The 72,089-nt window shown below is 36.1% G+C and overlaps 1 protein-coding gene, 1 long non-coding RNA gene and 1 pseudogene across 2 annotated transcripts; 2 read left to right on the top strand and 1 right to left on the bottom strand.

Moving 5' to 3' along the window:
* Window positions 1-27,542: 27,542 nt before the first annotated feature.
* Window positions 27,543-58,504, top strand: LOC149782273 (transmembrane protein 26-like). The gene is made up of 4 exons (XM_089933648.1): window positions 27,543-28,524; window positions 48,442-48,619; window positions 52,346-52,549; window positions 54,214-58,504. The coding sequence occupies exons 1-4, from the start codon at window positions 28,334-28,336 to the stop codon at window positions 54,838-54,840; spliced, it is 1,200 nt and encodes a 399-aa protein (XP_089789774.1). The 5' UTR covers window positions 27,543-28,333; the 3' UTR covers window positions 54,841-58,504.
* A 912-nt stretch (window positions 58,505-59,416) lies between these two features.
* Window positions 59,417-60,113, top strand: LOC149782272 (uncharacterized; annotated as a pseudogene).
* Window positions 60,114-60,587: 474 nt separating this feature from the next.
* Window positions 60,588-66,634, bottom strand: LOC149782271 (uncharacterized). Its single transcript, XR_016414577.1, has 2 exons — window positions 66,067-66,634; window positions 60,588-61,930 (listed from the first exon to the last, which is right to left on the bottom strand). It is a non-coding gene; the product is annotated as an uncharacterized LOC149782271 (long non-coding RNA).
* Between the last annotated feature and the right edge of the window lie 5,455 nt (window positions 66,635-72,089).

Raw genomic sequence — 72,089 nt, 5'->3', positions numbered from 1 at the left:
AATACAGCATTTAACTAATGCGATACAACGACATCACTTAATTAATACCATACAACTACATCACTTAATTAACACCATAGAAATACAACACTTAGCTAATGCCATATAAATACAGCACAAAGCTAATCCCATACAAATATGGTGCTTAGCTAATGCCAAACATATACAGAAATTTGCTATAATACATTCATAATTTGCCATACAAATACAACATTTAAGTAATACGTTACAACTATATCACTTAATTAATACCATAGAAATACAACACTTAGCTAATGCCATACAAATACAACATTTAAGTAATACGTTACAACTATATCACTTAATTAATACCATAGAAATACAACACTTAGCTAATGTCATACAAATACAACATTTAAGTAATACGTTACAACTATATCACTTAATTAATACCATAGAAATACAACACTTAGCTAATGCCATACAAATACAACATTTAAGTAATACGTTACAACTATATCACTTAATTAACACGATAGAAATACAACACTTAGCTAATGCCATACAAATACAACATTTAAGTAATGCCATACAACTATATCACTTAATTAACACCATAGAAATATAGCACTTAGCTAAATACAGCATTTAAATAATGCCATACGAATATAACACTTAGCTGATCGAAATTTTAAACAATGTTATCTATGATTTATTTAAGACTATTGTAAAAAAATCGATTTTCTCAGATGATGCCAAGAATGTCTCACTGAAATTTATGATTCTCAATGAAATCTATTGATAGATGATCGACATCCCTTAAAAAACTTGCATTTGAAACCCGAGAACATGTTAAAAACGTATCTAATTATTATGGATGGACCTGCAGATTAATAACATGGGTTTGTTTTAAAACGGATCGCGAGGTGGGGTATATTACATTTTTTGTCGCCAACTCTGTTAACTTGGTATACGAGTTCTTATTAATTTTTTTGATACCTGATTAAGTTCTCTATGGCCTAAGCGGTTAGAGCGTTATACCGCAGTCTGAATCGGTTCGAGGGTTATACCGCAGTCTAAATCGGTTAGAGCGTTATACAACATTCTTAATCGGTTAGAGCGTTATACAACAGTTAATCCGTTAGAGCGTTATACAACAGTTTTAATCGGTTACTCAGTAGAGCGTTATACAACATTCTTAATCGGTTAGAGCGTTATACAACAGTCTTAATCGGTTACTCAATAGAGCGTTATACAGCAATACTTTCCAGGTTCGAATCAAAACTCACACAAATGTTGTTTATATTTAGTACTCGAGGAGATCGTAAAGTTTAGATTGTATTGCAAGTGAAATATGAAAATCAACTCTGACGATGAACTTTTTAACTCATTGCGACGATTAAACACACAACCTGGAATCAAAGACAAATAAATAAATAAATAAATAAATAAATAAAAGAAGCATGCGAGTAATGGGCAATGTGCAAAAAGAATTTTTTTTATACTTTTTTACATAAGTTGGCTCTGGTACCATAGGATGATTCCATTTCACGATTTTAGCTTGTTTAGCTATTGGAGCATATGAGCTCGTAAAGGACGATAAAACAACTCCGTTTTTTGACTATACTATTCATTCACAAGTGGTATAAACCAGTGGCGTCGCTAGGGGGGTGCGGGGGTGCGGACTGCAGCGGGTGACACCATCTCAGAGGGGTGACACCAACATGAAAAATTGCAAATTTTACAGAGCACACATTGCTCGGTCTAGTCGGATTTCATAAGCGGATAACCGATCATAGTTAAATACATGACTAGCAGGCACAGCAGTGGCGTCGCTAGGGGGATGCGGGGGGTGCGGACTGCACGGGGTGACACCATCAGAGGGGGTGACACCAAAATGACATTACTAAGGATTCTGTATGGTCTGTTACAGAAGGAGGACCATGGGGGTAACACCATGAGCTACCGCACTGGGTGACACCAACCCGCGTGACGCCAATGGACTATAAACATATTGTCTATGTCGGTTTGTTTATCCAGCAGATCCAAGACTTTATCGACAGCTGCTTGATCATCGTCATCGACTACACCAAGAACTTAATCATCAGTGGTTTCATCGTCATTGACTACACCAAGAACTTAATCATCAGTGGTTTCATCGTCACTCAGTATAATATAAAATACATATGTTGTCGAATACCAGTTACAACCAGGTAATGTATGACTTCAGTCTCAGGTATGTATCTGATAATGCTATCGTCCAACTTTACCTTGGAATGGCCCAGGGTCTGGTATTCTCTCATCGACATTTTTTGGGGTCTCGGTTTGATCTGAATTTTTAAGTCGGTGATGTGGTTGTTGTATATGTCTAGGTTCCCGGTCATGTTGTCACCTATTTTAGCTACTCTTTTGCGTATTTCATCGCTGATACTTGTTCTGGATACACCATAATATTGTATTGTACCTTTTCGACTGATCTCTGGAAAAATTTCGATCTAAGCAGCCTCGAATGTTTCGTAATAACATAAACATATTATGTGTCTGTTGTTTTTTTTAAAGGTGTCCATCTTAATTTTGAAATGTAAAGAGTTCATCTTTGTCAATATTGATAATATCCATCAACTCTTTCATGGTGTTGTATCCTTTTAGCATTTGGCATAATTTATTAATTCGTAATTTTGTGCTTGTAAGCGACAGAGGATAAGGTTCAGACAGATCTTCTTGACATAGCTTTCAGTTTACTCTATAATGGTTTTTTGATGCAGGTGTTATTTTTCTGAGTGGACCTGGTGACAACGTCACTTATACATTAGGGTACGACAATTTCCTTCTAGCGCACTCGTGTTTAAAATACTTTAATATTTTCCACCGGTGCGTCAACGGTCGACAACACCTTCAAACAGCTTGGAATGACACCCCGATTTACACGAACTATGTACTGAATACCACCTACGGACTGTCTAAACAAGTCTAAATGTTACGGCGAAATGCGATAAATGGATTCAACGATGTGAAATCTCCTGAGAATTTGCAATCCGTTGTCGACGTTTTGGTCGCGTCCCATAAAAGCACAAAAACCTAGTACACGCTTCTGCGAACTGATTGTTATCAAAATCGAGTACAGCTTCCTCGGATGGCTATTGATAACCACTTTGTGGCAGTGATACCTCAGAGACTCCCAGCTGGTCGAACAACATAGGATTTCAAGCTTGACGCTTAGATAGCTCTTTATCCCGAAAAACTATGAATACAAGACGTGGAGCTGTAATTCCTTGTTATGCGCCGAATTGCCGGTTAAATTTATCAGATATGTCGCTTTGGAATCGTATGCCATTGTCAGCCTCTACGACGGTTAAATGCCACCGAAGGATATAACGACACAAATCTTGTTTCCGCTGGAGTGCCAGAATATCCATTAAGCACACAAAGCACGTGCTTATTTTATGAAATGTTTTGTCTCATAAACTCTAGGTCAAGCTGTTTTCAAAACCCAACACAGAGAGAGAGAGAGAGAGAGAGAGAGAGAGAGAGAGAGAGAGAGAAGGAAGGACGAAGTTCAATCCTCTTGAAAGTGGTGTCACTTGACGATAAAGATGTGGCTACATCTGGGGAATTGGCTTGCGAGAGATACGGGATGCTGTAAAGACAGAAGCCTGTTTGAGTTTCTGGCGAACAAACTGGCGTGCCTTTGGGCTGGGTTTTTTTTATATCAGTTTCTTAGGTCAAAGCCAAATATGGACATGTGCCTAGTTCTTGTATTCACCAGAATGTCATAGTGAGGCTTCACAGTTTCTTACAGACCATCGTCTGGGTCTATGTACGTCATTAGACAGACAATTCTACCACGGAGTTTATAGCTTAGTCAAGAATTTTAGGCTTCCGCAATGCGGTAACTTATACAACTTAGCGAGTGTGGTTTTTGCTGACTCTATGATACAAGGGAAATGTATGTATAAAAGGTTTTGCCTTTCTGCTCATACGGGCACAATCTATTAAATAGTATATAATTGTAATACCGAAATGAACGGATTTAATCTCAATATATTTTAATAGAAAATTACTTTCAATATAATTTAATCAAAACTTACTTTTAATACAATTTAGAGAAAATTTCAATCACATTATTTGTACTAAAAAATTCTGTCCTAATACTTAGGACATCAGTCCAACAGGGGCACCAGACAAAGTTTAAATTAATTGTTGATGTTAAAATTGAATGAATTATATATGACCATTTCGATCTGCATATGCGAGTATTTTGATTTGGAATTATGGCAACACTGGTATATTCCCACCTTTTTAGCTTTTAATATTGTTTTCTTTTTTGAGTTTCACATTCTGTAGGAAGGGGGTGTGGCACCATACTATTTTCAGTGCTAAAGGCCCTGGAAGCTCGTAATCCGGCATTGTTCCGCAGTCAGCGATGGAGTCAACGTAGGCATTCATGGCGAGAGTTTCGCAGTTGGTGCGGTGGTGTTTGTACCTACAGCATGCTAAATTTCTTCTTCGTCGCTCTCGTCATCGCGTTGAGTTTACACAACTGTGTGTTTTGCTCCGAAAATAACTTCTCGCCCAAATCCAAATATTATGTGATAATCGCACTGCACGTGAAAATCTACCTTGATTATTGAACTTATCGGTGCACTGGAAATTCGAAACTGAAATTTAGCTTTGAGTAAACGAATATGGGTTCCACCACTAATATATCAGCATCATTTACATTTGTTCCAGCTTATGTTTAAAGTTTTCTACGATTATAAGGCACATCGTCGTCATTATTTGTTATATCCATGTAAACATCATAGATGGACCCAGCTCAACGAGCGTAGTCATAGCTGTATCTTACCAATCCCAAAATTGTCCTAGCAGAGTAGACGTTATCCAGGCATTCTCCAGTTCTCTTCCGTTGATAAGATATCGTGTACTCTTAAAACGCGCTATTATTGCGATAAAGGACTCACTATGTAGAAAATAGCGACTGCTATCCTGAAATTGTAGTTTTATTCGTCTGCAGTCATTTGGAACTCGTACGTCGTAAGAATAAAGTTGATAATTTTGAACAGATGAATCTCTCTTCACTGGTTTATTCATGTCAAATGCAATTTCGAATACGTCTTCGAATCTGGCCATGCTTTTATTGTTTAACGCGCGTGTTATATCGACAATGGCATCGCAGAACAAGTACGCTTCGTTCTGCTAAAATAGCAATTCCGCTGTCAATCATGGTTTGATTTGTTGCAAGTGCTTGTAACCTTTGTTGTGAAACATCATTAATTACTTTTTTTAACCCCCTGAGGCATGCTAGACGTAATAATGAAATTTAGTTTGCGTAACAGTGTTTTTTTTCTTCCATACTAATAGCGCTAATCGTTCTTTTATTGATAAGAATGCTCTACCAGCTTCGGTTGCAACTGCGGTTGTAACCGTTCTAAGGGCTTTGTCTTTAACAACGTCAATGGCTTTCGTCGAGACTTGTTTTGCAAATGCTTTTATATTTTCTAGAACCTTCGGTACGGCCGTTTTAAAAAGACTAGAGATGACATTACCAAGTCCATTTCCGTAATACGCATGGTACATAGTCACGAATTCGAACATGTATCACTTTGGAATTTACGACATTCTGTTTCATTCAAGAACAAATTTATTTTAATATGTGATTCTAATTCACTGACGCACTGATGGCACATCCTACCGCGAGAGTTTCTTTATGCAAATCGTGTGGATATCCATCTTGGACTTAAACGGGAAATTTGTGTATTATTACATGGCAAATAAACTGATTGCTGACACGATTAAAATAAGGTCACCCGGGGAAACATCTGGAGAAATTTTTTAATACGTCGTAACACGAATTATCATCAAACTGAAAGCGATCTGACTGTAAACGCATACGCGTTTTTAATTGTCGTAGCTGCTCATCATTGGCTTGTCAATGATCGTAGATTTCTTCGTAATGATCGAAGTAATCATGTAACCATTCATCAGGAGATATTCTTGATATTTGTGGTGGCTGTCCTTGATCACCACACTCAGTCAAGTGGACATTGTTGTGTAACATCCGAACGGTGGTAATTTATGCACTTTCTCTAGGAACAATTCAAATTTCATCCCAGATCATCCGGGGAATATCGTTTTGTCCATGGGGGCCGGTGTCCATTTATTGAGACATTCCATCGAAAGAACACCACTGGTAGTTTTACCAGATACTCCTCCGTCATTGAGATAACATAGTTTATGACGTGCAAGTGGATCTTGTACCGACGGTACAGGTGACGATGAAACGAGAAATATCACAGATTTATTATATTCTATCGGAGTGTGTTCCATGCTGCGAACTGACAAGGCGAGAGTCTTGTCTGATTTTCCATTGGCCGCATGACCTACCTGGCGTTGATGTTATTTTATCACCACGAACATGCGACATATTGATAGGAAAACCTTATTTAGCTAACTTTGAGAATACTGAAAAACTTTATAACGTGAAAGATATTTTTATAGATGTATAATGACTAAGTGGCTACTCAAATCTACTTATTACTGATATAATTTATGCCGATATATCCAAGCATAGATCTTATACAAACATATTGAGGTAGTTCTCCGTTATAATAAGTTGAATTATGTCTATGAACCCGTTGCTCTTCTTTAAAAGCACGTGTTCGAGTCTTAGAAAGAAATGTATCTTTTGTGTAACCGCTCCGGTGGCCTAAGTCGTTAGGGACTAGGATGCGGGAGGTTGAGGTTTCGAGTCATACCAAAGACTTACAAAAATTGTAATAGCAGCTGCCTCGCTTGGCGCTCAGCACTAAGAGGTCATTGTTAGAACTGGTCGGTCTGGTGATAAGATAATATAGCTAGGTGGGACATGATGCCACATGTCTGCGCCATGATACGCCAGTGTTAGACATCACTATGAACTGCCACACTGCAGACATCATAGACTCAAATTGTTAAAGCTACGTTAAAAATCCAAACAAACACACACACCTTTTGCTTACAATCTCGAATAAAAAAATAAAACTAGGCTGGGTCTTGAATAATCGTCGAGATGCAAGCACACAGCCTTTAGACGCTCCCCCGGAAAATCTACCTATTAGTTTTCCTTTTGTGTTTTTTGCGTGTGATATTTTTTCCCAAATTGTTTTTGAGCGTTTTTAAGTGATAATAGCTGCTGCCACGTAGAAATGAATTAATATTGTTTTGTCGAGCATAAAACGCAACAATGCAATATGAACCCATCCATCTACGATCATTTCTTAATCGTTCTTTTTCTCATGGATGATTAAAAGGACGTCCGAACACCGCGGCAATAACGGAATAAGAACCTGGAGAAAACTCAAGTGTGTAATTTCAGCAAAACCAATCAAGTCTGCATCACAAATGTTTCCGTTGATGGCAATTCATACCAAATCGTTCTTCCGATGTATGAAACTATCAAGGTATGATTGACTTTCACCATGCTCAAGTAAACTTGTAGGATAACACTCGACCATGCCAACCCTGTTTATGGTGTCGACGCTGTAACTGGTATTCCAGGGACCCCGGAGTAGTTACATAGTTGCCATGGAAAGACAGTTTTCAGGCTAGTCTGATGTTGTATTTTTTTTAAACAGTATTTAGTGGCAAAGAACCCGAATGCAGACTTGTCTTGGCTAACTCACATAAAATTATCATAACCATAGGACTTGTCCAAACATCGATTTACAATTACATCGAAACACCGAAGCTGATGTGTTTTTGTACTATAAGACAAGATTTATGTTTTCTAAAGAATTATGGAATGGTTAATATGCAATTATATCGGTCTAGTGGCTGTTTTGCATCACATATACCCACCTGTGCTGATTGATATATAATTGTACGATAAATCTCGGACTAGGCCAATATTTCCTTTGAAATTAGATGGAATTACATTAATGCATTTGTACAACTCTGGGACTATTATACCAATAGCTGATAATGGAATTACATCACCTCTACAGTACAACACTATAGACTTCTTTAATACCCGAAAGTTAACTCCCTGGTACGTCTTCTCTTGCAATACTTCCAAGAACAAACCCATTCCATTGCTTCCTCACCAACCAAGTGCAATTTCTTAAGATATTTATATGCATTGTTGTCTTTATGATCTTTTTCGTTTGCACAGTGAATAGCTGACATTTGAAAGCCATGTCTGGATGCATTTGAATAGTTCAGATATCTCCATTAATAACATCATTAGAAGATTTAAAGACTTTGTTAATTCTCTCAAAGACATATTGAGGACGCTGAAAATTAAGATCCTTGTCTCCACCATAGCTACAGGCATAACATTTTCCCCCCACATACTATTTCAATATATCTTCAGACAAATCGTTAGATGTGGGATGTAAAAGAATACCACAGTAAATCATACGTATGTGTACAACATCTTTATCTCTCTCTCTGAAACAATTTTTGCAATATTTAAACATTACTCGTCAATGAAAACGTTACGTTATTTAATTTTAGTGTATTTGCTAATAAACGACACTAAGGCTAATGATTAAATGTTTCGAGTTTTAATGCATATATATGTATGTATTTGATATAGATGAATGGATTGTCATATATTTATGCATGTATTTGGTATAGATGGATGGACTTTCATATATGTATGTATGTATGTATTTGATATAGATGGATGGACTTTCTGAGTATATATATATATAAATGTGTATTTGATATAGATGGATGGACTTTTTATGTACATTTCTATATATGTATGTATTTGATAAAATGGATGGACTTTCTATGTGCTCTGTCTTGCACGCCCTTGGAGAAATATACAAAGAACAAGCGGAAAATGAAAATAAGGCAGAATAAAAAGCTTGTAGAAACTTATGAAATCCTAGCAAATAATAATGACATTGTTATAAAAACAAGGGCAGTTTCAACGTGTGGAATATGAAAAAAGTAATTCTGGTTAAGATTAATTTCAAATTCCTTTTACAAAAAATGGTGATACCATGGAGCTGTCGGAAGAAGTAGTACTCCCCCGTCTTTTGCATAAACCTTTCCACACATCAAGACTACTACAAAAAAGTGCCTACGTTGGTGAATAAACACTCTTGATAAAGCACTGCAAAGTATACCGCATCTACATTTCAAAATCTTACAGACGTGACTAAAGAAAAGCAGGAACTTGATTGACTCCAATTGAATTTCATTATTGTAGATTACGCGTGCTTTAAGATCTTCGATAAAATCAAAATAAAATCATTAATTTTAGGCGGTCCAATAAATTGAATCCTGATTGGCTAAGATATGTAAAGGGGGGGGGGGGGTTCAAGACGAAATTTAATGGCCAAGTATTATTATTATTATTATTACTGGTAATAGTAGTAGTAGTAGTAGTAGTAATAGTAGCAATTTTATTATTATTATTATTATTATTATTATTTTTACTGGTAGTAGTAGTAGCAGTAGCAGTGCCGGATTATCATAGTAGCAAACGTAGCATTGTAGCATATGCTACGGGCCCTGCACTTTCAAGGGCCCCACGCCAAATGCTTTCAAGCTATCAATTACCTACATGTAAATAATACTGTTACTGAAATGTCAGACATATTTGTCGTAATATCTGGCTGTATAGCAAATGAAAAATACAATTACTTTTCTATGCAAGTTAAAAAAAGTTGTTTTAATATTGATATTTTGTTTTTAAACTTAGGGCCCCCTTATAACATATGCTACAGGCCCTGCACTAGCTTAATCTGAGTAGCAGTAGCAGTAGTTATTATTATTATTATTATTTTCACAGTGACTGATTCTTATTTAACAATTGATAGCCACTCTTTCATCTGATAAAAAAAGAACGGTTTCCTTGTCCTATTCAGAGATTGGTCTTCCTGGATACTACATGTACATAAAGTAGTATGAAAAAATGTATGCATTGTCCCCGTGAAGGATATCAACCAACCTCCATGCAGACAAGTTGTATTTCCTGTCCTAATGGTACAACCACCCCTAGTATAGCGTCCAACTCATCTCCGTAGTGTGTTAGTAAGAAATCAAGTCGGTAATTGACTAATTATTTTAATACAATCTACTTCCTTCCTATAAATAAATTCTTATTATTCAACACTTCAAACCGTTAAATAGTAACACTATTGAGCTGATTTTCGGAGACAAAAAAAAATGTGCGGCGACTCACTGCCTTCGTTTGGCTATCTGACAATTACATCGTCTTAAACATTTTGAAATCAGTCAGGAACTCCGCATCGTAAGGAGAAAGGGAAAACAGAAACTAGTATTGATAAAATGGAAATAAGAAAACATTGGCAATTTTGAAAAGAATGTTGCTGAATGAAATTAGAAAGGATAAAAACCGGACATATTCGAGAAAACGATTCAGTCCAGCGCAATTCAATGGACTTCAAAAGGCGCGATGCTACTGCTATTTCGAATAATTTTAGCTAAAGGTATATGATTAGAAATTGTCTGATTAATAATCATTATTGTGTTCAGATTTGGGAATCATTAAATTCTGGTGTTTAGTACAGTGTCTCCAAAACCATTATAATTCATCTTCTGAAAATTTTAAACCGGTTCATCACACCCAACTTATTTTATAAAACAAACAAGATGACCAATACAAGATGGACAGTTGCTACACCCATGATTACATTTTCAGATGTTTGTCGAATTTTGTTGATACTTACCAAGACTGACTTTCTGTTAGAAAGTAGTCAAAGTGTTCTTTCACTTCCGTGGGAACTAAACAAGCCACGTGCTAACCATGATCAACATATTGAATACCCAGAATGTCATGATGTCTAAACAAGCCACGCGCTAACGATGATCAACATATTGCATATCCAGCATGTCATGATCTGACTTTCAAAAACAGTTAAAAATTACATTCCTTGAGAATGATTTTTTTTAATTGCCTTCTGCAGAAGGAAATGATCTAATGAAATGTCTACTGAGACATAAAGCCCATGCCATGAGCTAGAACACAATACCCTACCAACCAACAGTGTTAGACAACAGCTCCCAAAGAATAGGGGAACTATAGAGTTTGCACACTACATGATCCCATCAGGAAACGTGTTTGCGCATGGCAGTAGCGCCTGCTGCGAAAGTCTTAATGACCGTTGCTAGGTATGGTCTTTACGAGTCAAAGGTAAATACAGACAGACGTAAAATAAATTCGCAGTAGAAACTTGAGAATTTATCAAGTGATATTGCAGTAAATGTTCGGAATACCTGAGGTTTCGTTGTTAATAAACATTCCATAATCCAGTCGAAGTTGCGTATATCTCAATATTCTATGAGTGATTTTATCACACACACACACACACACACACACACACACACACCCCTTCTCCCCAGATTCTTGTTTTGTCTGGATTCTTTCGGAACTCCAGTGGTATATGTCAACCATATCCAGTTTGAACTTATCAGCCAAACAATGAGCAGCCCGAGTACATTGCATTTTCAAATAGCACAACCACCATCCAGATGGTGTCTACTTTACTGTTACATTGTGTTGGTAGGAACTTACATATAGGTCCGTCTTCTTAATTTGGAGGCAAACTCCAACCTCAGATATTATAACACGGGCAAAGTGTCGGTTTTCTTTCCTTTAAAGGTGAAAGTAAATATGGTGTGTGTGTGTGTGTGTGTGTGTGTGTGTGTGATACCTGTAATCCGGCCTTATGCATTTACCGACCAAACGCAGTGCAGATCGACTTTGCTTACTGCACAAATGTTTCAGCTATCATTCAAACAGTGTCCACTATTTCGCCAGAATGTGTTGATAAAGAAATGTGTATGTTGGGCACGATTTTTTCCTTTCCAATAACCTATTTACTATGATATCAACTCTAGAACTGATTGTCCGTCCATCGCTGTTCTTCTGTTTGCTGATGAACTCCTAAATAACTTCAGTGAATCCACTGATCTGTGCGTATTCAACGCTGTCCAAGAACTTTGACTTTCAGACGGTCCATAATTCTTGACAGATTCACTCATCTAGCTCATAATTTGATATGGTCTAACGGACTGAAATAAACGGACAAATATTTATGTTTTGAGCTCAGGTTTAGTTTACAATAGCGTCCGTTGCATAGTTACAGTGTGTTGGTAAGAACTAATTATTATATATTGCTGTAACTCGTTTTATGCCCTCACTGAGAATGATATATTTTACTATTGTCTTCTTCAGAAGGAAATGCTATCGTATAATTTTGTCCGATGAGATACTGTGCCTAAGTCAAACTGACTGTATACTGGACTACACAAGATAATTTAAGAAAAAGGTTTCCAAGGAAGAAGGCAAATACAGATTAGCACACACCATGGCCCAACAAAACTTATTTATGGATGTATGTGTAATTGATTGTCACTTAATTAATCCTACAATGAAATACGAGTTCTGTTTATGAATGTAAATATTTCTTTATATGTGTCTACTCTCTCTGTCTCTGTCTCTGTCTGTCTCTGTATCTCTCTGTCTCTCTCTCCTCTGCAATGTTAGTGTTCAGAAGAATACAACCTTACTCTAAAAGAGCGGTAGAAGGACTTATTATGCGGAAGGTATATTGGATTTAATCACTGCAAAAAATTGTTCGATCATTAAAGAAGAAACTTCGACATTTTCATGGTCATTGGTCCTTTTCCTTTTTATTATGATGTATATAATTCTTTCTGAATTTGATTAACACAATAAAAAAACAGGTAATAATTATCCCAGAAATCGTTGTTATTGTATGCGAAAGATATCTTTAAAAAGTTCTGGACATTGTACAATAATGCTTTTTATTCTGAGATTCAATAGATTCCTTAATTTCGTAAAAATAACTGACTAAAAACGCACATGATAACTGAAATATATTGTACTATGTATTGAGAATCTTAAACAAACGAACGCTTTACGGCATCTACTTCCCAAAGAACGATCTTCAAGAAAGTGGGTCATCGTCCATGGATTCACGACCATCCTTTAAAAGATCAAACCACTTCACAATTGTAGGATATGACAGAGAATTAGATCCGTAAACATTTTCCAAGCCGGGCTTAATATCAACAAGAAGTACCCAAAGAGTGTCCGGATTTTACAGTATGCACTTTGTTCAGAAACAAAGGTGTTCTCCTTCTCTAACAATTTTATGTCACTGTCATTTACATGTTACGTCACAAGCATTAACCTGCCGGTGTCCGGCATGCTGCAATTTCAGCTGCAAATAATTTTTTTAAAAAATATTTCGCCTATACATCTACATTAAAGTTATTGAATGGCTCGAAGAAGCAAACACGTTATGAGAAAATAATCAGAACTTTTAAAATCACGCTCGTATAGCTGAGAGAATATTAAAAGTATTAAGGTAAAGAGAAGCCGATGAAAAGACCGGAGTATAACAATCAATTATCTGATCCAAAATAGACAGTAAAAGCATGCTACCCAACCAACAAAAGATACATTTGTGTGCTTTGTGTTCATATAAAGGATATGTTAAACATATTTTGTCAATTTTGTCAAGTAAAGCAATGAACTGAAGAGGTTCTTGAACACAAAGTGAAAGATTAAAAGTGTCTAATTCGCCCATCAAGTCATCTGATGTTTTCATAAGATCAAGAAAATGAAACAGAACAAAAACTGATTTGTGATAAATTAATGCCAGTTACTGACTCTTATGACTAAGCGATTCATAATTAATACTGCATTGCTACAAAATTCCCAAATCCCCCTCAGTGTGCAGAACTGAATCATAAATTAACTTCTTTCAGCATCAATCAATGTTGCAATGTACAGCGCGTGTTAAGTACATGTAAATGAAAGCAAATAAAAAATGTTTGATGCCTGACAATGTTCTTGCAAATTTGTAAGTGAGCCTCCAGATTAAGACAGACAGACAGACACACTATCTAGTTTGGTTACAAATATAGTTTGAAAGTGTGGCTTATTTACATGAATAGTTCCATGACGATAATGCAAGCGCGCTTAATGTAATAAAGTACAGAGACTGTCCTGTTTTCCTGTTGAATGAAAAAATTATACGTATGAGCCGACATATTAACTTTTTTATACATACGATCACGCGAATCTTCGAGAACTAAAATTTGTTGGTGTTAACGTTGCTGTTCTTGATAAAACAAATTTTAAATACGACATTTTAAAAAAACGTTGCCCCATTTTCAGACAAAATTGTCCCCACCCCACCCCACGCGATTCAAATATGCAGTTTGTGTATCACCGACCTTTGGTAGAAATATACTGAAACTGCTAACACGCGGAACTCCTTCATATGTATAACTTCTCAATACACCGTCATATACGTATCAATCCGCCACCCACCGGCGTCGCAGTTCGCGCAGATAGAAGCATTTACATGTACACATACTGGCCATTCTTTTTCTGGTTCTATGGTGCGGATTTGAAGGATTTCATAACAAATTCCATTGGAAGGATCTTATTTTGTATACGTGTACATTAGTTGCACATTCGTGGTTAAGTTTCTACGTTTAAGCTGTATAAATATCAAATTAGAAGAAATAAATAAAATGGACAACTATACAGAATGCAATTTTTCACTGAAATTTTTAAATATAAGGAAAAAAAACTTTATTTAATAACATTGAAAAAATCTTGTATCAATTCCCCAGTTGTGTAAATATAGTAATTTTATTGAAGTTTAAAGAAGAATAAAAAAAGATGAAAAGTTTATTTTCTTTAATATTTTTGTCATCATTGTTTCAATGCAGTTCATATGCGTGTACAGTAAATACAGTGCAGATTCAAACATTTAATAGAACAGGGCATCATAAACAATTGAATCATAGATATTGGCCTAATTGTTGCATTCCAATCTTATGTCACGTGGCATTTATTTCCGGGACAGGAACCATGTACGTACTTCCGGAAACAGACAATTACAATTCTCGTTACGGGCAGGAACCATGGCAGGCCGAGGATACTGGAATACCTGAAATCATTCAACTCGGTGTGACTATGCATGTTGATGAACAATACACCATAAACATGCAAGTAGATCACCGTGACCTCTATTTCACGCTCAGCTGACACTGATTACATTTTGTGCTTTAAGTTTATTTCTCAAACTTTGTCCATGGTAGAACCATCAAACTTGAAAATAGTATGTATCACTATTAGCATGACACCCTTAGATCAAAAGAAGATCATGGTGACCTGAATTAACCATTTCTCTGGCTTATATCTAGTTTCTGGCTTATATCTAGTTTTGTATTTAGCTCTTGACCATGTGCTTTTTGGCTTGATGGATACACACTATCCTATACAGAATCATGACACTTGGTTAATGACTCTATCTTGATAAGTTCTATTTCTTTTTATCGAAACGAGGTCAATGTGTCTTTTATTTCATGATTCAGTGACTTTGATGAAATTTTGTGGTGAACGTTCATTTGTTTGGTGCTGTTTATTATTTAATCATGACATATGATAATTGGACGCATGTCTGCTGCTACTACACCCTTTTAACCAAAGACGGCCACTGTGACCTAGATTTTATGCTCTACTAACATGGGTTAGATATTTGCATTGTCATCATCCTATACACATCCTGTTTTATGTATTATAATGTCTGTGTTGATAGGTCGGTGGGTTGGTAGGTAGGCAGGTGGGTGGGTATGAAGGTTAGTGGTTTCACAGCATTATCAGCCCACTATGGTGGTTTTATTTAAAGCTAAAATGTTAAATTTGATTATGAATACATTAAAATGTAAAAATTAAAGATTGGAAACATAAATATTTTATTATAAAAGGGACCAATATCCCTATAGTCCTTATTTATTTTCTACATAATAAAGGTTTACAATTGCTATTTATGCCTAGTGTTAGTAGAGAGAGATGCGTAACTGTTGATTACTCAACGATGAGCTTTGTTATGTAATTTTATTAACTGTTAACAGCGCTTGCAACCTAGTTTCTAGTTTAGTACTTAGCTTTTTAGTTATTATCTATGCTTAATTTAGCTCCTTGTTTTGTTTTTATTTGTATCTGTGCCTTATTTAGCTCCTAGTCTAGGTTTAGTTGCATGCCCTTAATTTAGCTTCTTGTTTCGTTTTAGCTTGTATCTCTGCTTAATTTAATTCCTGTCTAGTTTTAGTTTTTACTTAATGTAGCTCCTTTTTTAGTTTTAGTTTATTTGGTCATTTTAGTCTCGTTGTTTTTCAGTGCCCATTGTTCTCTGCATGATGTTTTCCTTCTTTTGGTTTTCTTTCAAACTTCTGTAATATTCTTGCCCCAATTAACATGCCTTGAATTGTAGCTTTGTGAAGACAAGAAACCCTCAAAAAAGAAACGTGTATGTATGTGTGGATGTCTTTGTATTCTGGCGTTCACACGAACATGTGATTGTCCACGTATAGTATATGTGTTTTGTGTGTACGGTATAATTATATGAGTCTTAAAGAAATGCGTTATTTTCTGTTTAAATTATTGTTTTAAATATATCCCTTATATAACACTATGGTGTAACGTGTTAAGGCTCTCATAAACAGTAACAAGAAAAAAGTGAAGACAACACGCTTTGTAAAATTTAACAAATAATTTATTTCCCTAGAAAAAACAAACATGGTAAAAATGATGAAAAGAACTTACAGTTTTAAGAATCAAATGCAAAAATAATCCAAGAATAATCCAAGAATTAAAACTTAGAAGTCCTCGTAAAAAAATGTTCTAATGAATTTGAGTTCGAGTTCTGACGAAAATCCAAAATAGAAGGCGATGACGTATACTGTAGCCAGTATAGTATTGACGTGTCAACAGTTCTTTGTTGTTCCACAAACAATAATATTCCGGTGTTTGAATTCCTAACAAAATTTCAGTAAGTGTCTTTATCTAAGAATTCTGTATGAGCACTTAAATATTCCCATGGAAAAGAATTAATCTTTTAGAATCCAAATAATTTGAAGAAAAATTGAAACTTAACTCGAACTGGTCACAACAGAAAAAAAGCACCACCTTGACGTCGAAGTGTTCAAAAGCCCCAACTGACTAAATTCTCTATAGAAGAAGGTTATACACTATTTTAAGAAGCAAAACAGATTCCCGTATGAGGGCCACGTGATCATTTTCAGAACAAGGTAGAAGCCTTACATCACATACACCTTGTTCAGCCTCGATTGCCCTCTTTAAATCACACATTAAGAATGAATAAAAAAAGAAGTTGTTTACTCCAGCTGTTAATAATTCTGTACCAAGGTCAGGTACTAGGTCAGCATAAAGATACCAAGTTCTATTATCAGGTCAAACTAATTTCTGGAAATTGTCAAATTCCAGTAAACAAAATTACATTACTATAACATGTAATGGAATAAATAAAATAAAAACGTAAAACTGACAAACAAACAATTATATCAAATCAAATATAAATTAAATCAAATATACATAACAATGGTAATGTCCCTGTGCATTATGTGCCATGCGTGTTTTATATTTCATTGTATTGTAATGACCCTATGCTTTATGTGCCATGTATATGTCGTGTATAATTGTGTGTGGGTGTTTGGATTTTTAGCGTAGCTTTTATATTTTGTCAGTGATTTCACTACGATGTCTGTATGTCGGCAATTTAAAGTGGTCTAGCACTGGTGCATCATGCCGCAAGCATGTGGCATGATGTTCCACCCAATCACATTATCCTTACTTCATGCTGAGTGCCAAGTGACGTTTCCTTAAACTATTTAGGACCATCATAAGGAAAAGATATACTCGGTCATCAGAGTCTTTCAACGTAGAGTTAATGACCAGTCGCCTGTAGGTTGTTCCTTTGAGGCCACTAATTGCTAGGTGAACCATCATAAGTCCGTATAACTTTTCTTTCTTACGTGTACCTTTGTTTTGTTGGGGTTTTTAAAGGGGTGGTGGTGGTGGTAATTTAACGCTATTAGCAAGCTATATTGGAGCTAAGTGACTTTCCCATTGTCTGAGATAATGCAATTATTAAAACTGCCATCTTTCACACAAGATCGTCATCATTTTCTCAATTAAAAAGGTCTCCATTCAGAACTGTTAAAATTGGTCATTTGATTCAGCCATTTTAAAGAAGGTGTTGATTCTATTATTTCAGTGGTAATTATTCGCAATGAATGTACTGCTCCTTCAGTACGTTTGAATTATCTTTCAAGCATGTTTTCCCCACAAGGAATACATGGAAATATAATTTGTTCTTACCACAGACATTTCCTATGTTCTCTATCACAATACAATCAGCAAGTACACTATTCTATATTTTATATCTAAATTTTGTACTCCACTTTTTGTAAGAAGCGAATTCATTGATATTCAAACGCCAGTATATAGTGCCATTAACAAAAAATACAGTTAAAAAGTATATTTCTTCGGGTATCAGTTAATGAAGCTCTTACACTGGTCAACAGTGAAATCATTACTGACTTGAAAAGGCCCTAATCTGTAGTATTTTGGTGTGCCGAGCACGAATATAACCGTGAAAAATTTGTATTGGCTCTCGTTTTGAAGATATTCATATACCTCATTTTCTATGTTTCACTGTGTAAATTTCTCCAGTAGGACTGCAGCAACATCCGGAATAATGATGTAACATTGCATAATACCATCATGCTCACATCATCTACAGTTGATTGCATCATTTTCTGATGCAATGCAATACTAATGCCATGCGGCTGCTGAAGTAAGTTGACGTCAGCAGTGTACTATACATGTGTAGGCCTATTATACTAATGCCAGGCGGCTGCTGAAGCTGACGTAAGCAGTGTACTATATAAAGCCCAATCAGATAGGTTCAGCATTTAAAATATTTTAGACGTTGTGCGAGACAGTTCAAGCTACTGTTACATAAAACTTATTATTTTATCCATTTACGTACAATAAAGAACAGCAATGCCTCGAAAGTGTGTTAATACCGCGGACAATTTTTGCTATATTTGTGGGGAAGTGACATTTGCCAACCAGAAGAAAAGTATCAATTCTCAAGTGAAGAAGGCATATCATCTTTACTTCGGATGCAAGGTTGGTGACCAAGACAAACCTTGGGCTCCGCATATATGCTGTGCTACATGTACAACACAGCTTTCACAGTGGTTGAATTGCAAAAGGTCATCAATGCCGTTTGCAGTCCCAATGGTGTGGAGAGAGCCAAGCAACCACCTAAATGACTGTTACTTCTGCTTGGTTCCTCCTCTTTCCGGCGGAATAACGAAGCGAAAGAAGTCGAGAATAGTCTACCCAAACATTCCGTCTGCATTGAGACCAGTTCCACATGGTGAGGGACTTCCTATTCCAGAACATCCAGCAGAATATTCTCTTGATTCATCTGACGAAGACAAAGGTGAGTCGACCTGTTCTTCTCCTGGTCCATCAGCATGCAGTGATCCAGATTTTCACTGTGGTGCATCATCAACCCCACACAGAATAACACAGGAAGAACTAAATGACCTGATTCGTGATTTGGACTTATCAAAGAACAAGGCAGAATTGCTAGGATCAAGACTCCAACAATGGAATCTTCTAGAAGAAGATGTCACAATTACTGCATATCGAAAGCGCCACCAGCAATTGGAGCCTTTCTTCAGAAAGGAAAGTAATCTGATATTCTGTTCCGATATTGAGGGCCTCATGAATGCTTTAAAAATCACTCATGACCCACAAGAATGGAGACTATTTGTGGACTCTTCGAAACTGAGTCTCAAGGCTGTGCTTTTGCACAATGGAAACATTCTTCCATCTATTCCAGTAGCGTATGCTGTCCACATGAAAGAGACATACGATAACTTAAGGCAGCTACTGAATTCCATTGAGTATAACAAGTACAGCTGGCACCTCTGTGGTGATTTGAAGGTAGTTGCCCTTTTAATGGGACTGCAGCAAGGATATACAAAATACATGTGTTTCTTATGCGAGTGGGATAGCCGAGCAAGGGAAATGCACTACATGAGGAAGGAATGGACTCACAGGCAGAATGTAGCCATTGGAGAGAAGAATATCCAACACCCAGCTCTGGTTGAGGCTCAGAAAATCTTGCTACCACCCCTTCACATCAAACTAGGTTTGATGAAGAACTTCGTGAAAGCCATTGACCGGACTTTGCCAGCATTCCGATACCTGCATGAAAAATTCCCTCGACTCAGCGAAGCAAAGATTAAAGAGGGAGTTTTTGTGGGTCCTCAGATTCGAGAGCTTTTCAAAGATGACCGGTTCAACAACTTGCTGGAAGGTGACGCGAAACAAGCATGGAATGCTTTTCGCCTAGTTTCTGCAAACTTCCTCGGAAATGTTAGGGCAGAAAACTATAAGGAACTAGTAGAAGACATGTTGATGAAGTATAAGAAACTTGGCTGCAATATGTCTCTAAAGATTCACTTCCTTCATTCCCATTTGGATTTCTTTCCTAGCAACTGTGGTATTGTTAGTGATGAACACGGCGAACGTTTTCATCAAGATATCGCAACAATGGAACAAAGATACCAGGGAAAATGGTCCACTACAATGCTGGCTGACTACTGCTGGACACTCCTCAGAGATGCTCCCGAACAGCTGTACAAGAGACAGGCGAAGAAATCTAAGATGTAGTCAATGACTTGATTTTTTATAGGTAGGCTATTACAGTTGACCTTTTACTATTGGAATGCATTTCGTTATGTAAACATTAATTTCTTGCAGATTACAAAAAAACTAGAGCCAATTTTGCAATTTGACTGTCATATTCGTGTTCAGCACATAAAAATTGATAAGAATTGACTAATTTTATTTCAGTAACATGACTTTTGTAAAAATTTGTTGTCCAGTGTTATCAATACCATCGTTTATTATATACCTATCAACTGTTTTAGTAAAAAAAGTTTACTGTCATTTCACAGAGGTAGGAAAACGATACCGACCTTTTCTGATTGCGTAGCACCACTTTTTCAAACAAGACGGTAATTAATGACCTTTATTCATGAAGTCGCGATATTCATACGCACATCATCTGATCAAAATTGAATTCGATTTATAATTGAAGATGAAGTTAATATTAAAGAGGTTGAAATGCTACTAAATTACTTTTTTTCAGTTGTGTGTTGTCAGCAACAGAAAATTGGGATCATGACTGGATGCTTCGCATCTCGTAATGGCCCGGATTTTCTGATGTTGAGAAACCGACGTCATCAAGCAATCAAGATCAAATTACTATGATAATATCTATCTTATCTTCTACACCTGTTAGTTTCTGTCAATGTATCTTCTTTATTAAGGTTTAGAATTTACAGATTTCAATGATTTAATATTGATTTCAATATCTTTTCTTATGATATACTCCTGGGTGGTTATTCCTCTTGCTGCTCATTCAGCATTTTAGAATTATATTTCAACCATGTTTTTCAATTTAGGTGAATGCACACTTTTCTTAATTTCAATTTCGTGTCAAGAATTGACAACTGCTTGTCCTGTTTAAAACTGTCGGCGACAAAATCGAATATTGGACTTGAAACATTACAATTTTTCATGAACATGTGAAATTAATAGTTCTCTTTTTCAGTGGTCTGATTGTTGTTTTATACCAAACTTTATGTAAAAAGTTAAAGACACTTAATTTTTTCTTCCTTTTCTCCACTTTCATTTGAATAATGCTATATCAGTATGACGAAACAACATGTATTCAACCGAGACATCCGATACATTTTACAAATAGTTGACTAACGATGTCGCTGACGCCACTAATTGTAAAAAGGTTCTATAGCGTTACCTTACACACAGTGCTAACGGTGTCACTAACGTCACTTATTTTGAAGAGGTTCTAAAGGGTTACCTTACACACAGTGCTAATGGTGTGGCTGACGTCAGTTGTTGTGAAGAGGTTCTACGGGGTTACCTTACACATAGTGCTAACGGCATCGCTGACGTCACTTATTGTGAAGAGGTCCTAGACGGTTACCGTGCACACAGTGCTAACGATGTCGCTGACGGCACTAATTGTGAAGAGGTTCTAAAGGGTTACCTTACACACAGTGCTAATGGTGTGGCTGACGTCAGTTGTTGTGAAGAGGTTCTAAGGGGTTTCCTTACAAATAGTGCTAACGGCATCGCTGACGTTACGATGTCGCTGACGCCACTAATTGTGAAGAGGTTTTAAAGTGTTACCTTACAAACAGTGCTCAAGATCTTAGTTGATTTAATTAAATTTACTTTAAATAATATTTTCGGAGTTTCCTTAATAGTGTCTTCTGTATTGAACATCATGTACTAGAAAAAATGTTTCATCCCGTAGGGGTTAACAATATTCAGCACCACCATTCCCGTTAATGTTTGGCTCGTCTCAAGGGTGTGGTGATAGTGTTTCTCAGTAGCAGTCTGAAGGTTCCGAGGCAAGTAGAGCAATATCCCTTGCCCAAGGGCACGTCACGGTAATTGATCTGGGCTGATCGAATGGTGTGAATCAAATCTGCACCATTCTTGTAAAGTTCAACGCCAGAACTGCTGAGCTACATCAGCTAGCACTGTTAAGAAACCAGGAAAAGTCCTATCGATTAAAACTGTGATAGTCCTTTCAATTTCAATCCTGGAAAAGTCCCATCGATTTAAAACCTGATAGGCCTTTCAGTTCCAAACTTTGAAAAGTCCTATTGATTTAAACCCTGCAAGTCCGTTCAGTTTCAAACCAGGAAAAGTCCTATCGATTTAAACCCTGATAGTACTTTCAATTTCAAAACAGGAAAAGTCCTATCGATTTAAACTATGCAAGTCCGTTCAATGTCTAACCAGGTCCTATCGATTTGAACCCGACGAGTTCTTTCAGTTTTTCAAACCAGGAGAAGTACTATCGAGTTAAACCCGGCAAGTCCATTCAATTTCAATCCAGGAAAAGTCCTATCGACATAAACCCGGCAAGTCCTTTCAATGTCAAATCAGATCAAATGCTATTAAGCATATTTATATCGTTCTATTACTACGTCACTACATATTTGTAAAGCCAACCTTGACATTGGCAATGGCAGATACATTGATTCAGACATGCATAGCAGACGCATGCTGACATAATCAAAATTAAGGTTTAAACATAGATGATGTTGTATAAGGGAGATGACTCACATGCACCTATAAAATCAATATCATGTTTCAACATTACAAGAGTTTATCCAAAATTTTACGACTTCTCTAATGCTTCCATATGCTCCTTAACTTTTGATAATAAGAACTTCACTCAGGCTTTTTATTCTTTTGAAGCGATACCAACAGATTACATATCACTTTCACCGAAACTATATAATAATAACTAAAAGTAAATTCGTCTGCTGTAATACTTTTGAAGGCGTCCATTTTAGTTCTTAGTTTTTGTTTTTATAATGCCAAGCAAATGTCTGTTATTAGTATATGTACGAGAGAAATAGGAATTACATTATGTACTGAAAGACGAAACTGTTATAATTTATTATTATTTGTTAGAGTTTGTGTTAGGCAGATTCCGTTAATGCATCTTTGATTAGAGTTCAAACGATATCATCAGGATTGCTCTATCAAGATTGGTACTATCGTCTTTAATACTGTTTGAAAGATATGTAAAATATGTCTTTGATGACGAAACTAGACACGGATAAAAGACCCCAACAAATTGCAGTCATTAATCTTGTTTTAACGTAAATAAATAGTCAATAATATCAAGCAGAAAAGAGTTAGATTTCATTCCAGCAAGTCAACAACGAATGGCTGCAGAAGCAAACAATGGCCTATATAGACTTTTATACTTAACAAACACATAAAAACTGTAACAATTAGGATAAACTGACATGTTCACCTGAAAAAAAAGCGGTGAGGAAAACGTGTGGTGCATATGGTTTTCTAATACTTGTACTGACATCCTTTATTTCGCATGAGGCTTTCTGCGCTGAGCAAAAATGATGGATTCTAATCGGCATACGCCTTCTCTCTACAAAATGCACGTTCACAATGATTTGAAATCCTTATTCTTTTGTTAGATTTCCTTTAAAAAGTTATATTTTCAGATTTAGCGAATCAAGAATGGACACCGTGCCACTTTATTGGATACTCCAACATTATACTAAAATATACAGGTACATAAGAAATGTCTGAAAGTGATTACACGGGTGAGGTAACGCCCTGATGGATGGAACAGCCTAGTATAGTCGACAAAATCTGAAGTTTGATTCGAAACATGTCTACTGCTTGCAGATTGAACAATATATTACGCTGTGTATATTGTGATAGCGGGAATGGTTCAGTGCCTGCTTAATCGACAAGTCGTCTTTCTTAAACATACGTTCATTTATACACACATACATACACACATACATACATACATACATACATACATACATACATACATACATACATACATACACACACACATACATACATACATACATACATACATAAATACATACATACATACATGCATATGTGTGTATGTATATGTATATATGTGTATATATATGTATGCATATGTGTATATATGTATATATGTGTATGTGTATGTGTGTGTATGTATGTATATATGTATGAATATATGTATGTGTGTATGTGTTTATATATGTATATGTGTGTATATATGTGTATATATACATATGTATGTATGTGTATGTATGTATGTATATATATGTATATATATAGTATACTGTAAGTCCATTAATGTCAAGCTATGTTCCTATCTTTTTTGTATTAACGAAAAATTAACTGAATGAAATCTTTTCTTAACAGGAAATAAAGAAAGTCAGTCAGTCATACATACATACATACATACATACATACTCCTCTGCTGACATTGTACTTACTGTCTTACTTAATTACTCACGTACTTGCAGTACATTTGTACTTATTTATCCATAAGCACTTAAAGAAGAACAGCAAAATTATATTATTAAATTAATTTTATTATTAAATATTAATTTATTAATTATACTGTAATAAATATGGAGTATGCGCATTTGGTTATAGCGCCCCGTTTTGAGGAATTCTTAGATGTGTGTGATTACTTGTGTGATTATTAGAATTCGGCGCAATGGAAATATTCCTAGCCCGAAATAATTAGCCAATTATTAGGAGCAAACATCACGGAGTGAAGTGTAAGTGAGTTTCCATGATGCCATGGTTCAATAGTAGTGAATGCAGGCCAAAACCGAATGAATGTCCCTGTCCATATAGTCCATATTAAAATCTAGTTGTGTACATTGGAGGTGTGACTGCAGTGGCAGTATTTACGGTCGGAAACCGGTAAATTACACAAGGGAATAAATAAGAAGGGACTTGGCAGATACTGTTTATGTCGCCATGGGGGCAAATGTGGTGCAGTAATATTGGCGAAATGTGCATGGAAAGCATACTGCCCTAAGGTTGCGGAGTTAAAATAGTTCCCAGTGTTAGGGGATACTCGTACATTTTCTAAGGCGTGAACGGTTGGCGGTACGGAAACATGATGAAGATAAACTATGCAGATGTGCGGTTGATATATATTTGGCAGGTTGTTTTATCTGTGGTCTTACATTAATTAGAGTAAAATTTAGGTATAGAATGGACACGTTGGGCTCTCTAATTTACAACTGAAGTTGTATGGAAGTCTTTGGAAAGTTGGGGTAAACTTATGATTTCTAGCGAGAATCGCGCCGTAGTTTGACAACCTCTCGGTCACGTAAGGGCCCTTTGCTTGTAACAATACTTTTAGAGAAATGGTTGCATGAAGGTAAGACGAAACATTCATCAAATTCTGAATATGTTCTTTATTCCACTCCCACATTATATATTTTCATTCAACAATATATGATTGTTTCGAATACCGGTTTGTTCAAATGCCGTACGTTTAAAACTATGGAGACGAACGCCTTTCTATACACAATTTTGTATTTGTTTTTGGAGATATCATCAAACTTTAATCATTACTGGATATCATCAAACGTTCGAACATGTAGTTTGGTTTGCGACTTTTAGTAACCAATCACATAAACCATACTGATCAAAGTCACGTTTAATTATTGGCTGAGACTCAGCTTTTAAGTAAAAGTCACGTTTGATTGGCTGAGACTCAATTTTATTTCTCTATATTGAGCTCCGATTTTTGTATCTTTATTTGTTTGGTTGGTTGTTTGGGAACAATTATCTATTTACTGAACATTCAGCAGGCACTGTGTATTAACGCAGAACTATTAAATCTTCTTCCATACCGGATATTTAAATTGTTTCCTAAAGCTAAACAAAACCTGTATATAATTTTAGGCAGTAAAAATATCCACAGGCAAATAGCTTTTAAAGTAAAATGTTATTGGTAACTGTTTTAGCTATTTTGAGTAATAATAAAAACAAGATAATCCAAATCTCTGAGAAGACATTTTGATAAAGTTTCTAAAACTGGGTCAAACTCAGATCAGGTTAGGACATATACTGCACGTTTTGGCTAAGTTGTTTTTAAAAAATGTGTTGCTGTCTGTTTAAGAGGCAAAACTCTATTCGAATATCCCACAATCGGGAACTCGTATGTGATCGGAAACCTGAGAAGGGTAAACAAGACGGCGGGAAAAAACATGCTTCATAAGTTCACAGTGTCCTGCTTCTATTTATTTCTTGATGCTAATCCGTCACACATAAACTGTTGATTTTGCAGATTTTTAAAATATGTATTATGAAATAAAATTAAAAACAGTTAAATATTGTGCCCAACGGATTTGGCACTCATTACTTTATTTGCAATATTTGATAAATCTCTCTGCAGAATATAACGTTATAAATTTCAACAAAAACATATCCCTTTCCAGCAGATGTGCCACACTGCAGGTGATGAATCGAGCTGATCATCCGATCGGGATGGCTGGGTAAGCGGTATAGGACATGGAATAAATAAAGAATTCTATGGGAAAATTTTTATTGGGAACACAAGTAAAATCGACCTTTTCAGCATAATGCTTTTGAAAACAGCATTTTCATTGTTATTTTATTCACGAAAGTCCTTTCACTTTATGTCCATAAGGTTTAAAGTATGAAATTTTTGTTGATTGAAGTATCATCTTTTTGCTAATCTGTTTAATCTTCATTCATTTTAATGCAAACATGACACTTCAAGAAAAACAGTACTAACTAAAGAATTTGATTGATATTGTCACCAAAGAGAAATTTATATTTTTGTACAAAGCAAAGAGGAGCATTGAGAAATTTGTTCATAGAACTAGAGGAATAACTGTAAAAAGAAACCGACATTTCTTTACATGATTTAGTTACACGTGAATATGTACTAATAGAATGATTAGAAATAACAGCCAAATACCATCTCTCAGTCAAACAAAATTTCTCTATTTCAAACCTTAAGCAAAGTAAAGGAATTGATTGATCACCTGCAATTTGGCACATTTGAGAGAGAGAGAGAGAGAGAGAGAGAGAGAGAGAGAGAGAATTTTAAATGCAGTTAATTTTGCCAGGTAATATTTGCGTGAAAATCAGCTTGTACAATTAACATCCTCTGTGTATTTAGTCCGCTGACAAATATTGGATGTGATAAGTAAATAGAACTAAAACACAAATAAAAACACGAACCTAGTTGTTTCGTCTTGTTACCTTTCCCCGGTTCTCAATCGTATGTGAGTTCCCGATCGCGCGTTGTGTTAGGTGAATACTCGAGTCTGCTGTATCCACTTGGGATTGACCGTTGCCGTATAAATTGATGTTGAAAAGCCTACAGAGGTAAACGAATGTGTTCTAAAGCCTGCAGTCAGGGCAGTCTCGCAGGCTTCCCATGGAAGTATTCTAGTCACATTGCGTGTTATTTTCCGCCGGCTTCCCATGAAAATATTCTAGTCACATTGCGTGTTATTTGCCGCAAGTGGGCCAAGAGTGAGTCGAAAAAGACGCATATTGCAGAAATAGTGATGGTGCTCTTATATCTGCACTGATTTCTCTTCCAGATTTTACTTTTTGCGACCACTTTTCAAGAAGACTTGGGATAAATAAAACAAGTGTTGGATTAATCGCTGTAATGAAACTTTGGGGAATTCTTGTTTTCTTCTCTGCTCTTTTGTACGAAATTTGCAAACATGTCTTTGAAAAGATGTCAAGTCATTGACCATGTGAGACATTAATTCCGCAATTTTATTTTAATGCACGTGACTAGCAGGAAGTAAGGAAAACTTATTATCGATGTATTAAAGAGAATGCTTGAAGGTAGAAGCAATTCAATGTCATTCGTTTCAAATTTGCGATAACGTTGTTTTCTTGACTTTGTGTGTGTCTTTCAGTCTTCTGAAGTTTCCTTATGCACTTGTATTCATGATATGGAATGCGACATCTAACCGACAAAACATTTGCATAATGATTAAAATTGCTATGTTAATTCGTCATTAATTCCAGCTTAGTTATCCGACAGTCATTTATTATGTACGATATCTGTCTTGCGATTTCAATAATTGATTGGCAATGGGTTTAATAAATGTTGTGCGTGCCTTGCTAGTCCGAATTATATTTGCTTGTCATGGACTTTTAGCAATATGGCGTTTGCACATGGTGACACGACAGTTCTGGAACTGGTATCTATGCGGAACTCTGGTTGGATTACTGGTGGAAACGATGGTTACATTAACATGGAAGAATGGAAAAGAATGGAAATGGTAAGTACAAAATAGCACTTTCTTTTTTATGCATGTTTAGAAGTGGTAAGAACACGGTATCTAAAGGATGAATAAAATGAATCAATGAACGCGTAACTGACGAAGGTACTAGAACCCTGGTCTGATTTGTGTTCATTTTAGATACAACGAATTTTACATGTGAAAAAAGGAGAATAAAAAGAAGAAACAACTAATGACTGCACAAGCGAAACAGAAATAGCAATAATATTTTATAAGTTCTTTACAGAATATAAAACCGATCGCTCTCTTGTGATATTTTAAGCGATATAATAAACTATAGCTCAAACATATTTTATTGCCATATTAAAGAAATAATTTGGTTTAAACAACAAGTTCTCCAAGATAGATTCAACCCTCTTTATGCATAAATAACAATCATTTTATTATGAGAAAGAGACGGACAGACAGCGAAGAGGGAGGATGGAACGACCACGAGTACATTGCATACAGATAATGCTATCGGCATATGCGTTATAAGGATCGTTTACACTGCATGAATATGCATGATACAAATAGTGCTAACGGCATATACCTTATAAGAATCTTTCATACGGCATAAATATGAATGATACAAATAATGCTATCGGCATATGCGTTATAAGGATCGTTTACATCCATAAACTGAGAGAAGAAAATCATGTAAAATCGCCTGTTTCTTTAATAAAATCTTGAAGCTTTAAAAACAATACAGTTCGGATCGGATGATAAGATATTTGAGATCGACCTTCAAGTAACAATCATGTGATTACGATACAGGAAATGCATCTACATTGCCGCTATGCTCTACAAATAACGAGATGTAACATCAAATTCCAATCCTGTAATTACTTCGGACACCATAATTATTTCCAAGTTTTGCATCGAGGATATAATATTTCATCCCCAAAATCTGGAACATAAAGATAAACTGGCAATTGACAAACCATTATATTCGTTTAAAAGTATTTTTAAAAATGCACATTATTTATTAAATATTTTGCTTTCGCATGAATTGGGCCAGCCATACTGATAGTTCATCAGCTTTATGCAAGTCTCGCAATCGAAAGGCATTTTAATTCTTAAACTCGCAAAACGAAAATGGGACGTTAAGTCATATGTTTCTTTTATATCTTGTTTTCCTGTCGTTTGATATGAAAATTCATCAACTCTTTACGCAAAACTGTCATATGAATGACACGTCCACCCCTTTTTCATTGCCTCATGTTTCAAGTAAGAAAATTGCATCAGTTGACCACATCGGTAAGATGGATCACAATTCGTATTAGTACACTTTTTCAATTAATTTGAGCTATAATGCACACATTTACTCGAATGCTTCGTTTAATGCCCGCATTTCCTCGATTACTCGAATACTTCGACATGCCAGACGGTAAGACAAAAAAGGCGAGACTTCATTTAAAATATAAGGGTGCTTAGTATTAAATAAATGTCTGAATGGAAAGTGTATAATGACCATGGCTGGACACTGAACGACCAGATGACTGCTTCTCATTGTCAGCAAGTTGTACGTAAAAGCAATTGATTCGTTACAATACCGTTGTAAATTCTACATGACATTCTCTAAAGTCCACCTTTCCTACTAAGCTGTACACAAAATTATAAGACGAATGCCTTGCGTGTTTAGCATCACTAAACGCACTTGGTTTTTCAGTTATCAAGCATGGATATTTGTGTTGTAACGAGCAATTTGACGTACTAATTTTCTGGCATATTTTTAAGATGGTTTGTTGACGGTGACCCCGTTGAAAATATACAGCCTATCTAAATTGATCAGGATTTTAATTATGAAAAAGAAAGGCAGTGCAAAAGCTAATTTAAAAAAGAGGTCAATGTTATAGTTGCCCGATGAAGGCAGACCTACAATCCAATTAACAAGCTGCAAATGTGCAGCAAAAATGCATGGAAACTATTTGACACGTTATTGTGACCTACGCACAGGACTAAATGGTCGATCGAGGAACTATAGAATAAATAATACCATATTAGAACTATATACAGAACTTTCAAGGATAAGGTTTGAGGGCATTCAAATCATGTTCATAGATAGATTAATGCCAGTGTTCACTGTGCGTTGACTGCATTACAGGGTTGATTTATTTTCTGTCATTAACACCAACCAAGGAAAGATCACCTTCATTTTTCTGTTATTATGTCCAAGCGAGCAAAGATCTCCTTCATTTTTCTCTTGGTAAGACCAAACAATTACAGATCGCCTTTATGAAACAACTCAGAATAATGACAAACAAATATATATAAGGTAGGTATCTGCTGTTATCATTGATACATTCTTATAAGACATTCCAGGGAGGTTTTACTGTGTGATACAGCATATCTGTAGGGATTTAGAGGGCAAGACGTAATAATACCAAGGTCACAGTGCTCAGTTGCTCACTGTTTTGTATGTTTGGTTTTAGAAAATAACTTTAGAAAATAATTTAAGAAAATAATTTTAGAAAACAATTTATGGTTCCTTGGATATGTATCAATGTTCATGGAGCATTTTTTGGGAATGAAAGATCATAGAGTGAAAGGTCAAGGTTATATAAATTTGTCTACTTTCGATAATAATTGTTTTTCTCCTTTGAAGACCAAGGGTATAATAGAACAACGCTCTTGCTACTAAAGTATAGCCAGGGGTTACTTTCGTCTGTGGAAATATCAGGATGGCTGATAGGCAAGTACAAAAGACAGAACCAAAGCATTTTGGTGAATATATTTGCGATAATGAAAGTGTTGAAAATTCTGACTATTTTATAGCCCATAGAAAGAGATGAAGAATTTGTTTTATTCTTAATAATTTACTAAAATAAATGAAATGTATATTTCGTTTACTTTCACTCATGTTGTGTTTTTAAAAACAAAATAAATTATAAATAACATTTTAATAGAACGTCTGTGTTAGAATGGATTAATTTTGTCAGAATATCAAAATACACCGTTACATTAATCCAGAAAGTGAAGTTATATACACAGGAACAATTTATGTAGGCGATCAAGTCCGAGACATAGACACTGCTATATTGTCACACACAAAATTCTGTTATTCATGAATATTTTCCAGACCCTGATATATATCGAAATAACGATATTTTCCAGGCCCTGATATGTGTCCAGATAATAATGCTTGTTCTATTTTATTGCGTTTAGTAATTAAGAATAACAAAGTTTGGGTCACTGATTCGATTAGGCACGATATTATCGACCATACCATATGACCATAACTTCGCTGCTGTCAAGTTGCGAGAAGAGTTATTTCGAGCCAACCAGTTAAATTGATGCATTTTATTAGGCATCTAATGAAATTTAAAGATTTGAGCAATGATGTTCGTGCACGCCAAACTTGTATTAATGTGTCATAAAAATGCACATAAATGCACTGAGGAATAAAAAAGCAAAGAAATTAAAAGTGCTAAAATTCGAAACGTGATGGAATTGGTCAGTTACGGAAATGTGAATTTTATTGAAAAGAATGAAAGGCTTATATAAAAAAATGGTGCTTGACAAACAAAATTTACTGACAACTAAAAATAATGCTATGATGTGTCCATATTCCAACGAAAAGTAAAGGAATGGCTGCCTTGAACAGTACAGAGAAGAGGCCTTTCGAGAATGCTAGTGTTCTAAAATATATGGCATTCCTTTAGTCTTTCTACTTTGATATATTAGCCACCCTACTTTTCATTTTCTTCTTGTTTATTTTCCGTTTTGCATGCTTATTGGACATAATCGGTATATCGACACTTTACATTTTTGTAGCAGTCGCTAACTTTTGGCAGTAATTATTGTAAGCGTCGATGCTTTTATTCTCCGAACGTGATTCACATATCGCCCATGCGCAGCCAGCTCCAGGCTCTGATGAGACTCTGAGTACTTTGAACAGCTGCGCACACAATGCGGAATAAATTTGCAATAAAAACTTATATACGTAACATGGACTCCATTAATGAAATAGATAACTGATAACAAATAATTTATTCTTCACTTCAAGAAGACGATAGTATGAATGAAAATAAGACGATGCTAGCACATAGCTGAAAAAGATCATCACTGTTTTCATATATATATATATATATATATATATATATATATATATATATATATATATATATATATATATATATATATATATATATATATATGTGTGTGTGTGTGTGTGTGTGTGTGTGTGTGTGTGTGTGTGTGTGTGTAACAATGTAAACAACACCAACACGTAAAATGTGTGACCGGTTTTGCTTTATTACTTCTTCAGACTGATTATATATATATATATATATATATATATATATATATATATATATATATATATATATATATATATATATATATATATATATATATATAATGAGTGATTATGCTTGACTATGTTTTTCTACAACCCACGCATGGTTTGGTGCGCCTAATGCCGTAAGGTATTTCATGCAATATTCCGACCCAGTAAATATTGACCTAATGCGTGTGTGCATTGTTTTGTTTGTTGGGTGTGTGCATTGTTTTGTTTGCTGTTGTTGGTTTTTTTCTTCAATACGATATTTCTGATGTAAAGAAAAAAACGATATCGGCTAGTTATCAAGTCATTCGGGCAGGTGTTACGACGTCTTTTCCTTAAGAATATCAAGAATGACTGATGATTACTGTTGATCATTATTGAGAGTAGAATAGATGTTTATGACGTCGTAACTAGGAATACCAAGAATGACTGATGATGACCGTTGAACATTATTGAGAGCAGAATGGATTTTTAGTACGTCTTAACTCCAGTTATGTGCTTCATCTCTGTCTCAATTTCAAACGCTAGGAAGAACAGCGACAGAAGTATCTATTGCAGGATAATTGAATGATACAGCGACAATACATCATTTATACTCACGCCATAGACTCGGATAATTAAAATTTATTTTGTGATTCATTCCTAGTACTAGGCCACTGTTTCATAATTTTTTCTTAGCAACAACAAATATCGTGCCAAATACTCATTAAAATAGTCTTCTGTTGTTGTTATTACTGTTGATGTCGATGTCGTGTCATATTTCTCAAGATATTCCATCGAGTTCCCAATACATAATTTCCGATTGACCGTAATTAATTCATTGAGCGGTTTTATAAATACGTTCTCAGAGTTGAACATTACTTCCAACAGAAACATTTGACTATCATTTCCAGTATTCAGCTGAGCTTTTGAATACTTACAAAAATGTTGTTTTTTTTTAAAATAAAAAAAAATCTTTTCTCAAAACGCTTGTTCATCAATAGTCAATTTATTCTGTAATCAGGTTGATGGTGTAGTACCAATTTTTCTTCTATAGATCGTTCTTAATTTCTGTTCTGTTTTCTTCGTTCTGTCTCTGTTTGTGTTACACATTACTGGATGTTCAAACGTGTCAGTTCTCGTTTTTAATCTCGTCTTTGATCTCATTCTGCTATGACACGTCAATCATTGTTTGCGTCCAGATCGCCACCAACATTAGTAACAGTATTTTTTTATATTGTACATGTTAAACGTTATAAATGTGCCTATTGAGAAAATCAGCGATATACAAATCAATTTTGCTACATTAAATTGCCGTGCTTTGGGGAGATAAAAGTAAAGAAGAGATGCATTTAATTTTCTTAAAGAATAAAATGTGTTCAATGCATATTTTTAAAAATTCACATATTGCTGAAAATAGATCAATTTCATTAAGACAACCTGGGGATATGAAGTTGATAATAGGTCATCCTCTGCTAATTTAAGAGGTGTACTTATGTTATTTAATAATAATTTCTAGTTCACTCTGCATGGAATGAACAAAGCTATTACGGATAATAAGCTTATCACGGATTTAACCATTTGAAACTACATATTTGCTCATATTAAATGTTATGGACCAAATATAAGTTTAGATTTTTTCCTATATTGCATTTTTAAAAGACTATGTACTTATTAGCGTGGATTCCAACCGTTAGCTTGATCCAAAGCAAAATTATTTAAGATGAATTTATATCGAAATCGTGAGGTTGATCTAGTCAATCTTGAAACGGTAATTAATTATCAAGATTGACCGATGATCATAAATATTCCTTTTATGGTTCTATGATGTATAAAGATTTTGCACATGCTCTACAAAATGAATGCATAATGAACAAACCTAGGATCTCATGGATGCAATGTATAATGTTAAATTTAAAACTGTAGACTGGAAACGTTCCAGTGACGGCCATGAACTTAGTGAATTGTCTTCTTTCTGCACAACAAGAAAAAGTTATTCTATGTATTCCAAATCCTGATAAAAACATATGTGTGGTTCTGGTTACAGTGAAAACAAATTTAGGTTAGATAGGTCGGTTGCAACCTTTCTTCTTTTCTTGGGGGTGGGGGGGTGGGGTGGGGTAGGGGATTGGTCTGTCCAGAGATTTAAATAAAACACAAACTAGAAAATAACTGGAAAATTTATTTCATAGCTGTATCTCTTTGTTACTTTTTTCTTGTCCCGACTCCCCCACCCAAATGGTCGTGTCGGCAGGGGAAAATAGGGTCAGTAGGTTATCAGAACCACATATACTGTGTTATCTGGCCTAAGCAATCTAATTTAAATTGGAAATCACTTAACTTCTAAATGTATCAGACTTAACTGCAAGTAGCAATAAATCTGCGCTCCCAACATTTATACATTTTGATCTAACAAAGAGTTCTAAAAGAACGATATGTAAAGAATTTAATAACCTTGTATGATTTGATGTTGAACACCAAAAACACATTCTATTTCAGGACTACTTTTCATTCATTTTGAGAAAGCACCGAAACAAATGCATAACCATGTATTTTTAAAGTTATGATTCTCTACAAAAGCTAATGATACATCAGACAACTGCTTTCATCAGAAAAAAAAGAACATTGTGTAATCATCAAGTCTGTACTAGATTTGGTATTGAAAGAGGATGTAAACAGGGAGATCCACTCTTCCCATATATTTTCAACTGTGTGCAAATATTTCAAGCCCATATGATACAAAAAGGGGAACAAATAAAATTAAAATAATCTTTAAAAAAATTCTGGATATCATGCTAATATGTAACTTGTTCTTGATGGTACTAAAAATATATGATGTCTGCTTTTGATCCTTTATGTTAGTGTTCTAACTATAAAAAAACAACGGTAGTTTGAATCGGAAGTTGACCCGGTATTAATATATAATATTGAATAAAGGTATAAATTTGCTTGGGGTTGTAATACATTTTATGTCTTCGGCGTAAAGTTTCAACTAATTTCAAACAAATAATAACTCTTAATTGTACATCTAGAAACCATTTTGATTTTCTGTCATCAATTAATCTACACCGGCTTATATGTTTGTAAGTTGCCATGTTAAGCAGCTTTTGCCCGAGCCTTCTTCACGTGCAACTATTGGCATGCAAACGTTTCACTGTACTATCCACTGCAGTTCCATTAATTTGAGGGAAGTGTTGTTTGTTGAATACAAAATTGTCAAACTTAAGAACATGTGTTAAAAGTTTGAATACATCGTTACATCATATATATATATATATATATATATATATATATATATATATATATATATATATATATATATATATATATATATATGATCTCAAACGGGTAACGCTTTAATATTGAATTTATGAAGCGAGTTGAATAAATTTAATATTAAATCATTACCCATTTGAGATTCCTTTTATCGCATAGTTTTTTTATTTCGGTGGAAATTATTTAGATAGAAAAAAGAACTAATTTCGTTCATTCTGACAGACGGTGCACCTTTCATTTGTTGTGCATAAAATATAGTCCCAAAAAGGTTAAACTAGTAAAAGTAGACTGTACTTTTTACAAACTATAAATCAAAGAAAAAGCTTCCATCCGAAAAAGCAGAACATTTTATAACCACAAAATCATTTTTCAAAACAGAAAGATCAATGCAATGTGATGCCATACCATTAGTTTTACTTCATATTGTTGTTGTTGTCGTGTAGTTTTACGCCATTTTTCTCATTATGATATTGTTATACATGACGTAACAAACCCCTTTTGGGATAACAGATCCATATTCAGACAGCCGAGATATTTTTTCCTCAATTTCCTTTCGCGAGTCGAGCTCAAAAATGGCCGCCAAAATGTTCATTCAAAACCAAACATTCCAGAAGGCGGGGTTAAAAACGTTTCACACGATCCCATCCAATCAGTAAAGAGGATACTGCACAATAATTTCATGGGCTTATTTGGACCAATCAGAATCACATAAAGTGATATTTTAACGTATGGTAATATAAAAAATATGAAACTGCACATACTATATGAAACCTGTACCTACTATGTGATATATATATATATATATATATATATATATATATATATATATATATATATATATATATATATATATATATATATATATATATATATATATATATATATATATATATATATATATATATATATATATATATATATATATATATGAGAAGATACTACATGACATGTATGTGTCATTTAACTTTATGTAATACAACATTTTCAAATAAAGAATGACTGAGAATTACTGTGGAGTATCACTGAGAGTTTATGTAAGCTTAGCACATCACAACTTCAGTTAGGCGTTTCGATGACTTCACTTAGATATTTCACGTCTCGATCGATGGACCGACGGATCGATGAACTTCCTAATGATAACAAGAGCAGTGAAAGCAGTGTATATTGCATAATGATGTAACTATACATAGACAAGTCGTCTTTCATGCAATAGGCTGCATCCTTTTAAATTCCTTCCTTGTCAGATAAAACAGTCGCGTGTTGTTCTTATTTTGGCTGCTTTTGTTGTTGTTATTGTCGATTTATGTAAGTGTCACATTCCATCAGATTGCCGTTAATTAAGTGGTGATTGATAGAAATTAGTAAGCTGACATATAATTCAGAGTTGAAGATGGATTCCGCATAAACAATAAGAACGAGAGGAAAACAAAACGTTGGGCTGTGATTTAAATATTCATCTGACATTTGGGGCAATATCGGGAAGGTTTGAATGCAAATGTTTGTCGCTTGTGATACTTAAAAAAAAGATACAAATCTGCAATGCGTCCTGAAAATTATAATGATATATTTCTCAGAGAAGAGAACTCGATAGGTAAGGTTCTTTCCCACCATGTCAATGGCCTGTCAGAAAGCACCACATATTTTCCGCCTCTTAGGATTAATTAGAAGTTGTAATAGTTTTACCATGCACTATGAATTCACTCTGGAAACCAATTGTGCAGAGCATCCGTAATTCATAGCCAAGTAGCTGACGGAAATTTTGGCTTTTATATTACTTGCAATAGTATCATTTGCATCTGCACTGAGAAACGTTGGCTAATGAGAAAACTCGGTTCGCCAGTAGCAAGACATATCTGATAAACTAAGGTAAAATAGGCACCATGTTTCTACAACAACGATTACACGTTTGAAATCGTAAAACACCACTGCAACAAAATGCTTAAACATTGCTCCCCAATGACCATTATCCAAATACGCTGGTTTGGGACCAACTAATACCTCGATAAACAGTTTATTTTCTTCCCTTAAGTTCGGTTTGAAATAGGATATACTGTTATTTCTCAGAAAAGCGTTGTACCATTCTTCAGATAGAGTTTCATTCAATACAATGAAAGATAATAATTCAGAGCAAAGATTGCTGGGTAAATATTTTCTATGCACACGTTTTCTAACGGTAACCTTTGCCGGAAAAAAAAAACGATAAAGATAATTAAGAGTGTTTGCAAATTATTGTAAATAAATCTGTTAAACGAAGCACGTGCGTGTTGCCTGCCGAAAGCTTAAAGATATCCACCAACCGTTGTTTGTGTGGTTATAACAGGCAAGTATCTTTCAGTGCTGACTCAATGCTCTCTTTTTCATGTTGAAAGGTTAGTGGCCGTACTTATTATTAGTTAGAAGCATTTGTTTCAAAAGTCATCAATATCCGAAAAACGCACAAAAGTAACACAAAGCGCGTGAAAATCAACTTCTTTTAATGGAACCAACGTGTCATTGTTGGATAATAAAAGTGATTGATATCCTACTAGACAGGTGCTGTAAACTGAGCGCAAACCCAAGAAAGACGCACATGTAATAAACGCTAAAAAAGCAAAGAAAAAAATGACACGTTTTCAAACTTCATTATGCACCCGTAGTTTTAACCCAATAAAAAATAATGAGAGAATGCGTGAGAACACCTTATGTCTGACTAGATGGTGAATTACAAGAAATAAAGAATAACTATTTGAGTTATACTACAATATGAGCCAATGGAGAAAGAACAAAAAATAATACAATGACAAAAATAAAAGCCAGACAATGAAGGGAAACAAAAAAAAAAAGAGATTTTGAATAATCAAGGTTATAAATTCTTTTTGAAGTAAGAAGGAGAATAATTAAATTTCTACTTGCATCATACTGCGGTAGATGCAAAAAATCCAATACTTTTGATGAATTCTTCAAGCCCACATTACCGCATCAGTCCAAAACCACCAGTTTGTAGATGCACTTTAAAGTTAAATATTGGTACAGTACTACTCCACGTAGAAAGCACCTTAATAATGTATTCCTGACTCAATCTATTCATAAGCTTTCACTTCATACTTACTCTAAAATGTAATTAATTGACAGTTGATAACATGTTAAGACTAGTTCTTGAGAGCTGACTTACGTGTTAGAGTGGTAGTTGAGAGTAGATGTTGAGATTTAATAGCATGTTAATTGTAGGTGTTGAGAGTTGATAGCATGTTAAAAGTAGTTATTGAGAGGTGGTAATATGTTAAGAGTAGTTACTGAGACCTGATAACATGCTAAGAGCAGTTGTTGAGAGTTGATAGCCTGTTAAGACTAGCTGTTGACAGTTGATAGCCTGTTAAGACTAGCTGTTGAGAGTTGATAGCTTGTTAAGACTAGTTGTTGAGAGTTGATAGCCTGTTAAGACTAGTTGTTGAGAGTTGATAGCATGTTAAAAGTAGTTATTGAAAGCTGGTAATATGTTAAGAGTAGTTACTGAGACCTGATAACATGCTAAGAGCAGTTGTTGAGAGTTGATAGCATGTTAAGACTAGTTGTTGAGAGTTGATAGCCTGTTAAAAGTAGTTGCTGAGAGCTGATAATATGCTAGGAGTAGGTGTTGATAGTTGATATAATGTTAATAGTAGGTGTTGAAGGCTGATAACATGTGAAGAGTAGGTGTTGAGAGTTGATAGCCTGTTAAGAGTAGTTGTTGAGAGCTGATAATATGTTAGGAGTAGGTGTTGAGAGTTGATATCATGTTAATAGTAGGTGTTGAAGGCTGATAACATGTTAAGAGTAGGTGTTGAGAGCTGATAGCATGTTAAGAGTATATGTTGAGAGTTGATAGAATTATTATTGAGAGTTGATAGTAAAGAACAGTGTGATTTATTTTTCAGATAGTCAGTCACAACATGATCATAGAATGGTACTTATAGTATGTACTGATGAATGAATACGCGCAACGCTACGGTCGCTTTTGGCGCCTCGGTTGCGGGAGGTTGTGGGTTCGATCTCCGGCCGAGTCATATCAGAGACTTACAAAAATGGTACCAACAGCTTAGTGTTAGGACTGGTTGGCCTAGTGTCAGGATGATGTGACCGGGTGGGACAGCATGCTACATGTCTGCGGCATGATGCCCCAGTGCTAGACATCAGTATAAATTGCCACACTGCAGACATCGTAGTGATATGACCGAAAAATTGTTAAAGCAACGTCAACAATCCAAATCACACACACACACACACACACACACACACACACACACACACACACATTTGCTTTTGGCGAAGATTTTTTTTTTTGGTCATGGCATGCTTGTGTCAGTTTTTCGGAATGAAAGCACGTCATGAAAACTTATTATGCAATCTTTTCACTAGCACGTGCTAGTAATATCCAAACAGCATAATGAATATAGTATTGTCTACATATGTTGAAACTTAATTCACCATAGCATAACTGGGAATGAAATGAACAATGACTTGCTAGCAAATCTTAAAACAATAAATTGGCGTTTCAGCTGGGAAAACCGTCAACTGTAATGCATGAATAAATAATCGAATCAACGAAACGCATGTTGTTTTGTCAAGAAAGTATCTGTTCCATTGTTACATCCCAATCCTTCAATATTTTAAATCAAGATATGTTTGGAAAACAAATGGAAAACTTCTGTTCATGTCAGAACAAAACTCGACTTCAGTTTTTTATATATTACATAGCCCCGCTGTCGCACTCCGTAAATATTTTTTTTTTAAACCTATACTGTATGAATGAAATTAAAAAGGAATTCGTATGTATAAAACTTTGATTCACTGCGTCAGAACATATCTACGCGCCGACGTCCAAGAAAACACCTTAGTAGTTCCAGACTTGGTGTGTGATACGAAAATACGGACTGAACAGCTGTACCACTGGGCAGACCAAGCTAGTAACATTCAATGGGTATTAATAAAGGCTATGGCTCAATGATGTGAAATTAGTACAAAGGAAGTAAACGGGTGTAACTTATAACAAAAATACACTCTAATGGATAAAGATACGTCATTAAAGAAACAAGTTTATGATTTTCTTCTCTTTGATTGGTCTATGGACTCTAATTTGTTCAGCATAGTAGATTTTCGTCAGCTAGTTGTACGTGGCAACTCGAAATAGAGTGAAAGGTAGAAAGAGCATCTTCACTGACTTTATGTTTCCCATGTGAATGCGGGTATCTTTAACGATTGACAAGTGCATACAACATAAACATTAAATGTCACCTTTTCTTTACGAAAGCATTGTGAAACAAAATGTGAAACCCTAATTATTTGTATAAAATCCTTTATGTAGCACTTCAGAAGCTTTTATCTTACATGTACCTGTCATGAAAATATACACCTGTGTAACAAACTGTAGAGTACAAGTATGACTTCCGTACCTGTATACTTGGAATATTTGCAACAACATTACTAAAAAGCATGGACAAGTATTCTCGTCAAGTTTATCGCATTGAGTGTGATTCTGACTGTTCACTCCTTCCTCGTTTTTGTAATATATTTATTACTGAGAAGAAAAAAAACTATTTTTTAAGAGTTCTTTTTACTCAGAAAGATTTCTCTTGATTGGGTTAGGTGTATGTTTTTAAGGCACAGTAACACAAGTAGGTTATTTCGTACCAAGGCAGTTGGAGTATGTAAAGCCCATAAATGTCACAGGAGCCTGTAAATGTCACAAAGGCCCGTGCATGTTGCAAAAGCCCGTAATTGTCACTAAACCCCGTACATGTCACAAAAGCCCTTACATGTCATTAAACCCCGTACATATCATAAAAGCCCGTACATATCACTAAACCTCATACATGTCACAAAGGCCGTACTTGTCACAAAAGCCCGTAAATGGCATAAAGGCCTGTAAATGTCACAAAAATCCGTAAATGTCACAAAACATGTAAGTTTCACAAAACCGGTAAATTTCGCATGCAAAGTCGTTATTAAAGTGCACGTTATGTGACATTCTTCGATGACATTATGCCGGTAAATACCACAAAAGCCAGTAAACTTCACACCAACAAACTGTGTTTTTTGCAATGTGTGTTATATAGCATCATTACATATTGTTCTTATTATGGGTCTGACGGGACATTATATGACGGCCACTAAATTTGGCTGAGGAAGATTGGCTGAGAAAGAACACGGATAACGGCCTGGGGGGAACCACCGACCCACGGTAATCTTCGGGAAATGTTACCCACTTTGGCTGAGCCCGAGACTCGAACCCAATCAGACCGAGATGAGATGTAATTCCAAGCGCCTTGGACCACTCGCTCACCCTGGACTTTCATTAATAGTTAAAAATGTCCATAAATGTCATATAAAGCATTCATTTAAGAATCGGAAACTCAAAGACAAACGATTTAAATAACTTGCCACCCGTCGCTGCTGAAAAAAATCATTTTGTTCGTCACTTCATCCGTATAGAAGATTTTAGAAGATTTCCTGGCCAGCGTGAACAATTGTTTATTTTTCTATTAATACCAGGAAAACCTTCATTTCAGGATATCTGGACGGTTTTATTTGTTAGAAGAATTCACTTCGTCGATAATATTCTGATTTATTGCCCATATATAAACTTAGGTTACGAATTTATTTAGCTTGTTATCAGCTAAGATTTTAGACGAAGTGGACTTCGTGTCAATAACGATTAATATTTTATTATCATTTTTTCCCGTTTCTGGAAAACATACAATAAATTTTGTTCATATATTTGGACAATAAGTCTTTTGGGGCCATTACAAACTACTTGAATTATTGATAAAATAATAGAAAATGTTTTATATTCATTGATAAATTGGTGGATTGATTGATTGATGGATGGTTGGATATGTAGGTAGGAAGATAGGAAAATGAATTTATTATATGCTCATTTTTTCCCCGTTAACTTTACATTGTCAGAATCGTTCAATGTTACCCGATACTGAACTCGCGCGACAATACACATATAGCATTCACGTGCATAAAGGAACTACTTTCTATTGTAAACAAACAATGGATGCAGACGCCAGTACTTTTGATTTTGAACACAAATCATGTACACTATCGTAAGAGGTTCTTTACGTTGTGGTTGTTTAAATTTGTTTCTGAATGAACTAAATCAGATGTTTCGTGAACTGCCGCATACCAGCTGATTTGGCACATTCCGCGTTGATACAGTGTTACGAATTTATGCTAGCTACATTATATAACAGACGCAAGACAAATAACATACAAGTGACAGGTCATATACTCTCTTCTTTAGCTGGTGATAAGAATGGCAAAATAAAATATACTTACAGTTTTACATCCTGAATTTCCTCAAAATGTATTTTCTTAATTCTGCAAATCCGAATTACATGAGCCATGTCATAGGTTCTCAATCTGGATTACACATTTCGAAATTGTGCTGTAATTTCGATGATAAGTGCAACTGCATCCTCCTTACTGCACTCAAAATGAAATAAGCATTAAATTTCATAACGTCCTTTTGATAATTGCAATTGAAAGACTTCATATTTTTCCTACATTATAATTTCAAACATTCAATGACAGAAACAGAAACACATTTGCAGATGTCAACACGCTTCTCCCTAACTTATTAAATCTCACGTATTTCATGTGGAATCGTCACATACAAATCTAGTCAGTAATCACGAAATTTCCTAGAATCGAGAAAAATACCCAAATCTATTCATTCCAGATCAAATGGAATTGTTGTTGCAATGCACATTCATTCACAATGTGACTCCAAATTTCAATTTTAACTAGGCACGCCATTTTCTTTCGAAAGTTATGTCGAGCGCGCGACTAAGTTTAAATTTATCTGGGCGGAGTTATGTGCGCAGTAATAATGTTGATTTGTGTAATGATGAATATGCGCTTGTGTATTTAGTTTGGAATGCGGCATACAGTCATTTACGTTGTTTCTTGTAGTGTATTGTGTTTATATAATTAAACCTTAGGTAGAATAAAAAAATGAAAAAAAAGGTTACTGCCTTTGTTATGGGAAAATATGAACTCGTTTTGTCGGAAGGATATACTGCACTCCCAAGTTCGTGCAGTATTCCATCCCAAAACTCGTTCATATTTTCCCATACAAATGCAGTAACCTATAAATTGTAACGATCTTTGAGAGCACAAAAGACGGACTGACGGATGCATAGACACGCGCGTTAAAAACCAAAACAATAACAGACGGACAGACATGGTAACCACTTCGCAGAGGAACTGATACGATGACAAACTCCTCACACAAAGAAAAGATGTCTATCTTGATCATCCTAAGATCTGAATGCTAATCAGTGAGCTAAGTTCTTTTCTCATTAGTCATCAAAAAGGCATGCTGTAGGACGCATCGGGTACATTTTATATCCCCGAGCCTGCAGGGGGCACATACAATTAAAATACCCCCACTGTCGTAAAATGCTTACCTTATCAGTTAGCCACAGCATGAGTACAATTGTAGTACCTCTTAAAGATCTGAAGTTCTTATTGATGATTTTCACTTAGGCGCTATATGGTTTACTCATGTCTTATCGTTCATCTTGTATTATAACAGTCTAATTTCTTCATCGGAGAATTTTTCAAAATAACACACATTTTAAAATGTTATTGGTAATAAATATTAAGGTTTTTTTTTTAATAGTAGGCATGAAGGATTTTCTTTACTATCAAAGACAACGGTAAAAACAAAGTCAATCATTTATTCGAATGAGTCAGATAGCGGTGTTTGATTGGTTGAATGCCAGTGACGACGTCGGTTTGAAATTACCAATTTCTACACACACAATGCAATAAACAATAGTTAATTGTCATTTCAGATTTGCTCGGCATAACATATACCAGTGTAAATACAAAAATTCCCTCGCTAACTCATACAGCTTCGTCGAATCAAATAACAAAACAGCTAGAATACTCTCTCCCAAAAAACTTAACATCTTGTAGTCTTATCTTATAGAACTGGAAAAGGACAGGGGCGGATCCAGGAATGTGGAAGGGGGTTGGTGCGGCCAGTCGGGGCACTACAACCCCACCCACACAATGAAAATGAGCTCGAAACAACCAGAACGTTTCCTTGAGTAAGTTTCTGTACAGTTAGATGGCCAAATGGTTATACTATGATTATATTATGGATATAGTGTAGTCATACTGTGGTTATACTATGGTTATACTAGGTATTTACTATGGTAATAATGTGGTTATACTGTGGTTACACTATGGTTATAATGTGGCTACACTATGGTTATACTGTGGTTATACTATGGTTATTCTATGGCTATACTATGCTCTGGAAACGCTCAAAATATTGGAGATTCCAGTGGCGAATCCACCGGATCAATAGGGGGCTCCACCCCTTAGGCCCCTTGCTTACCTGTTTACACACCTTGTAAACAATATTCCTGGATCCGACCCTGGCTTACGTTTATGCGTCTACCTGATACTTTATTTTAAATTACACTGCATATGTTGCAATTGCCTTGTTTTCCACCAAACTTCTGTTAAATTCATCTGCTGCATGGGACTAATTTCAAGATGCACAAGATGATTCTGCAGAAGTTGAGCAAATTAAATTTCGATAGACGGCTCTGCAATGTGGTATATCGAGCATATCAGACAAGTACCGTATCTGACCTACACACAGCAATGTTTAATATCTCTTATTAGCTATAAACACGGGGGTGGGGTGGTGAAAGTCACAGGTTTTATAATAAACAATAATTGCCAAATATCTGCAAAATGGTGCACAAATGATTTAAATGTTTTTTCCCAATGTATACAATAATAGCTAACATGTACTTTCATATTTTAAATGTTATGGAAGTAACGTATAATATGTGCAGGCAAATCTTACCAACATAAAAAAATGATGGCTAACAAGAACTTCTTTCTGCCTACAACACTATTGTTATCAAACACTCTCTATCAGCTGGCTTGATCAATAAACCTTTTTGTTTGGTTTCTAAACTTGAATTAAATAATGAATGAATATACACAATTATAGATATCGCTATTCACTGAATTGCTACCCGCCACTTCGGTGGCCTGCGTGGTTAGAACGTACGCCCCGGATGCGGGAGGTTGCGGGTTTGAACCCCAGCCGAATCATACCAAAGACTTACAACAATGGTACTAGAAGCTGTCTCACTTGGCGCTCAGCATTAAGAGATTAGTGTTAGGACCGGTCGGCCTGATGTCAGGATAATGTGACTAGGTGGGACATGACGCTACATGTCTGCGACATGATACCCCAGTGTTAAACATTGCTATAAACTGACACACTGCAGACATTGTAGTGATATGACTGAAAACTTGTTAAAGCTATGTTAAAAATCCAAATCACACACACACAGACACACACACACACATATATATATGGTTTTGTACCCACGACTGCCTCATTCAGGCCTACCTTATTTATGACCTTAGTTGAATCCTGTCTACGGCACACCAGAACATAGCAAAATATACGTCGCCTAGACAGTTGAACTAAAATGACTTGCCTGGGAGACACACTTCCGCAATTTCAACACGCTAAACGTTTCTTGAATTCCACACCAAGGATATTACAGGACAGGGAATACATTTTATGACGTTTCTTGACTTCCAGACCAAGGATGTTACCGGACACATTATGACGTTTTTGACTACCAGACCACGGACATAACGGAATATATTTGTAACGATTTTTACGACCAGACGGGGTGCCGAGTGATCTAAAGCGCTCTCCGTTACGGATCATTGCCATCTCACCTCCATCTGCGTGGGTTCGAGTCTCCGATTCGGCCAATGTGGGTATGTGAGACAGCTTGCCAGTAGCTTCTCGTGGGTCAGTGGTTCTTTCCGTGGTTTTCCCGGGTTCTTCCTCCACCATTAATACTGGCCGCCATGTATAGCCTATCGTCTGCTGAAAAATGGCGTTAAACCCTACAACAACAACAACAACAAGCAGACCAAGAACGTTACCGGACTGGGAATACTTTTTTTATGACGTATTTGACTACTAGATCACGGACATTACTTGTAAGGAAATAAATTTTATGCTGTTACTGTGGCCGCAACTTCTGAACACCGTGTGCATTTTTCGCCATGTGACTAATATAGGCGTTTGCACATCATCGGAAGTGTGGGGGGGTTTCTATTGATTCATTATGTTTTATGAGTTATATTAATGTGGGTAATATCTTATAGACTTGCAACAGGATGTACATAATTAAAATATGTAGGATGTTCAGGTCATTATCTTCCAAGATCATCTAAAACAAAATAAAGCAAGAGAAATTGCCTATGACTCACGCAAGAATATGAATGTATTTGGAGTAAGCAATTTGTATACCACCTCGCATTCAGCATGCGTATGTAGCATACTAATTAGCAGATAAATGCCATATATTTCATATACTGATGCAACATAAGGGTGGGAGCTAATTAGCGTAGCGATATGGCCCTTCAATGGCACTTTCTGTAAACAAGTTCTAACATAAGGATCAGTCAGTACATGCAAATATAAGTGACAGTTCATGTTGGTAAAAATATAAGTGACAGTTCATGTTGGTAAAAATATAAGTGACAGTTCATGTTGGTAAAAAAATAAGTGACAGTTCATGTTGGTAATTTTTTATCTGTACATTTAGTTTATTCTTAACGTGCAATTGTCAGCATATTGCTTGCGTAACGTTAAATTTTATAAACTCAAATGTATGGGTAGACGTAGAGATGGGAACTAGATCCCTTGTCAACTGCGGCATTCTCTCGGCTCGAGAGGACACGACACCCCGGCCAACACTAGGTTGTGACTTCTTCCTCGAACATACGGGCCTTCACAGTAATTAACTGTAAATTGTAAAAAAAAAAAAAAAAAAACCCTGTTGTCAGATTCGAATGCGGTCCTGGATGATGAGCACCAACATTTTCTTTCATACCGTTAATTTTAGGGGTGAAAACATTATCTATGGCTAACATAGTGTGCTTTCGTGAATAATGTTGCGTCTAATATTTTCCTTCACGGGAATATAATTTTCATACAAAATAGCTCCAATGGCGTAAAAGTGCGATTATCTATCTATCTATCTATCTATCTATCTATCTATATATATATATATATATATATATATATATATATATATATATATATATATATATATATATATATATATATATATATACATATATATATATATATATATATATAACACAAATAATTTGTATCAGTTGTATGACTTGTTTGTGGCTCAACTGATTGTAAAAACACTCTAAATGAATTTAATGCGAAAATGAAACTCATCCAGTCTTTCTTTTTTTTTCTTTTCTTTCTTTCTTTTTTATTTATGGCTTGGCAAATTGATAGTCAGTTAATACATCTACTTTTTCTAAAGGTTTTGCCCCAGCGTGTTTTTCTACCTGGGCAGCGTGGTGCCAGCGATCTGGTTCCTTGAGCTACATGCTATGGAGCGTCGGATCCAGCTCAGACAGAATCTCAACACTACTGTACAGCTATCGGCCAACCTCAGTACTGTTACTGAGGACCTTAGCGTCAACATAGAGGCACTGGGAGTAAGAATTTCAGAAAACATACATACATACATACATACATACATACATACATACATACATACATACATACGTACGTACGTACGTACATGCATACATACATACACACACACACGCACGCACACGTACGTACGTACGTACATGCATGCATACATACATACATACATCACCTTTAAAGTTTTAAAACATCTACACTGTATTCACAGAGTACATTTGATATATTTTTTTAAACAAATCTTCAGATACAATATCGGAGTTTGTCACTTTTTTGTCATTGTCATATATTCCAACAGACTGAGTAACATGAGTTTTATGGGCATTATTATATGTACCAGTTGAGAGAGAAACGGGTTTTATAGAGATGGAATAAAGATACCAACTTTGAAGTTTTACTACTTTTTGTGCTATTAGAGTGTTAAAGTCCGTATCTGTCTGAAAAATAACTCTCAAGCGCATATTTGTTTTACAAACAAACCAGGAACTAAATATACATTGGGGTTAAATGCACTACTAATGCTTGTTTTGAATACGCCCATTTCATTGCCTTATTTGCAAACAGATTGATGGAAATATCAGATTGAGTCATTGATTAATTGTGTATTTATTTAAGGACAGGAGTTCTCCCACCAAGGGCTTCTTAACCAGCAACAAGGCTACTGTAATAGCCTGCTCCTTGCCGTAGACGTACAGGCGATGATTTTTCCATACCAACATTGAAATAAGAGAAAGGTTAAGAGGGACATGTGAAATTCGTCTAGGATTCTTTCAGTGCGATGAGATGATGCATATCATAACAATGAAGGTGTTCTTCAATACTGTGCGCTAGTTATGAAAAGAATGGCTGTTTTGCCCGCTTTGTAGCTCAATCACTAGTAGAATTTATAGTCTATCTAAAAACTTGGTCGGGATTATTTGTTGCACTTTAACCGTCATAATTTAAGTTCCATCATAAAGCTAATTAAATAGGTGCACAATAGTGGTCTCGCCAAATCATTCCCAGATTTATATAATTGAATGAGAGAGACGTGGAAGTATTGACGTAATGCACACGATGTTTGTCTCGTTCAGGCCGAAATGTGTACGTCCTAACCTCATTGAGATCAGAATCGTTTTACGTTGGTTGTCTTCTAAGGCCTTACCTTTTTGAAAAGACGAAGATAAGAATGACTAATCAACCGAAAATTTCGCGAGAGTTATCACTAAATTCAGCCATTATCATCACATAAGCTTGGCTTGAGGGACTCCCGATAGTACGCCACATACAAAAATCCAACTTATAACCGGAAGAATTTGGAGAAAAAAATATTGAGCATTTTCCGTAAAACAGCGATCATGTGTGCACTAATTATCTTCATTTTCTCTTCTGTGAGTTAAAATATGCGTTTTTAAAGCACGCTTTCTGAGTTTATTACACAAAAATTAATTTTATGATGCTTCATACGTAATACGGTATTGTAGACCTTGAAGTAAACCTCTCAGAGTTTTGTTTTACATACCTTTACTCATAGATGATTTCTCCGTTTTCCATTGAGTACGGAGTTTCACCAAGATTTAATAATAATATTCTTCCATGTGATGATGAAGACGACGTCGACGATTATTATTATTATTATTATTATTGTTGTTGTTGTTGTTGTTGTTGTTGTTGTTATCTTGTCTCACAGGCCTTATGGTAGTATATTAGACTGGTCTCATCCTATCATTAGGTCGATTGGCTTTCTGTGGCCTTAAATTTCTATGACTGCGTAATATTCTTGCTGTACAGAAGAATATTGCTTTTACGATAGGCGTAGGTTCAGTGCCTTTTTCCATTTTTTTTTTTTTTTTTTTTTTTTTTTTAAGATTCCGCTGAGTTTATGGGGATTTACTCCTAGTTTCTATGTCACTGAGACGTACGATCTATGTGTCCATTTTACAGGCTGTCTATAGCCATTTCGTAGCACTATGTTACTTTCATATGTTCCTTTACCGTGGGAATCCCCTTGTACTGTTTTGTATATGAGATGTAAATAAGATTCCTCTCTTTATCTCTCGTATTATGTCAAAATTTGACTACATTTTTTGTAGAGAATTTGGCATTAAGGCGTTTCAAATTCGCATCTATGAATGCGATCCACCACCAAATATGGCTGACTGTCGTTTCTAAAGCAGAAAAACCTTTAAGTTACTTCCTCTCAAAAACCTTTCAAATGAACTTCGCCTCATTTGACAGAAGCTTGACCTAATGTCCTTTCAAATCCATATCAGTGATAATGAGCAATTATCTAATAGAACAATATTCCTAACGACATAATTTTTAAAATTTATTTAAATCTTTCAAAATAATCAAAACTCACGCTGACTCAAATGTATTTCATTTTATTGCAAGTTATGCTCATCTGTTGTAAAATATGGATGAAGATACGAAAGTAGAGAAAGCCCAAAACAACTGTTTTCCAAACAATCAACAAAATTAGAATAATTTTTTACAATCGCCATCGTACTAACCCTGATTTCTTGGAATCTGCTCTTGCTTTCAAATGCTACGAGGTTATCAGTCACATTAGCGATCTCATGCCTAATTTAGTTACTCATGTTATTATTACTATTATTATTATTATTATTATTATTGCGTGACGGAGATGTTATGCCGTCACTGTGGTATGTGTGGGGTGGGGTGCTTCCAATATTTATTTAAATTATTATAGAAGTCCCACCCAGGCTCGATTTTGACTGGGAGTTAAATTAGTGAAAGATGGATGTAAAGCTCCGACCCCCCAACAGTCAGCAATGTCGTCGGTTAAATTATTGAATATACAAAAAAAGTGAAAGTCAACGAATAACAATTTAATGACAATTTAATAATCGAATGATTAAAATTTCCCAAGTACTCTCTAGCCTATTGCATCATTTGATTAGTAGTGTAAGATAGCTTTCCACCTGTCCTTGTATTATACTCATCTGTGTAATCTTCTCTCGTATTTCTCCAATTCCTTCTCCTCTTCCTCCCAACTTTCTCCAATATCCTTCTATCCACCGACTACTCGATACTCCTTCTCCTTCTCCACTTTCTCCTTCTCGACTCCTTTTCCACCTCCTCCTCGACTCTCTATTACGACTAGACTTGTCATCTCCGACTGCTCTGCTAGTCTCACTTCCGTCTCCCCTCTTAGAGACTCGGGACTTATATGAACCGGAAGTTCTGTCCCCCAAAAAACTTCCTTTACGAAGCTTTGTCTTTCCTTAGAATCTCCTCTCTTCGTTTTACCGCCAAATTACGAATGGCTCTCTCGGAGTAGCCCTGTATTGCTCAGCAATCTTCCTAGGTGAGGCTAAATTTTCGCTTGATAGTTAGAAGTTATAATTCGGTATGAAATTGTTATCACACCCTCCGTCTCATTGGATGTCGCTTTGATTCGATCCAATCAAACTTAACGGACAATGTCCTTCTCGCCGTCTGTCCACGTGGGGACGGATTTTGAACACGTCCCGTTCCTCGCGGGCTCCTCTGATCTTTGGACAAAGCTGTAACACATAGTTGGGAAATCGCTCGATCTAACGCCTGTGTCGATTCAAGATGCCGGGTAGTCTCTCTGATCACGGTAACCTTGCGTAAGAGATTAACTCTAGCCTTCGACATGTTATGACATCAAACCATGGCTTGTAATAATATCTTTGTTTATACACGGCTTACTAACTGGGGCTGAGCAAACGTGACAGTTATTATTATTATTATTATTATTATTATAGCTGGAGATAACCATCCCACTGTCCTTGACTTCTGACCTGTGGTTGCGCGTGCTGGAGCAGTTCCTGTTGCTCATGCTCATTATTGGAAGATGGCTGCTACCTAAGGGCTCCATATCACATGACGAGTTATCCCAACTACTTTTGGTTTATGTGGGAACAGCAGCGGACATTGTAGAGTTCTTTGAAGCATTTAACGAACAAGAGGTAGTAGGCACAAACAAGTATAAATAATTAACTGATGTTTTTTTTTCCGTGGTCTACAATTTAGACATTTTTGCTATTCTCCAGCCTTTAAGAGCTTGGCTCGAATCTAACAGTCATTTTAAAGTTCTCTCTCTCTCTCTCTCTCTCTCTCTCTCTCTCTCTCACACACACACACACACACACACACACACACATATATATGTTTTCAGTGGAGATAACCCATCATTTCACATTACCAATTTAGTCGCTTTAGCTGCTTTTAATAGTGCATAACACCCTCTCTTTCAATATTAATAAAGTACATCTAACGTAACATTCATCTTCAGATAAAATACATTTTTAAATAAATAGGAATAACTATTTTCTATATTAATGATGACTTGGAAATAAAATGAAGTTTATTAAACAATGAAGAGGTTTTTGGAGAAAAAAACAACAAAACAAAAACAAGACAAGAAAAATCGACATTTTTCAAAATAACTTTTATTAACACAACATTTTAAAGGTGTCTAGTGCCATAAATAAAATAAATGAGTTATAAAACATTTGAAGGAATCAATTTTTTAAAAGACTATATCAGTATCATTTTTCAGTGCTGCAAAACAACCCAAATGAATATCTCAATGTGCGGCACGAACGTCAGAATTTGTATTCCAACAAAACTGCAAGCCATTACTATTATTTTGTTGTACAAGAGACCATTAAAATATTTTCAAATGTTTATCTTTTCTGTGAGTCATCAGAACTAAGGAATAGGAATGATTGCCTGATGTTGTTGAGTTTGAGAGCTACGACAGAGTATAGGTTCAGGTTAATTCAAAATAGAGTTTTGTGTTCATGTTTAGAACAATAATGTCTTTAAATTTACTTTTAACTTTCCTAATTTGTGCATATAAATCTTTGTAGCTTTCAAATGACTAAAAATTTGCTTTGATTGGATCTGTCGACCAGTTGCCAGCCGATGTGATATAGATATCTCTGATTTTATTCTGACCCTTGGGGACGCACTGTGAACTCAAAACTTTTTTTCGTTCTATTTTTTGTCGCAGGGGAGGGATGGTAATCACTTTTTGGACGACGTCATAGTCGTCGTAAGCGTAAATGTTAATGTTTTGCCAGTTAGTTCCATTGCTCTATCACCGTAGTATGTGAGGTCATAAAATTCGATGGGCTTATTCGCCTAAGAAGGAACTACTCACCATAGGTTGATTACATAAGCAGGTCAAAGAGACCCCATTCTCACGCTCTGACAATTGTGATTTTGATTTTAGCTTATTTACTATGTCACAATCATGAAACTTGACAATGTGGTCATCATGGAATGTGCTACTTACCACTGTCATAGTGACCGATGGTAAGTATTTGTATTATTTCAGTTTCTCTGATTTTGTTATATGTACAGTTATGACACTTGATGGGTGTGTTCATCGTGGAAAGTATCACTTACCATACACAAAAGTAGGTCACAGTGGCATGAAGTGATCACGTTAAGATTTTGAATTCGCTCAGCCATTGGTTTGGTATCTTAATCATCTATTGACCTACTGTTAAGATTACATGTATCTAATTTTCTTAGTCTAATTAATATGCAGGGTTTAGGATTTATCCCACAACGGAGCAGGCGAGACATATCATTCAGCGAATTTCTTGTTTCGTCATTTCAGGTGAGATACAATCGGTTGCTGTGCTATCTGGTCTTGGGATTCTGGACACTGAGTTTATTCCAGTTCACACTTGTTCTGACGGCCACCAGGGCGCGCCCTGATCATTCTGGTATCCCCATGTTTATCGACACGGAAGGTAAAGATGACTGCTGTAGTCCGGAAATTTACGGCATTTTGGCTTCGATCGCCATGCAGGACCTTCCGTTTCTTTTGATCAGACTCACCTTGATATTTAAATACAAAATTGTCAGCTATACCAACATGTTTTTCACTTCTAAAAATTCTTTAGTGATTATTCTTTTGATGTACCGTCTGTGTGTCGTGCAGTCGGAAGCTTCAAAACGTAGAAAGCGAAGGTTGCGCTTCAGCTCGATCATGACAGGATGTAGCATCCAGGATTTAAATGTAATCGGAATGAGATCATCAAGTAACTCCAGAGATAAAGGGATGGATGTGGTACCCGATTTTCGAGGAAGTATTCCAAACATGAATAATCTGCAACGCTTGCGAAAAAGCGGACAGCTTGAATGTGTCGGGAATTCGACAACCTGTCCGCATAACGTCCCTCATCATAAGAGTGGCGGCCACGATAATCACAACCCTAAAGGAATGATATGTCGTTCATAAACAATAGTGACAAAATATCATAGGACCACAAAAAATGAGTTTCATACTTAATTTTAGTCGCATAAGTTCAAAAACTGCAAAATATTCCTACGCCTTTGACGTGATTCTTTCCCATCATCCTAACGTAAGGGACATTTATATTTTTTGAGTGACGGCTTTCGAAAGCTGTCAGATACGATGTTAGGAAACATACGTGCTATTCAAAGGTTGTGAGACTGTCATTTTACTCCAGTGCCATGAAATATGTTTGACTGCTGTTTGTACATTATGGGAAGTATTAACAGTTTTATTAGCTTGTCATTGAGATTACGATCGTACTACAATGCCAACAGTTCCGTAACTATCAAAGTTTCAATAAGTTTTTTCTTTTCTTTTTTCCGACAGATTTGTTTGGTATTTGGATGTTGAAGTTGAGGAACATTTACACCCTTGTTGAATACAGCTTACAGGACCTTTTAATGCAAAGCATTCAATATTTAAACCTCTTCGTTTAAAAAAAGATACCCGTGTAGACCTATTCTTCGTTTAACAACAGTGATATGTATATTTTCTTGTGCAACACTAACAATATGCATCGATGTTTAGTCTTCTGGATACTGGAAACAAATGCCAGTGAAAACAAATGCTAATGAAAACAAATGCCAATGGAAACAAATGCTACCAATGAAAAGAAATGTCAATGTCCATAAGCATGTTTCCAAAAAATTCCTGGTCTGGCCGCTCTAGTAACAAAAATAAAACAAAAATATCACATTTTTTGGTACAATACATCTAAGAAAGCAAATATGATATTTGTTCCTGCTGTATAATAGTTTTGCTACTTTTCAAAATTAGTACAAAAAATTAAAAAGAAAAAAGCAAAGTTAAAGACTGAAGAAAAAACAAAGTCATGGATTGTTCGTCTTTTGACGCAAAGACAGAAAGCTAAACTGGCGTTCAATGTTCATTCAAACAAACTGCCACTCACATAATCCGCGTCAGAATCTCAACATTTGATCACAAAATAATGCTTTCATATTTCCTACACCTAGTCCATATTCAACGAGTTAATGTTTGATTGTTTTTGCATACTATGTTAAGTTTAATATTGTTTATAAGAATATGGTGTGAGTGTGTGATAGCGTGCTTGGAGCATTTTCATCTTGTTAAATTGTTTGTTTAGTGTTGCTGCTTTGTTATTCTTTATATACTACGTTTGATCAGTTGTGATTTTTCCCATTTACTCAGCTCTGATACCAATGATATGTGTGGCATATATTGAATCGAAATATATATTTACATCAGAAATTGATCAATCGATCGATCGAACACAACTACACATATATATTCAAGAGAGATACGAATACCTGTAACAACTTTGATACCAATTCTGACTGATATGCCAGTGGTACAGAAAATGTGTATTCATAACTCAATATTTTATTTATTTTATTGGTAATGCACATTGATTTAAAAGGAATACACCATCTACTTGGTATTACATAATTAATAACACTTCAAAATGTATGTCATATATTCATGTTCATGCCCGACTGACATCAGTTGAATTGGGATCTTTGTTTTCCCCAAACAGTCAATGGAAATGGCGGAAAAAAGAAAACATAAAGATGCAAAACTTGTAATGAAAGTATGAAGAATGTAAAATAGGTCTCAGTGTTAATAAAACTGGATAGTTTTGTGCATAAATCTGTTATGTGTAAAAGAACAAATAATTTAGACGAAAATTCTCTCTCTATCTCACACACATTCACACACATATACATATAGAGACATATTATAAAAGGAAGCTTGTAGATAAATTACATATCTTGCCTGCAAAATCTGCATTGCACGGAAAAGACTATATTCAAAACATTTTATTGCAGTCATTAATTCTTCCAACACCCAAACCATTAGTGTTATAACCATGTCCTACCTGTCCTTTGCATGTCGGAAAACGAACAGCGAAATATGTAGGTGAAATGTGTGTAAAGATTACGTTTTTGTTAACACTCAGGATTTAGGGTATTTTCCCAGCAAGATCTCTCTCTCTCTCTCTCTCTCTCTCTCTCTCTCTCACACACACACACACACTAAAATGTTATATGTTACCTATTCAGAAAAATATAATCACGATTTTTGATATGGAATGCAAGAGAAAAAGAAGAAAGAAACAGACAATTAATATTCCTTAAAATGCCGTATGTAACGCGCATAACTCTTGCAACAAAGAGTTAAATAAAAATGTATAATGCAAACTTAGTCATCACTCTAACGAAGCTGGCGTCAAGCTGCTGCGCAGGCAGCAATTTGGAATGCCGAATCGGACATATACCTCGACTCGTTTCCATTAGAACAATGCACCCAGATATTACTTTCCAGCATCTTTAACAACGCTATCACTGCAAACCAATTTAAAATCTGTGTACGCAGAAATGCATTCACATTTTATGACATGAACGGTGAATCTTTACGCTTATCTTTTTCCCAAAATTTTTATTATTTATTTTGTTTGTAATAATTCAGCAGATAAGCTTAGTTTTTAATCTGCAGATTGACAATGATGGATTTGAAGAAAATTGGCGCCTAAAAGGATTAGATTCTAGAGGAGGTGTTCAATTGGATTTTTTCTTAATGTTCAGTTGAATGTTTGCCTATTTGTTTTGTAACGTCCTATTTCGAGAAATAAGTGAATTTATTGTTCATTTTTTAATGTCGTCTTATTCGATGGTTAGATTCAAGAGATTTGACTTAAACGGCAGTTTTAAACCAGATGGGTCTGATGCTATACACCGAAACAAACTTGCATCTGGAATTGCTGTAGAGGAGTTCGATAAATAACTTACAGAAAGGAAAGTTGCTATGTACAGAAAAAAATTATTACAGACCTTCCGCCATATTGGTTCATTTTAATAACAAACGTCTTATACATTTGTAGCAAAGTATCTTTGTTGACATTGTAATTAGTTCCCACAGCTAGCTTGTTAAGTGATAGAGGTCACACGAGGTCAGTGTTTATCTTGCAGCACCGCAAACTGGAGAAAATGATCTGATTAGAACAAAAGCTGGCAGGAACATATTCATCGGCAATTGCATCTTGAAATTACGTCCCTTGACGACGTGCTCTCCATTGCCGACGATAAGAAAAGTATAAACCGCTACTTTCGGGGAGCAATTTCCAACAGTGGCTAGCGTACCAATATCATGCGAGAAAAAGAGGCATTGCTGCTCCGTTTGTTCAAATTTCCGCGGACAAATAATTGATGGGCAATCAATTGTTCTGCACAAATTTCCTTTAGATGTAACAGTTCGGAAAAGATGGATAAAACGTGTAAAAAAAAAGTGATGAAATACTTCCATTTCAACGCCAATACCAGCTTTGTTCAACACACTTGGTGAATGGTCGGATGACTTCTCAACACACTGTCCCTTCAGTCTTCCAGACTCACTCAAACAAAACATTATTTGGAACATCATCTGTAAGTTTGATAAATGTTCTGTTTTTTCGATATATGGTTATGCTTATATGCTTATGTCCAAAACTAGGCTGATTCACGATAAAACATCAAAACGTGCCTAAAATGAAATGTCAATACGCTAAGGACAAATCGGATTAATGTTAAAATGTCATTTTGTAGGAATAGTTCATTTTAATGTAGCTACATATTTTATATTTCTCCTTATTTGGACAACAATGGGTGGGGGGGGGGAGAAATGACTGATGAATTAAGCTGATGGCCAGGATTTTTCAGCTGGATTGTCAAGCAGTAAAACTGCAATAATTTGGTATAATAGATATTTCTTCAATAAAACTTGTTCACAAGTATTTTCTTATTCTTTTCACATATGTCAGAGTCAACAGACAAGCCAGATTACACTGAGTTGTACTTTCCTACAAAAACTGAAAGTATTATTTTGAAGGATGACATTACACAATCACATGAAATCAAAATGGAGATTGATGACAGTGATGAGACTGAGTCAAGGATTTTAAAGTTAGATATGAATCTACCCTATGTGTCCCTGCATTTACATGACTATTGTGGATAATATAATTATGACCAGTTGTCCAAATTGTTAGACAAATGTGAGCAAACAACAGAGTTAGTTAATGAAGGAAATACAATCAGGGAAGTTATTAAAAGAGAACCAGCAGCACAAACAACAGTGAAAACTGTGTCAACACTAACTCTGACTGAGCTATTTGATCAGCACTCAAATATGGTCAAGAAGTTTGATGTCGGAATTCAATGTAAACTGCCAGATATTGCTTTTGAGGACGTTGCTGACAAAGATTCAGCTGTACTGTTTTATAATGGACTGCCTAATGCTGGTACATATCATGCACTGTTTGATGAAATGGATGATACATAATCTCAGACAACAAGAACAGGTTCTGGACAGAAAAAAGGACGTCCGCGAAAACTTCGAGTAATTGATGATTTTGTTGTAGTCTTGATGTGGTTACGTCTGGGACTTCTTGTTGGAGATATCTCTGCCAGATTTCACATCTCTAAGTAAACATGCTCAGTTATCATAAATAAATGGATAGATTGCCTACACGTAAAGTTGTCAGTTCTATTAACCCGGCCAATCAAGTCAGTGGTTGAAAGAACAATGCTTAATAAATTTAGAACAGCATATCCCCAAACACATGTAATCATTGACTGCACTGAACTTTATACAGAAATTCCATAGTCTTTGATCAACAAATCATTAATTTACTCACACTACAAATCTCACATGACATAGAAAGTATTGCTCGGAATAAGTTCATCTGGAATAATAACTTTTGTGTCTGAGCTTTGGGCTGGAAGCATCAGTGACAAGCAAATTACACGATCATGTTGAATTCTAGACCTCTGTGAACGTGGAGATGCCATTATAGCAGACAAAGGATTTGTAATTGCCAATATGACAACACCAAGAGGACTCCAGTTGATAATACCACTGTTTAAACACAAAAGATTTACACGTAGAGAAGTGGAGGAGACTCGGCGAATAGCCAACCTTAGGATTTATGTTGAAATGGCAATTGAACGAGTAAAAATCTTCAGATTTTGCAGGGTACTATACCAATAACAATGTCTGGACAACTAAGTAAGATATATAAGTTATGTGCTGAGTTGTCCAATCTACAACCACCACCGATACTGGATGATTATAATACCTGTTTTAATGAAAAAATACCAAAGATGACAATAAATAGTTTACATGTGATTTAGATGCAATTTAACTGTATCCATTAAGTACTTAATTAAATATTTTTAATAATTTACTGTTGTTTATATGAATAAAAGGATATACATTGTTACAAATTTATTTGTTAATATCATGATGGTGTGGCAAGCGTTTTACTAGGATAATTACTTACTGAATGGATTACTATTTCTTGTATGTGCTCTGTGGATAGACAGACACAGGAACGCATGGCATACATCCCCATTTAAAGGGGGAGGTGAAGCAATACGAGTTATATGCTTTCTCAGCCGCAACCATGAATAATAATTATCAATCTCCTGAGCGCAAAACTCCAAATCAAGACTAAACTTTTAAAATAGCTAATTTTTATATAAATGGATTCTTACATAAAATATAGCAATATCGGTATGAACTTTATGTCAGGTTATTGTGGAAATAATCATGAAAATTAGAAAAGATGTGCACATAACTTTGATTTAATTAGTACGTAAAATGTATTATTATGAATATCCCTCTCTACATTTACTCAGTGCAAGATGTATTGAAGTAGTACTATTCATGCACCTTGATAGTAACCACATCTCACAACAGGTCCTTGTTCTTAATGGTTTTTAATATAATGCACACATAAATTTATTCTAGAAATCACTATTTAAGGGAACATAAATTGAACAGCATACAAAATCTGAAAATACTGTTTCAATTCTTTTTTTCTTTTTTTTTTTTAAAGTATCCAACTAACACAGACATTGATTGTTTTGACAGTACTGAATTATGCATCACCTAAATGGTTTTAAATCCTTCCCACGTTTAATACGTCTTGTAAATAATTCAGGGACAACTGCATAGAGGTAAAGCTCATTCAACTTGGCCACCATACTTTCACAAAATTCAATGTCAAAAAAATATGTTCAACTTAACGTACTTCTACGGTCCACACATAAAAGTCACACCATTTATATTGTGAAATTGCAAGTTGTCCCTGCATCTGATAATAATATGAATGACTTCTTTTTAATAGTAACTGTCTGTCACGCTCAGTACAAAAGAAGTCCCTGCATTTTGCTGCCAGAATTGGTGACATGGTCCTATATTTATAAGGGCACTTAATTTCTAAAATTCTATTTGAATCTTCACAAAGAGAACAATTAACTAGTCCATCGGGACTTGAACCCAGGTGTGGAAATTTGGGATTGATTATAAATCCAGACAATCTTACCGATATCCCATTGTGCTTTGAGAGTCAGTCCTTAACATAAAACCTACGTGCAGCTGCTTCATGACTGTTGCCCTATTTCATACTATCACATGTGAAATTTGAGTATCCCATGACTATATTTAAGACGGAGTTGGGTGGAGTGTTGGGTAGCTTTTTACAAATCATCCAAAAATTTGACGAAGTTAATGGGCCACTTCTAGCAACATTCCTTTCTGTGCTCTTGGACTGTTTTCTCGTTCTTAACTCAATAGCTTTGGAGTCATCTGCACTTACAGAAAGTTTTTACAGGTAACTTTAAAATGCAACTGTTTGTTCATAAATGTTTAAGTTAACACCATTATGGTACATAAAATTATATATTTCAAGTGTTTCAGAATGAGCAACTGAAAATCCTGCATGTGGATTACACTTTTGAAGTTTATCACTTAAGGTCTGCATAGTTACAGGTTTTGGTGTATTTTGTATGTTTCATATTTGTGCATCAGAAGTTTGAAAGCTTTTTTCTTTGATGGATCCACAGAATGTTTGTTTCCTGAATATCAGGTCTTGTTTTGGACTTAACTTTCTGGCTTCGTGGCTTGTTCCAGAGGCACCCTTTTGAGGTTGAAGCATCAAGTCTGTCTTTCTTTTTTCTGTCATGACAACTTTCCGTAGAGTAAGGCTGCTACATGGTTTCAGGCTTCTCCATCACTGGAAAAAAGAAGAATAACAGATAACGAATAAAGGAAACAGAGCAACAGTTGCATGACACACTCACAGATTTTGCAATCCTTTGAACTAAGACACAGGTTTCCATTTGTAATAAATTTTGTTTTATTTATATAAAACACACGCACGCATGCACGCACGCACGCACGCACACACACACACACACACACACACACACACACACACACACACACACACATACATACATGCATACATACATACATACATACATACATACATACATACATACATACATACATACATGCATACATATAATCAGGAAATCGGGACAAAAGTCGGAAGAAATGATAATTTTTTTCCCGACCGTGAAAAGTCCTTGAATTTTGCAAATATTGACGAAAGTCGGGAAAATCCAGGGAATTTTCCTCCACAGTTTGACGCCCGAAACAATTACGTAATTGTGTCGTAACTGATCTGATCGTGAGTTAAATTTATCGAGTTCTAACCAGAACATTATTAGGAGGTTACAGTATAGATCATTTGGGTGCTTGCCATAAATATATTTGTTGAGACAATCCAAACGCTCAGAGGATTAGATTTCTCTCGTAGACTTTTTGTTTCAGAGACATTACGATATCCGTATCTTTTTTTTATATGGAAGGTATGAAAACCAGTCTAGCATCACAAGAAGAGAACATGGTGGCGTTAAAGCATAGCCACTTGGCGGATGGGCCAGCAAACTTAAACGTTTTTAAATCGAGTTATACCTGCATAAAATTTAGATGAAAATTATTTATTTTCTCAGAAAATGCGAGTATTAAATCGTTATGTCTTCAATCTGCTGAAAGACGAAAAAACTAATGCGCTGATGAAATTTGAGCTGGTACTAGCGATTTCGATTGCTAATCGCACGAGCACACATAATCTCACATCCGTCATTTTCAAATATTGTAGAAAAAAATATTAAATGAAAGTCGTATACTGGTTGCAATAAAAATACAAAAACGAAAGAGCACAAAATTCTCTATATTTATTCCGAGACCTACTTCCGGAGTTTTGTTGTATCACGTGACTACCACGTTGACATGTGCTCTCTCACGCAGGAAGCATACGAAGCAGGCAACCAGACAACTCTGTTGATGAATCAGACTGGCCAAGTTTCTTGTAGTTGTTCTCGAAATAAATATGTTGATAATTATATGTTCTTTCTGGTTTTTATGAAAGGTTTGAGACTTTAATTTAATATAATTTAAACTTTGTACAAAGGCATTAAAAAGGAGTTTGTTGTTGATATCACATGACTATTGGACTTCCGATGTCTTTGTTTGACAGTTGTAAAGTCATGTGACTATTAACGCAAATGGCGAGTACCGGTGTAACAGGCAATATTATACCCCCAGTCCAGAGTATACCTGGGGTTAAAGCGGCCTAGGCTAGATTATACCCGGGTATATATTATGGCCTGGGAAAATTTATACCTCTGGGGTATATTATGGCCTAGGCCAATTCATACCCCTCAGGCCAAATTATATCCCCATGATATCAATAGTGTTGAGCGATATAAACAAGAATTACTTAATTTTTCAACATTTTATTGAGGATTCAGCTTTGTCAGGTAAGTTAAGTGACATGTTTCAGTCGTACTCGTAGTCTGTCAAGGTATATACATACAAGATAAGATTATATATATATATATATATATATATATATATATATATATATATATATATATATATATATATATATATATATATATATATATATATATATAGTTGGCATCCGTTAGTCTCGAGAGACGATGGAACTGCGCCCATGAGAGAAGTCCCGGTTGGTGGTTGTGCAGCGTCTGCTGTGGCTAAGTAGTCCAGTGCGGGAATGGCAGTCCATGCTGAACTTGCTGCACTTGAAGGTTGCGTCAGGTGTTAGTTGGAGCTGCTTCTTCTTCCTCTGCGATCGTCTTTCATCAGCTAGCAAGCGTTGCTTGTCCTCTCCGGCTTTCAGACCAGTGATCAGAGCATGTTGCCAGCTTGATCTGTCTAGAGCGAGCTCTTCCCAGGTGTTGACATCGATATCAAGGGATTTCATGTCGTGCTTACAGACATCCTTGAAGCGGAGATGTGGCCGTCCGATCGACCTTTTGCCAGAGGCGAGTTCCGAATAAAGAATGTCTTTTGGGATCCGTCCGTCATCCATCCGACGTACATGGCCCAGCCATCTGATGCGGCGTTGGCGCAGGAGTGTGATCATGCTGTGAATCTTGGCACACTCGAGCACCTCGTTGTTTGTTACTCGATCGCTCCAGGTGATCCCGAGTATGCGTCGGGGGCATCGCATGTGAAAGGCGTTCAGTCTTTTCTCTTGTGAGGCGTACAGAGTCCAGGTTTCACTGGCGTACATGAGAGTGCTTAGAACGCATGCGCGGTACACGGTGATCTTAGTGTTCAGGGTCAGCATGCTGTTGTTCCACACTATCGGCGACAACCTGGAGAGAGTTGTTGATGCCTTTCCGATCCGCTTGTTGAGCTCAGCATCGAGTGAGAGGTTGTTGGTGATGGTAGAACCGAGGTACATGAACTGACTCACCACCTCAAGTTCGTAGTTGTTGATGATGATGCTTGGGGGGGGGGGTCCGCGTCCTGAACCATCACGTTTGTTTTCGTTAGGCTTATGGTTATCCCAAACTCATCGCATGCTTTAGCAAAGCGGTTCATCAGGCGCTGAAGCTCAGCTTCTGTGTGGGTGGATAGAGCAGCATCGTCTGCGAAGAGCATGTCCCTGATGGTTACTTCACGCACTTTGCTCTTTGCCTTCAGTCGTGCCAGGTTGAACAGTCTGCCGTCTGATCGTGTGTGCAGGTAAATCCCTTCTGTGGACGTCCCAAAGGCGTGCTTGAGCAAGACTGCGAAGAAGATGCCGAAGAGCGTGGGGGCAAGGACACAGCCCTGTTTAATTCCACTGCGGATGTCAAAGGTGTCGGATGTTGAGCCATTGTACTGCACTGTGCCTTTCGTGTCATCGTGGAAGGACTGGATCATGCTTAGCAGCTTTGGATGGCAACCAATTTTCGCCAGGATTGTGAAGAGTCCGTCTCTGCTGACCAGATCGAATGCCTTGGTGATGTCCATAAAGGCCAGGAAGAGGGGTCTGTGTTGTTCTCTGCATTTTTCCTGCAGTTGCCTGACAGAGAAAATCATGTCGATTGTGGACGTCTCTGCGCGGAACCCGCATTGCGACTCTGGGTAAACTCTGTCAGCAAGCGTCTGCAGTCTGTTCAGGATGACTCGTGCGAAAACTTTACCCACGATGCTGAGAAGTGAAATGCACTGTAGTTGTTGCAGTCGCTTCTGTCGCCCTTGTTCTTGTACAGGGTTATGAAGTTAGCGTCTCTCATGTCCTGAGGCACTGCACCCTCGTCCCAGCACTGGCAGAGGAGGTCGTGCAGGTGTGTGAGCAGCACGCTACATCCGCACTTGATGAGTTCTGCTGTGATGCCATCCTTCCCTGGGGCTTTACCTAGGGACAGTTTCTCTAAGGCCTTCTTTAGTTCGTCTACAGTAGGTTTCTCGTCCAGTTCGGCCACGAGAGGGAGGGTTTCAGTGGCGTTGAGGGCGTCATTGGTCACGTGGTTCTCTTTGGAGTACAGTTCGGAGTAGTATTCCACCCAACGCTCCATCTGCTTGCCCTTGTTGTGGATGGTATCGCCTGTGGCAGACTTCAGTGGTGCTATATATGCATACTCTTCATGTCCAGAGACAGTGTTAATCATGTGGTACACTATCGTGGTAGTGTCAATGCACAACAATTTGAGCTTTTAGTGGAAAACTTGAAGAAGGAATCAAGAATCATGATACAATATATACCTCACATTCTTCCAGTCCAATTGTATTGATTAACTATTATATTTCCAACTCTCCCATCAATATGTTATAGTTTTTAAATCACAATGGTATTCTTATTTCTTTAAGCTGAAGCTAAAACATACCTCAATAAACTCAGAAAAGGCGGTGATGATTGTTGTTCATGTTTTCCTGCTACAAGTAAAGACCAGAACGATAAGTAAATATTAATTTAATATACAAGAAATGTCTATTAATAGATATAAATGAAATATTTGTACAAATTTAACCAGAAATGACTACATACGTAATACTACTTACCATGCCTCACAATCACAACCAGCTGCATGAACATGACCAGTTATTTTGGACATACAGGCCCACACAACATAGTCATTGTTCTTCTCTTTCTGAGTTGGAGTTGATGTCATCACAAGGGTTTCCACATAACAGTAAGACAAAGTCCTTTCTATTTCATAGAATTTCACTGACTCTAAATGTCTGTCAGCATTTTTCACTTTCGCTTTTAACTGCCTTGTTGCACCAAGTGGCTTATTATTAAATGTCCTGCTAATAATTGTAAAGGTCATTGTTTGTAACACATGGAATTGATGTTATGTCGTCTGACCACCCGGACTTGAGCGCCGACAAATCTGGAATTTTTTCTGCTAACGGCGACACCAGCCGTTCAAGCTTACATTCTTTTGCGAAATTTTCGTCGCGATTCCTCAACATCTTGCAACCGTGTTTTTCCTATTTCTTGCGCACTTCTCACTCGCTCAGTTAGTTCATTTTTAGTACCTGACACGGGTACACCTAGGTCTCTTAAAAATAGCCTCAGGTCGAGAATTGTAGCATTGCTAACGTTTAAATTTGATGGATCGCTTCTTCCTTTGTGTAAATCCGTTGATACAATGCTCGACGGAAGTGACTTATGCACGCTCATTGCAAGAATGATAACTTTGCAGTTACTCTTTAAGGGAGGTAAATAATATTATCGAACTGGGCTATTGGCTTCAGATTTAAAATCAACGACCTTGTGATCTTGCCTGGGGTTGTAAAATGGCACTGTCAGGAAAATATACAGAGAGGATAAAGACATTAGAGTAAATCTAGAAGCTTGGTTAGTGTTATAGAGTCCACTGAATATCTTGACCAGGTTGCATGCAACACAATTGGGTGACAGCGGCGGGATTATTCTTTTGAGAAGCAGCTGAAACCCTGGAAAATCTTATGAATAAATGAAAATGGCGCAATCACAGACAGTATCTTCTATAATGATGCACAAGAAATAATTAAACAGCAAATTTGGGAAATGGAGAGAGAAATCGGAAAGAATACATGCAGACTTTTCGAAACTGAACGTCAAAAGACGCCATCGAGACCCCACGAAAGAATCAAGCTACCCAAAAGAAGACTAGAATTTTCTAAACAAAATAAAGTGAAATGGCAACTCGTGACACCAAACACGTTCGACGGTACCAAACCACTGATGGACTTTCAAGCGCATGATATAAACAAGAAAAGAAGGGGCTTTATCTGGCAGTGAGTCTTAGAGCCTATGCTAAACAGCTGCTTGGATCCGAAAGTCAAGATTACAAAAAGATCATGGACTGACTCGCAAGAACATTTGCATTTTTAAAAAAAACACAGAAATTTACAGTGTGCAGCTTCAAAGCCGACTTTGAAGGGACCATAAAACACTCTCAAAATTGGGAAGAGCGATACGCCAAGCGTATCCCAAAGCGCCAGACGAATGGCTCGAAACACTTCGAAGGAACAATTTATCGATTCTTTAATTGACAGTGAATTTTGGTTAAGAATAGAATATGCACGACCTAAAACCCTTGATAAAGCACTTGAAATTGGTGTAGAACTCGATATATTTACCATAGCTGAGCTGCAGCGAACGGATTTGGGAAGATACGTACGCAACACGATGATGTCTGATACTAAAAGAGATTCAGGAACTAAAGAGAGAAGTTGCGAAACTAGCGGCTTTTTACTTAACGATGTGAAGGCAGCATCTGCATGGAAAATTGGAAGGAAAGGAAAGTGTTGTTACAAGTACGGAGAAACATGGTATTTCAAAATTAACTGCTCAAAAAGTAAGCCTAAACATTCACAGTCGGGGAAAACTAAGCCGGCCCACCCCAAGGGCGAGGGGTGGGACCGTGATTCCAGGTGTAGGAATATAACTTGCCTGGCAGCGATGAAAGATGCTAGGATGTACCGTCCGGTATCTGTACACGGTATTAGTACACGGATGGGTGTAAATTGTTTGATAGATACAGATGATATGGTTACAACCAATTGCAAAGGGTGTTTCTGAGAGGATGGCGCAGGAATATCGACCTCGGTTACATTAGGTTACTGGAAGTGTTCTGTGTGCAAATGAAAAACCGCTAGAAGTAGTCTGAAAAGGAAAATTTACCTTGTCATTCGGATGGAAACGTCATGAGCATAGTGTTATCTTTGCAACGATGGGATTGACAGCAGAAGCTGTGTTAGGCCTGATCTTTCTAGAAAGAGTAGGAAAGAGTAGGAAACAAAATTGATTTTATGAATCATAAATTGACTATTTAAGACATCATTTTGTCACATGATGCAACTAAATCGAACTCGATGGAATGCGCTAGATTTGTATTTTCAGAGACAATATAGCTCCCAGAAAGGCACGGAATGAACATCCTTTGTAAATTACAAAAGTTGGGAATAACAATTCACTCGGATCGACCGGGATTGTGGAGTTTGATGACCAGTTTATTGAAAATAAGCAACTTCTGGTGGTAAAAGTACTCACTAGGGCTACACCCAATGATTTCATTCCTTTAAGGATCATGTACGTTACCGACGAAACAAAACTATTACGTGTCTCTACGCACCTGTGACAAAGATGATGTTCTGGAGATTATTGGCTATAATGGATCCACCCGATTGCCTGAACACCTGAAAAAGTTATCTCAAGAAACGAAAACGGGTCTTATATCCGCCCAATGCAAGAAAATTGACCAACTTCTATGCAAGTTCTCAGGATTGTTTGCTAAATCAAAAGATGACCTTGGCAGAACCAATCAAATACGTCACAAAATAAATAAAGGGGATTCAAGACTAGTAAAATAACCGCTACGTAGAATTCCGATTCATGAAAGAGATGAAATTGGAGATCATTTAGAAACTATGTTGACTCAAGGCATCATAGAGCCGTCGTCAAAGTTCTGTGCATCGCCCATAGGCGTGTACGTAAGAAGGATGGTACAACTCGGTTTTGCGTTGACTAGAGGGCAGTCGTCTAAATGACCATGAAGGACACTTATCCCCTACTGAGTATAGACGATTCATTCGATCGGATGTCCGGTATATCTTCGTTTTTTACCCTTAATGTAATGAGTGAATATTGGCAAGTAAAAATGGAAGAGCTAGACAAACCAATCTATTGACCACAGTGCATTTCATTGGCTCATGACGCAAAAGGATTCAGAAGGTCAACAGGCCAGATGGCTTGAGATGTTGGCTCAGTATGATTTTGAAATCATACACCGACCAGTCTTGAGTCGTAGAAATGTGGATGCATTATAAAGAAAGCCGTGCCGACAGTGCTGGAGACAAACGAATGTTGAAGACATTGGAAACGACGATGAGAAAAAACGTGCTACAAACAGTTGCTATGAGTACGTGATGTTCGTAAAATTATCACAATTGTATCGGCATATACGGTATCAAGGCTGCTTGTTTCTCAGTGCGGTGATAATGACCCTACCATAGTAAGATATTGGGTGAGTGATGGCATAAGACCATGGTGGAATGAGGTATCAGGTCAAAGCAATGAAGTTAAAAGCTAATGGGTCCAATGGGAGCAAACTGAGTTCCACAATAGACAGCTTTGTCGGAGATACATGTGATGGTAAAGCTGGATGTTATCAAGCAATTGTCCCCTAAATCTTTGGAAAAGTGTACTGACATTTTCCCACCATTGTAAACTGGAGGCCAGCTAAAGATTTTATAATTTCTTAATAAAAAACAGGCAAGGATGTTATTCGGTTTGACTACGGCATAATGTTATGGACAGGCGTAATACATGTGAAGTATGTGCAAATAAAAAGTCACCAGGCAAAAAGAGAATAGTTCCGATGCAACTCTGTAAGTCCGGAATTCCAATAAAAAGGATGGCATTGGATATTATTAGACCCTTATAGAACCATTCGCAATGCATGATCAGGATGTCATAGCCGTAGTGTATTTGTTGAAGAGATAATCTTCAGATTTAGCGTGCCTTGTTTCACGCTGGGTTATCTCCCCTATCTTATTCGTTCACCACTATTACTGAGGAGTCAAGTCTTCTGCAATCGTGCAATCCACCAAAATATAATTTACAATAGAGATACATATGTATGCTATGTCCCAGTCAAATAGTGAAACAATTGATCCATTTAATTTTAGTTATAGCTTGCTATAGGTACACTAATTTGTTTTAATTGGAATATGAAGTCGGCTAAAACCTTGATAGAAGAGTGATAAAACGTAAAAGTGTTCATGTTCACTGGACCACTACCTTTATTAAACTCTTGCAATTTTTAGTTAGGTAAATCTTGCAAATAGTTCACAATGCCATAATGTTTAAAAGTAAGTAATGGGTTTTGAAAAACACGAAAAGTTTGCAATACAAAGTGTTTGGACATGTGCTCTGGCAAGTGTTCTCCCTTACCTATGCTGCACGAAAAGTTTGCAATACAAAGTGTTTGGACATGTGCTCTGGCAAGTGTTCTCCCTTACCTATGCTGAATAAATTCCAGTACTCGTTAGTATGTTAATCGTTATTAATAGCTGGCTTCAAGGTTACTAGAATTAATTATGAAATAATAACGCAAAAGCAAATAGTTAGATAACCTGACAACAGCTCGAGGAAACACAGTAGTTCCCTAGTGTAGATCAGAGGAACGAACTTATCGTCTACACTCTTATAACGCATTCACCCTGAAATGATCAGTAACCACTCAGTTACAAAAAATCAACAAGAACTCACTTCGAAATAGCCAGTAATCACTCACCTCAAAATAATCATTGACCACTTACTTCGAAACGAATAGTAACCACTCACCTGAAAATAATCAATAACCACTCACCTCCAAATAATCCGTAACAACTCGTTCCAAATAATCCGTAACAACTCACCTCCAAATAATCCGTAAAGGGCATGTGCATTAACTCTTGTCTGTACATAATCAACATAATGGATAACCAGATTATAATCTTCTACATGGAGACTGTTAGAATATGCAATGATTTTTATAAAACAGATATTGCAATAATAGACATATTCATTTTACGTTTGACTTCATCTCTTAATTAGGTCGAAACTTTTTTATGTATTGTGGAAATAGATAACACACACACACACAGAGGCACACACACACACACACACACACACACACACACACACACACATATATATATATATATATATATATATATATATATATATATATATATATATATATATATATATGCGCTACAATGGTGTATAATTAGACAATTCACAATATATGGTCAATATAAATAAGATGAGATTTAGATAAACGCCCATTTTAACTTCGAATATTAATTTTAAATGCCGTATGGAAAAGAACACACGAAGGTCCGTATTTTATACATGTATATATTTTTGCCACATTTGTGTATGTTATCAATTTCCTTTTGTAATATGTGTTTGTTCTTGCTTTTTGTTTTTTTAAAAAATGTAAACCATAATTCTGTTTTTCTTATTATGAGGCACGTTTTGCATAATTTCCATACGGTTTCTCGCACCAGAAGACCGTACATTCATGGAGTTACTTTTTCACACTGTACAGCCTTTTAATGATTAACGACATACACCCAATTTAAAAAAAATTAAACTAAAATTGTAATTTTTTAAATACCTGAGCCAGTATTAATTCGCTGTGACTGGGAGATCTCAGAAGGGAAGGCGGTATTCTAAAGTTTCTACATGAAAGTAGTATTGGATTTATTGTCTACAAAACACCCATCCCATTCAAAATAGGCAAACAATTTAAGGACTACGTTGGGATATTAGGCAAACAGTTTAAGGACTACGTTGGGATATGAGGCAAACAGTTTTAAGGACTACGTTGGGATATGAGGCAAACAGTTTAAAGACTACGTTGGGATATGAGGCAAACAGTTTAAGGACTACGTTGGGATATTAGGCAAAGGACTACGTTGAGATATGAGGCAAACAGTTTAAGGACTACGTTGGGATATGAGGCAAACAGTTTAAGGACTACGTTGGGATATTAGGCAAACAGTTTAAGGACTACGTTGGGATATGAGATCTTATTCAGATC

The sequence above is a fragment of the Sinohyriopsis cumingii genome, chromosome 15 (assembly GCF_028554795.1).
Source record: "Sinohyriopsis cumingii isolate HCF-2022 chromosome 15, ASM2855479v2, whole genome shotgun sequence".
Classification (NCBI taxonomy): domain Eukaryota; kingdom Metazoa; phylum Mollusca; class Bivalvia; order Unionida; family Unionidae; genus Sinohyriopsis; species Sinohyriopsis cumingii.
The sequence above is the reverse complement of the archived record's forward strand: the minus strand, read 5'-3'. Positions and strand labels throughout refer to the sequence as shown.

What these genes read in the sequence shown, in the direction of transcription:
- LOC149782273 (XM_089933648.1), top strand. Translation starts at nt 28,334, where the DNA reads ATGGGTTTAATAAATGTTGTGCGTGCCTTGCTAGTCCGAATTATATTT. An exon ending in TCAACATAGAGGCACTGGGA is followed by an intron (nt 48,620 to 52,345) that starts GTAAGAATTTCA and finishes TTATTATTATAG; the next exon opens with CTGGAGATAACCATCCCACT. An exon ending in AAGCATTTAACGAACAAGAG is followed by an intron (nt 52,550 to 54,213) that starts GTAGTAGGCACA and finishes TCGTCATTTCAG; the next exon opens with GTGAGATACAATCGGTTGCT.